The sequence below is a fragment of the Macrotis lagotis genome, chromosome X, assembly GCF_037893015.1.
Source record: "Macrotis lagotis isolate mMagLag1 chromosome X, bilby.v1.9.chrom.fasta, whole genome shotgun sequence".
Classification (NCBI taxonomy): domain Eukaryota; kingdom Metazoa; phylum Chordata; class Mammalia; order Peramelemorphia; family Peramelidae; genus Macrotis; species Macrotis lagotis.
Genome location: NC_133666.1, coordinates 488,471,354 through 488,543,442, shown reverse-complemented (window position 1 = coordinate 488,543,442; position 72,089 = coordinate 488,471,354). Strand labels below are relative to the sequence as shown.

The window sequence follows — 72,089 nt, the reverse complement described above, 5'->3', positions numbered from 1 at the left end:
ATGGGTTTGTGTTATATCCTGCTACTTTAGTGAATTCGTTAATTGTTTCATGTGGGTTTTGGGATGATTTTATAGGATTCTCTAGGTATAGCATCCTACCATCTGCAAACAGTGAATATTTTGCTTCTGGGTTGAAAATTTTAATTCCTTCACTTTCTTTTTCATTTCTTTTTGCTAAAGCTAACATTTGTGAAATTAAATACAGTTTTAGTATAGTAATGATGATAATGGACATCCTTCATTCACCTCTGATCTTACTGGAAATGCTCTTAGTTTATCACCATTGCATATATTTGTTGATAGTTTCAAGTTTTTAATTGATAGCTGATAGTTTCAGTGTTATGGATGTTGCATTTTCTCAAAGATATTTTTGTCATCAATCATGATAATCATATAATTTCTGTATATTTCTTAATGATATTTTCAATTATGTTGAATGTCTTCCTAGTACTGAACCATCCCTGCCTACCTGATATACATCCTATCTGACCATATATTTTAGGAATAACTTGCTGTCCTCTCTTAGCTAAACTTATATTTAAGATTTTTGCCTCAATATTCATTAGGGATACTGATCTATAAATTTTCGTTTTCTGTTTTAATTCTCCTGCATTTAGGTATCATCATTATAATGGTACCATAAATGGAATTTGGCACGACTCCTCCTATATTTTAAAATATTTTTTTCTAATTTTATTTAAAATTCCTTAAAAGTTTAGTAGAATTCTCTTGTAAATCTACCTGGAGCTGGAAACTTTTTTAGTTACTGTATTGAGGATTTCTTCAATTTATGGTTTTTTCTGAAAAGGGTTAACTATTTTATTTCTTCGTCTGTTAATCTGTGTAATTTGAATTTTTGTAAGTATTCATCCATTTCATTCAGCTTATGAAATAAATTGACAAACAATTTGGCAAAGTATCTCTTAAATATCTCTTTAATTTCCTCCTCATTAGTAGTTAGCTCACCCTTTTCATTTTTGATACTGGTAATTTGGTTATTTTCTTTCTTTTTTTAATCAGATTAACCACAGGTTAATCCATTTTATTGTTTTATTCCTAAAACCATCACCTAATTTTATTTATTAGATTATTATTTATGCCCTAGTTATATGGTCAATTTTTGGTAGTTGCCATGTACTACAGCGATAAAAAAAATCCTTTATATATTTTGGAGCAAGTGTGAGTTATCCCATTTTTAATGATTAATTATGGCTATATAAGCCTGTGATTGGAATTGTTGGGTAAAAGGGTATGAACAGTTTTACTGGGTTTTTTGGGTATAGTTCTATATTGATATCCAGAATGGCTGGATCAGTACAAAACACCACCAGCAATGCATTAAGGTATCAGACCTCCCAGAACCTCTCCAAAATTGATTATTGTCCTGTTTACTGATCTTGCCAACTTGACATGTGTGAGATGATACCTCAGAGATTTTTTATTTCCCATTTCTCTAATCAATAATGATTTGTAGTATAATAATACATGATTATATATATATATATATATATATATAGAGAGAGAGAGAGAGAGAGAGCTTTAATTTCATATTAAAAAGTATATATATATATATATATATATATATAATATAATATATATATTAATAACCTTTGACTATTTATCAGTTTATCAGTTGGGGAATAACATAAAATAATAAATAACTTATAAATTTGAAATAGTTCTCTATATATTTTAGAAAAGAGGCCTTTATTAGAATTCCCAGTTGTGGATTGATTCACAATTTTCTGTTTTCCTTCTAGCAGCAATGATTTTATGAGCACAAAAATGTTTTAAAAATTTAATATAGTCAGAATCATTTATTATGCAGTATATGAAGTACTTTAATTCTTGTTTGATAAAAATTTATCCCTTTTTCATAGATCTGATAGACAATTTCTTGGTCTATTATTTTTCTATGGTCTTTGGGTTTGTCAAATAGTAGATTTCTGTAGTTATTTGTGACTTTTTCTTTTGAACCTAACCTAATCAAATGATCCATTCTTCTATTTCTCAACCAGTATGAGACAGTATTGATGACTGCCTCTTTATAGTATAGCTTCAGATGTGATAGCCCATTTTTCTTTACATTTTTTTTGATTGGTAACATTGCTTTTCTTGACTTTTTGCTTTTCTAGATGAATTTTATTACTATTAGTAGTTTGACTAGTATGATGCTGAGTTAAGTAATTTTATTTGATAAAGTAGCCATTTTTAATATATTAGCTCAAAATAATCATGAAAAATTGACATTTTGAAATTATGTATATCTGATTTTATTTGGCTGAGAAGTGCTTTATAGTTATTTTCATAGCTTCTAGGTTAGTCTTGGAAGGTAGATTCCCAAGCATTCAATGTTGTTGACAATTACTTTAAGGAAATTTAAATTAATTTCTATCACTTGCTTTAGTTCTTCGTTTACATATATAAATGTATATATATATATATATATATATGTATATAAATGTTGTTCTTTTACTTCCTGCTACTCCACCTAATATCTTAATAACTTAATCACTTAAAATCACTTTAAGGTGATTTACTCGGTTTCTCTAATTATACCATCATATTATCTGCGAACAGTAAAAGCTTTGCTTCCTCACTGCCAATTCTGATTCCTTCAATTTTTTTTTCTTCTCTTATTGCTAGAGCTAACATTTCTAAAATTATATTGAATAATAATAATGATGATGGGTATCCTTTTTTCTCCCTTGATTTTGTTGGAAATGTTCTGAGTTTATACTCATTACATATAATATTTGTTGATGGTTTTATATAGATAATACTTATTATTTTAAGGAAAACTCTATTTATTTCTAAACATTCCTAGTGATTTAAGTAGGAATGATGTATTTACCAAAGGCTTTTTCAGTATCTATTGAGAAAATCAAATAATTTCAGTTGGTTTTGCTTAATATGTTCAATTTCAGTGAGTGTTTTCCTAATATTGGACCATCCCTGTCTACCTAGTATAAATCCTAATTGATAATTTTGTGTTATCCTAGTAATAACTTCTTGTAATCTAATTGCTATAATTTTATTTAAAATTTTTGCTTCAATGTTCATTAGGGAGATTGGTCCATAATTTTCTTTGTCCTGGTTCTTTCTGGTTTGGGTATCAGTACCATGTTGGTGTCATAAAAGGAATTTGGTAGAACCCCTTCATCCCCTTTTTCCCAAATAGTTTATGCAGAATAAATAAATTATTCCTTATATTTTTGGTAGAATTCACTTGTAAATCCATCTAGTCGTGAAGAATTCTTATGGGGTTTATTGATGATTTCTTCAGTTTCTATTTCTGAAATTGGCTTATTTAAGTATGTTACTTCCTCTTCTTTTATTCTGGACAGGGAGAATTTTTGTAAACATTGTTGCATTTCATTCTGATTATCAAAGTTACTAGCATACAGGTGGGCAAAGTAGCTCCAAATTATCTCTTTAATGGTAATTTGTGGTTAGTTCACCCAATTCATTTTTGTTAATTGTAATTTGTTTATATCCTTTCTATTTTTAATCAGATTAAGCAAATGTTTATTTATTTATTTTATAGGATTTTTCATAAAACCAAATCTTAGTTTTATTTTCTGGATCAACAATTTTCTTACTTTCACTTTTATTCATCTCTCCCTTGATTTTCAGAAATTCCAATATTATATTTAAATAGGGATCTTTAATTTCTTCTTTTCTAGCTTTTAAAGCTGCATACCCAATTAATTGATCTCTTCTTTCTCTATTTTATTCACATAAATATTTATAGAAATAAATCCTTTAAGTTGTGGTATGCCTCATCATTATCATTTTCTTATATATCATTATAGATTATTTTTATGATGTGTTGCTTGATCCACTCATTATTTAAAATTAAGTTATTTAGTTGCCAACTGGTTTTGAGTTTCTGTGCCCTTTATTACAAGTACTTATCATTTCATCATGGTCTGAGAAGTATGCTTTTATTATTTATGCCTCTCTACATTTGAATAAAATCCTTTATACCCCCAATTTTTGATATTGGTGCCCTGTATTATAAAGAAAAAGTATACATTTTTCCTACCCACATTAAGTTTTCTCCAAAGGTCTGTTATTTTTAAGTTTTCTAAGATTCCATTCATCTTGTTATCTTTCTTCTTATTTATTTTGTGGTTAGTGTTATCTAGTTCTGAGAGAGGGAGTTTGAGGTATCCTATTATCAAAGTTTTGCTCTCTATGTCTCCTTGTAATTTACTCAGCTTTTCCTCTGGGAATATGGGTGCTATACTACTAGGTGCATACATGTTCAATAATTATATAATTTTCTTAGCTATGGTGCTTTTTAGGAAGACATAGTTTTCTTTTATACCTTTTAAGGGGATCTTTTGTTTTTGCTTTTCTTTCAACTGAGATCAGGATACCTACCCCTTATTTTTGCTTCAGTTGAAGTATAGTATAGTTTGCATTATCCTTTTACTTCTATCCTATGTGTATCTCTCTGTACTAAATTTGATTCTTAGAAACAACATATTGGATTTACTCCATTCGGCTATATGCTTCCATTTCATTGAAAAGTTCATTGCATTCACATTTACAGTTAAGATTACTAATTCTGTATTTCACTTCACCCCATCTTTCCCCTCTAAATTTTTCTCTTTCCTTTCCTCTTATTCCTCTTAACCAAAATTTTGCTCCCTTTCCACTTTAACTTTTACTTTTAAAATTTAATTTTCAGTTTATTTTCACTCATACAATAACCTTCCCTTTTATCATTCTCTTCTTCCATTTTCGTTCCCCTTCTCTGCCCCCACATTTCCTGTAGAGAAGGATAGATTTTTAAACCCAAGTGGAAATGAAGCTTATTCCCTAAATCTATGGAATTCAATTTGCTCTGTGTTTACACCCTTCCTTTTTCCCCTCTAAAATTATAAATCTATGTGACTCTGTACTTGGTGGTCTTTATCACCCTGGTACTATTAATCAGATTTCATCATTAATAACTTCATTAATTGATTACTTGATAAGCTCAACTTGATAAGCTCAACTTGATAGCAAAGTACCATCACAGATTAAATGATTGAATGATTGATTGTTTGATAAGCAACATTTCCCCAAATTCACTAAGTACTCCCCCCTTCTATGTCATTAGAAGTACACTTTTCATGAGTCTTGTATTACATCACATTATAATCATATTTTCCTGAATTCTTTTTCAAGTACACTCCAAATTGACACAATACTCATGATTCAAAATATCTTCCAAATTCAGGTCATTCCTATGAGCTACTTCTACTTTTCTCCCCCCAAACCTATTTTCTCCCCACCTTCCCCACACAGGGTACTTAACCCCTTATTAAGTGATATAAGTATTAAATCAAACCTTGATTAAATTAACCATAAGAATATTAAAGGACTCTAAGTACTGAAAGGGTCTGAAGTATATTGACACACTTGAGTTTAGATTTATCACCATTTTTTTTTCATCAGGACATTTTGTCTCAAATGTAAGGATGTCAGCTTTTACTTCTACAATGGAAAGATAAGACCCAACTATATACAAAACCTCTCAGTCCAATCTCTTCAATTACATTTGACACTCAAATTATCCTAAAAGATTTGAAATTCTCAAGAGTTAGAAGTGTTATATGTTTGGTTTTTAGGGTTCTATACAATTTGATGATATTGCCTAACATTTGTTTTGTTTTGTTTTTTCAAGACCTTTTCTTTTATCTTTTTATGCACCTCTTAAGTGGTAGTTGGAAATTGAATTGTCTGTTCAGTTCTGTACTTCATGTCAGGAAATTGTGGAAACCCTCTATTTTGTTGAACATCCATCTTTTCCCTTTACCTAATATGCTGAATTTTTCAGGGTTGGAAATTTGTGGCTATAATCCCAGCTCCTTTGGCCTCCAATATTTGTCATTCCCGGTCCTCTGCCTTCAATGTAATTGTGTTGCCTTTATATTTAAGTTCTTTCCTTTTTCCTGCATGCTGTATTTTCTCCTTTATTTGAGAGAATTGGAATTTGGCTATAACAGCCCTTGATGTTTTGATGCTGGGTCTCTTTCTGGAGAGGTGTGTGTATTATTTCAATGATTATGTCTTCTTGTTCAAGCAGATTTGGATGATTTTCCATGATAATTTCCTTCATATTATTTTCCATGTTATTTTTTTTTGATCCAGACTTTCTGATATTCTAATGATTGATACATCTTCTCTCCAGGATCTCTTTTACAGGTTGTTCATTTGTTACAAAAGGTACTTTACATTTTTTCAATTTTTTTTCAATCCTTTTGGGTTTTTTTGATGTAATTTTGTAATCTTGTAGATTCATTTGCTTCTTTTGTTCAATTCTTATGTTTAGCTTTTTTATTTTCTTCAATTACTTTTTGTGTTTTCTTTTTAAAGATGTCGTATTCTTTGGTCAATTTTTCAAATATTTCCTCCAAAACTATCATTACTTTTCTTTTCCATTTTTCTTTGTTTTATAAATTCTCTTTAAAGCTTGTCTATCACCTTCTGAATTTAACTCTTAATTCAAAGATGTTTTTGAGAATTTCCCTATGAGTGATTTTCCCTGATTTCTTTCTTCCAACATGGCAAGTAATCATCTTAATCTGCAAAGTAGTTTCCTACAGATAACACTTTTAGCTTTTTAACTCAGATTTGTTGCTTTAGCTCAATTCCCAGGGTATTAGGAATAAAGATATAAGCCTGTTCTTGTTGTTTGGACGGGGCTCTGATCCCTAGCTTGTCAATCTGCAAGATGTTGACTAGGCAATCCAGGCCTTGACTCCTCACAGGTTTATTTTCTCCTTTGTGTCCTGGTATTGACTCAGCAGTGGTTTATTGCCAAGATAATCCTGTCTTTTGCCCCATATTCCCTGGATTCCAACTTTGTTTAGGGTTGGGACCCTCCCTACTGCTTGGTATGTAGCTGCTGTGACCTCTGCTGCTGTCAAGCAGTTAAGACTCTGATTGCACTATGGCTAAAGTCTCCCTCTGGATCAGACATCAGAATGAGAAAAGAAAAGCTTTCATCCATACACCCTGTACCACAGGAGTAGAACTAAAACAGCAAAGATGAACAAAATACCTAAAACAATGCTTACTATAGTAAACTACTTTACAGACAAAGTTGACGGCAATGCCATGTCTGAAGAAGAAAGTAGTGTAAAATAACTCAAAAGGGAAGTATCAAACAGTCAATAAGAACTTAGAAAAAAGTTAAAAAAGAAAAGAGTGAAAAAAGACAAATATAGAAAAGAAATGAAAATAATGTGGGAAAATTACAAAAATTTGACCAAAAAATCAACTTAATTTAAAGTAAAAATAACCAAAAGGAAACACAGAAGCTAATTGAAGAAAATAAAAACCTATAAATTAGAATTGACCAAATATAATACAATGAATCTAAAAGACTACAAGATTCCATCAAACAAAATAAAAAGGCTGAAAAAATTAAAGACAATATGAAGTACTTTTAGGGAAAATGAAGGACCTAGAAAATAATTCCAGGAGAGATAAACTATGAACCATTAGACTACTAGAAAGCCTGGAATAAGAAAGAACATGGAAAACATCATGTAGGAAATTATAAGGGAAAATTGTCTGAATCTACTAAAACAAGATAGTGATATAACTGTTGAAAGAATCCACAGAACTCTTCCAGAAAGAGACCCCCAGGATAAAATCTCCAAGGACTGTAATAGCCAAATTCAAAAACTCTCCAAGAAAGAAGAGAATATCACAAGCAACAAAAAAACCAAATTCAAATACAAAGGTAACAGAATCAGACTCATAGAGGACCTATCAGCCTCAACAGTGAAGGAACTGGAATACCAGAAATAGCAATCCTAATTTCAGACAAAGTAAAAGTAAAAATCAATCTCATTAAAAGTGATAAGGAAAGAAACTTCATCTCTGTAAAGGGACTAAACATGTATGTACCTTGTGGTACAGCATCCAGATTCGTAGAGGAAAAACTGAGTGAATTACAAGGATAAATAAATAGCAAAATTTTAATAGGGGGCCTCAATTTCCCTCTCGCCGAACTACATAAATCTAACAACAAAATAACAAGAAGGAAGGCAAGGAGGTGAATAAATCTCAGAAAACTTAGATCTCTAGAGAAACCTTAATGTGGATAGAAAAAATATTGCTTTTTCTTGGCAGAACATGGCACATTCACCAAAATTGACCATGTACTAGAGCATAGAAACCTTACAATCAAATACAGAAAGGCAGAAATAATAAATGTATACTTCTTAGGCCATGATACAATAAAAATTACATGTAATAAAGGCTCAGGGAAAAAACAGACTGAGAATTTATAGGAAATTAAAGTACATTATATTAAATGAATGGATTAAAAAGGAAATAATAGAACTAATCAATAATTATATCTAAGAAAATGATAATAATGAGACACTGTACCAAAATTTATGGAATGCAGCCAAGGCAGTCTTGAAGGGTGAAGGGAAATTTTATATCTCTAAATTCTCTAAATGCCTAAATACACACATACACACACACACACACACACACACACACACACATACACAAAGACACACAACACACACACACACACACACACACACACACACACACATATATATATATATATTATATATATATATATATATATATATATATATACATATGAGAAAGAGGAGAAAAATAAGTAGAGTATGCAACTAAAAAAAGCTAGAAAAAGAAAAAATAAAGATTCTCATTTAACTATCCAATTAAAAATTATGAGAATCAAGTGAGGGATTAATGTAACTGAAAGAAAGAAAAGCATTGATCTCATAAATAAAACAGGGTTGGTTTCATGAAAAAGTCAATAAAATAGACAACCTTTGGCTAATCTGATTTAAAAAAATAAAGAAGATAAACAATTACCAGAATCAAAAATGAAAAGGATGAACAAATTGCCAGAGGAGGAAATTAAAGAGGTAATTTGGAGCAACTTTGCTGAACTGTACTCCAATAAATTGGTTAATTTGAGTGAAATGGATGAATATTTACAAAAATACATACTGCCCAGATTAACAGAAGAGCAAATAAATTACTTAAATCACCCCATTTCAGAAAAACAGTTTGAAGAAAACATCAATAAATACCATGAGAAAAAGTCTCCTGATCCAGATGAATTTACAAGTAAATTCTTTCAAACATATAAGGAACAATTAATTCCTTTTATTCATAAACTATTGATAAAATGGGAGAGGATGGAATTCTGCCAAACCCCTTTTCTGACACCAAAATGGTGCTGATACCTAAACCAGGAAGAACCAAAACAGACACAAAAAAATTAAAGATGAATCTCTAATGAACACTGAAGCAAAAATCTTAAATCAAATTTTAGTAATGAGACTACAGCAAGTTATCACCAGCATGTTACAACATGATCAGGTTAGATTTATACCAAACAGGCAGGGATGATTCAACAGTAGGAAAACACTCAACATAATTAAACATATCAATGGCAAAAAGAACAGAAATCATTTGATTACCTAAATGGATACTGAAAAAGCTTAGGATAGGGAATTCTGGCCAAGATGGTGGAGAGAAGACAGGCACAGTTCTAAAGTCTCCTGATCTCTTCCCCATCTATCACATGAAACAAACCTCTTAAAAGAAATCCAACCCACAAAACCCAGAAAGAAAAGCCAGGAGAAAGAACCTCTACCTTGTGATTTGTCTCTGGCAGCAGCTTTGGCAGAATTCAGTTTGGTGAGTCTAGGCTCAGAGGGAGGATCAGTCCCGGATCAACCAGATTAACAGCTAAACTGGAACTGGGATTCTGAGGGCCCGAGAGCCGGACCTGCTGGATCAGAGGTGGGGCTGGACCCCGCGGGCATGAGGCTGAGGGGGAGCAGAGGCACTGGTGTTGGAACTGTCCCACAGGAGATCCCAGACAGGGCTGGGGGGGAGAGTTCTGGAGCAGGAAGGTTTGGACACCATCCCTGGGCTCCTCTGGTCTGAGTCCCATTACAACTGAGACTTCTTCCCTAACAAATAAATGCAAACTTCTTCTGCCTCAGGCCCAGGTGTGTGAGCAGAAGAACCAGCACAGCTGAGGAATGACCTCAAGCCAGGGTAAAACCCACCATTGATTGAAGCTAAAAGAATTCAATTGCTCCAACTCCTCCCTTCAAGCAAAGGGAGAAGGCCTCAACCAAAGTCACAGACACTCCAGAGAAAGCAACCAGCACCTCCATCTGGCCATCCAGAGAAACTGCACTCAGTGAGTAAAGCCTTTAGAGATCCCAAGCCCTTGTGAACCAGTCACTCCCCAACTCAGGTCTTAGCAAAATGAAGCAGGGTCAGCAGAAAAGTGAATCCATAGAAAAATTCTTGGAAGGTAAAGACCCTATCTCAGAGAGACCTGGAAGCTCTGAGGAGAATACAATCTGGTCTTCAGCACAGAAAGACTTCCTTGAAGAAATAAGGAAGGAGCTTAAAAATTTGTAAGAGAAAATTAATACCTTGCAACAAGAAAACAAAACCTTAGAAAGCACAAGTAGACAAATACAAAATGAGAATAAATCTCTCAGATCTTCAAATGGGCAAATGCCAAAAGAAATTAATTCTCTCAAAACCTCAATTGGTCAAATGGAAAGCTCTTTCAAAAGTAGAATGGACCAATTGGAAAAGGAGTTTCAAGAGGTTAATGAAGAAAACTCCTCCCCCCAAAAAAGAATGGAGTCTACAGAAACTAATGACTCCATGAGACAGCAAGAGTCAGTTAAACAAAATCAAAAAATAGAAAAAAAATAGAAGCAAATGTAAAATACCTCATCAACAAAACCACTGACCTCAAGAATAGATCAAGAAGGGGCAACCTGAAAATTATAGGACTTACTGAAAGCATTGAAGAGAAAAAAGCCTGGACTTAATATTCCAAGATATGGTGATGGAAAACTGCTCTGATATCATGGAATTGGAGGGCAAAGTAGTTATTGAAAGAGTACATCGATCCCCACCAGAAAAAGATCCTAAAATGAAAACACCAAGGAATGTTTTGGAAAAACTCCAGAACTGTCAGATAAAAGAGAAAGTCCTGCAAGCAGCCAAAAAGAAACAATTTAAATATCAAGGAGCCACAGTAAGGATCACGCAGGACCTATCTGCATCAACATTCAGGGATCGAATGGCTTGGAATGAGATATTTCAAAGAGCAAGGGACCTTGGAATGCAGCCAAGAATCTACTTTCCAGCAAAGCTGAGCCTTCTCTTCCAGGTAAAAAGATAGACATTTAACAAAATGGAAGTATTCCAAATATTTCTGATGAAAAGACCAGAGCTAAACAGAAAATTTGGACATCAAATAGGAGCATCAAGAGACAGATGAAAAGGTAAAAAAAAATGGTGGTGGTAAAAGGAAAAATAATGCAATCCCGTAAGTTGAAAGTGGCTATATCCCAGCATCAGGGGAAAAAAAGATTCTCATAAATCTTGAGAATTGTAACTCTAACAGAGATAATATAACTAGACAGACATAATGGACATTCATGACCTATCCATGAGACTGCCATCTAAAGAGATGTAACTGGCTTCAACCCCACTTGGGAGAAAGACCCTGATAACTCTCAGAAATTTTGACGCTATTCGATAGAATATACTGAATTAGAAGGGACAGACACTCAGAATTTTCTACGACTTAGGATGATCTAAAAAACACTACCTCCTTAAAAAGGGGGACAGGAAAGAGACTGGAGGAGGGAGGGGAGTGAATGGGGTAAACCCCATTAGACTAAGAGGTACAGAAAAACCTATGGTAATAGAGGTGAAGAAGGGAGCAGATGAGAAACACCTGAATCTTCTTTTCATCAGACTTGGCTTGAAGTAAAACCTACACATACTCAGTTAACTTATAAAACATCTAACCTTTCAACTAATAAATGGGGAAAGGGGGAGGGGGGAGGAGAAAGGGAACCTGAGTGGGGGGGGGAAGGGGAAATAAAAGAAAGGGAAGGGAAAAGAGAAAAAAGGAATGGGGAAAGAAAGGGGAGGTTGTGATATAGGAGGGCAAACACACTGAAGGGGGTGGTATTCAGAAACAAAATACTGGGGAATATGGAGAAAGGTGGGAGAAAGGGGGGAAAATACAAATTGAGGGAAGATAGCACGGAGGGCAATAAAGAATTAGCAATCATAACCTTGAATGTGAATGGGATGAACTCTCCCTTAAAACGTAAGCAAATAGCAGAGTGGATTAAAAACCAGAATCCTACAATATGCTGCTTACAAGAAACTAAATTTAAACAGAGAGAGATACATGTAAAGTAAAGTTAAAAGGTTGGAGCAAAATATATTTTGCTTCAGCTGAAGTAAAAAAAAGCAGGGGTAGCAATCCTTATCTCAGAGAAAGCAGCAGCAAAAATAGATAGTGTAAAAAGAGATAAGGAAGGAAACTTCATCCTCCTAAAAGTTACCATAGACAATAAATTCATTTCAATATTGAATAGATGTGCACCCAGTGGGATGGCAACCAAATTCTTAGAGGAGAAGCTGAAAGAACTACAGGAAGATATAGACCACAAAACTCTACTATTGGGAGACTTCAGCCTCCTGCTCTCAGATCTAGATAAATCAAATCATAAAACAAACAAGAAAGAAATTAGGGAGGTGAATAGATTTTTAGAAAAATTATATATGTTAGACTTATGGAGGAAGCTGAATGGGGATAGAAAGGAATATACCTTTTTCTCTGCAGTACATGGAAATAATACAAAAATTGACCATATACTAGGACATAAAAATCTAATGATCAACTGCAGAAAAGCAGAAATAGTGAATAGATCTTTCTCAGATCACAGTGCAATAAAAGTCATATGCAATACTGGGCAAAGGAGATATAGACCCAGAACAAATTGGAAATTGAATAATCTCATTTATAAAATGAGTGGACCAAAAAACAAATTATAGAAAGAATTAACCATTTTACCCTAGATAATGATAATAATGAAACAGCATACCAAAACCTATGGGATTCATTGAAAGCGACTCTCAGGGGATATACTATGGGTCTAAATGCTTACATGAATAAATTGGAGAAAGAGGAAATTAATGAAATAAACATGCAACTAAAAAATTAGAGAAAGATCAAATCAAAAATCCCCAATTAAATACCAAATTAGAAATTGTAAAAGTGAATGGAGAAATTAATGAAATTGAAAGCAAAAAATATTGAATGAATAAATAAAACCAAAAGTTGGTATTATGAAAAAACCTATAAAATTGAGAAACCTCTGGTCAATTTAAAGAAAAAGCAAGAAGAAAACCAAATTGCTCATATCATAAATGAAAAAGGTGAACTCACCATCAATGCTGAGGAAATTAAAGTAAGAATTTGAAATTATTTTGCCCAACTCTATGCCAATAAATTTGATAATCTAAGTGAAATGGATGAATATTTACAAAAATGTAAGTTGACCAGGTTAAATGAAGAAGAGATTAAATACCCAAACAACCCTATCTCAGAAAAAGAAATTCAACAAGCCATTATTGAACTCCCTAAAAAAAAATCCCCAGGGCCTGATGGATTCACAAGTGAATTCTACCAAGCATTTAAGGAACAATTGGTTCCAATCCTATATAAACTCTTTGGAAAAATAGGGAAAGATGGAAATCAGCCTAACTCTTCCTATGAAACCAATATGGTACTGTTACCTAAACCAGGAAGAGTTAAAACATAGAAAGATAATTATAGACCTATTTCTCAGATGAATACAGATGCGAAAATCCTAAATAAAATCTTAGTAAAACGATTACAACAAGTCACCACTAGGATAATAAATTATGATCAAGTAGGATTTATTCCAGTAATGCAGCGTTGGTTCAATATTAGGAACACTGTTAGTATGCTCAATTATATCAACAACAAACCTATCAGAAACCATATGATCATATCAATAGATGCTCAAAAATCTTTTGACGAAATACAGCATCTATTCCTATTAAAAACACTAGAGAGTGTAGGAATAAATGGACTGTTCCTTAAAATAATTAGCAGTATCTATTTGAAACCATCAACAAACATTACATTCAATGGGGAGAGGCTAGAGGCATTCCCAATAAGATCAGGGGTGAAAAAAGCGTGCCCATTATCACCCCTACTATTTAATATTGTACTAGAAATGTTAGCATCAGCAATTAGAGAAGAAAAAGAAATTGAAGGAATTAGAATTGGGAAGGAAGAGACAAAACTCTCACTCTTTGCAGATGACATGATGGTCTACCTACAGAAACCCAAGAAATCATCCAAAAAATTACTGGAAACAATTAGCAATTTTAACAAAGTTGAAGGATATAAAATAAACCCTCATAAACCCTCAACTTTTCTATATATGTCTAGCAAGAAAAAGAAGGAAGAGCTAGAAAGAGAAATCCCATTCAAAGTAACCTTAGACAATATAAAATATTTGGGAGTCTATTTGCCAAGACAGACTCAGAATCTTTTTTAAAAACAATTATAAATCACTTCTCACAGAAATTAAATCAGATTTAAATAACTGGGCAAATATCAACTGCTCCTGGATAGGTAGAGCTAATATAATAAAATGACAATTCTACCAAAACTAAACTATCTGTTCAGTGCCCTACCAATCAAAATTCCAAAAAAATTGCTTAAATGAGTTAGACAAAAATTGTAAGTAAATTCATATGGAGAAATAAAAAGTCAAGAAATGCCAGGAGCTTAATGAAAAAAAGTTGAAAAGAAGGTGGCTTAGCCCTACCTGATCTAAAATTATATTATAAAGCATCAGTAATCAAAACTGTTTGGTATTGGCAAAGAAATAGAGTGGTGGACCAGTGGAATAGACTAGATGTAAAAGCAGGAGATGATTATAGTAATCTGCTGTTTGATAAACCCAAAGAGTCCAGCCATTGGGATAAAAACTCCCTCTTCGATAACAATCACTGGGATAATTGGAAGTTAGTATGGCAGAAACTTAGATTAGACCAACACCTCACACCCTTTTCCAAGATAAGATCCAAATGGTTACAGGACATAGACATAAAAAACAATAATATAAGCACATTAGAAGATCAAGGGCTAGTCTACCTGTCAGGTCTATGGAAAGGGGAGCAGTTTTTGATTAAGGAAGAGTTGGAGAACATCACCAAAAACCAATTAGATGATTTTGATTACATCAAATTAAAAAACTTTTGCACAGATAAAACCAATGTAACCAAGACCAAAAGAAATGTAGTAAATTGGGAAACAATCTTTACAACTAATGATTCTGACAAAGGACACATTTCTAAAATATACAGAGAACTGAGTCATATTTTTAAAACAAAAAAGCCATTTCCCCAATTGACAAATGGTCAAAGGATACGCATAGGCAATTTACAGATGAGGAGATCAAAGTAATCCATAGCCATATGAAAAAATGCTGTAAATCATTAATTATTAGAAAAATGCAAATTAAAGCTTCTCTGAGGTACCACCTCACACCTCTCAGATTGGCCAATATGACCAGGAAGGATAATGATCATTGTTGGAAGGGATGTGGGAAATCTGGGACACTATTACATGGTTGGTGGAGCTGTGAACTCATCCAACCCTTCTGGAGAGCTATTTGGAACGATGCCCAAAGGGCAACAAAAATGTGCATAATGACCCAGCAATACCACTACTGGTTCTATAACCTGAAAAGATGACAAAAAAGGGTAAACACATCACTTGTCGAAAAATATTTATAACAGCCCTGTTTGTGGTGGCAAGGAATTGGAAATCAGGTAAATGTCCTTCAATTGGGGAATGGCTTAGAAAACTGTGGTATATGTATGTCATGGAACACTATTATTCTATTAGAAACCAGGAGGGATGGGATTTCATGGAAGCCTGGAGGGATTTGCATGAACTCATGCTGAGTGAGATGAGCAGAACCAGAAAAATACTGTACACCCTAACAGCAACATGGGAGTGATGTTTAACCTTGAAGGACTTGCTCATTCCATCAGTTCAACAATCAGGAACAATTTTGGGCTGTCTGCAAAGGAGAGTGTAATCTGTATCTAGATAAGGAGCTGTGGAGTTTGAACAATGTGTAAGGACTATTACCTTTAATTTAGAAAAAAACAGATATCTTCTTGTCTGATCTTTTTACCTCTTATTCTTCTCTTCTCTTCTTTAAGGATATAATTTCTCTCTCATCACACCCAATTTGGATCAAGGTAAAACATGGAAACAAAGTAAAGACTGACAGAGTGTTTCCATGGGGGGTGGGGTGGGGGGGAGGGAAGCAAGATTGGGGGGAAAATTGTAAAACTCAAATAATATCTTTAATAAAAATAAATTAAAAAAGAAAAAGCTTATGATAAAATACAACATCAATTCCTATTTAAAAACCACTAGAAAGTTTAGGAATGCATGTAGTTTTCCTAAAAATAATAAATAATATCCATCTAAATCATCACCAAATATTATATGTAGTGGCAATAAAATTGGAGCATTTCCAATAAAATCAGGGGTGCAACACTGATGTCCATTATCACCATTACTATTCAATATATTCAATATAATATTAGATATCTTAGCAGTAGCAATAAGAGAAGAAACAGAAATTGAAGGAATTAGAATTGGGAGGGATGAAACAAAACTCTCACTCTTTGCAGATGACATGATGGTAAAGCTACCGAGTCCTAAAAAAAATCACCTAAAAACTGCTAAGAACAATTAGTAGCTTTAACAAAGTAGCAAGATAAAATATAAACCATCATAAATTCTCAGCGTGTCTATATATTACTAACAAGATACAAAAGCTAGAGCTAGAAAAAGAAATAGCATTCAAAATAACTTCAGACAACATAGAGTGCTTGATTCTACCTGCCAGGGTAGACTCAGAAACTCTATGAAAACAAGTAAAAAATAAAATCAGACTTAAATAAGTAGGCAAATATCAACTGTTGATGGATAGTTTGAAATAATAAAAATGACAATTCTACCTAAACTATTTAGTGCTCTATCAGTCAAAATTCCAAAAAAGATTACTTTAATGTGTTAGATATATATTTAAGTAAATTCATAAGGAGAAAAATAAGTCAAGATCATACAAGTGCAAAAAAAAGGTGGCTTAGCCCTAAAAGATATAAAGCATCATCAAAATTGTCTTATATTGGCTATGCAGTAGAGTGTTGGATCAGTGGGATAGACTAAGTGCAAAAGGCATAGCATGAAACAAAGATAGTATTCTGCTGTTAGATAAACTCAAAGAGTCCAGTTTCTGGGATTAAAACTTTCTCTTCAATGAAAACTTTTGGGAAAATTGGAAGTTAGTATGGCAGAAACTTGGATTAGACCAATATCTCACACCCTATACCAAGATAAGATAAAAATGGATCTAGATATAAAATAAAATACTATAAGCAAACTAGTAGATCAACAAATAACTTACCAGTCAAATCTATGGAAAAGGAAGCCATTTATGACCATGGTAGAGATGGAGAATATCATTAAAATCAAAGTAGATAATTTTGATTACATTAACTTAAAAAGCTTTTCCACAAACAAAAGCAATGTAACCAAGCTTAAAAGAAATGTAGTAAACTGGGAAACAATTTTTACAACTAGTATTTTTGACAAAGGAATCATTTCTAAAATATATAAAGAACTGAATCAAATTTGTGGGAAAAAAGCAATTATCCAAATGACAAACAGTCAAAGGATATGTGGAGGCAATTTGCAGATCAGGAAATCAAAGCAGTCCACAGTCATATGAAAAATTGCTCTAAATTATTATAGATAGAGAAATTAAAATTAAAACACTTCTGTGGTACCACCTGAATAAGAAATTAAGATTTTTGTATGAGTAAGTTCACTCGAGCCTTTTTGAGAATGTGTCTTTCCCCCCCTGGAAAATATCCTATGTGATTTGACCATGTTCTTAGAGTCCCAGGAACTAACCATTCCTTGGAACTGAAAAGAACTGGCTATTCTCACAATACTGACCTTAGTTATGTTGTGTCTTGCAGCCCCATATGACATCTTCCTCACTTCATAACACTTACTGACTTCTTACTTTCATGATACGAATTCTGGGATCCTTTCTAACTGAATTTGGCAACAAACCTTTGTTCTCCCCTAATAAATATCCTGAGACTCCAATCATTCATTATGAAGAAGGAGAGGAAGCAGAAAAGGTAATCTTACCCATGGAGAAGAAGATTTTCTGCTTGGGGCCCTTTCCCATTCAAATCTCAAAGCCTGCTTTTGAACCAGAATTCTCCAGCGAAGGTGATTTACATTTGGTGCTCCCCCAAATTGGTGATGTTTTCTCTATCTTTCTCTTCTACTTTTGTTATAGTATTAACAATCCTTTCTCATATATATATATATATATATATATATATATATATGTTATTTGCTGTATAGAATATTATTGCAAGCAATCCATTCCTTGTATTATTAACATACTTTCATTTTCAACTGTGTGAGAGCATCATTTAGAGGAAAGAATCAGAACCTCATTAAAATCACAATACATTAATTGGTGTCACAAACAGGATTTGTTGTGTAAATGCCTCTATTTAAGAAAACAGCAGAAATCCCCATCCCTGTTGAAGTACTGGGATGGGAAGACCTTCCCTTTTCTACTTTAGCAAAGGTCTGGGCTCAAAATACCATACTGGTTAGTGTGAAGATTGGGGAAGCCGAGTCAGGGATGGAAAGCCTCCCCAACTTCCTGAGTACTTAAGTAAAATTACCATAGAAAAGGGAAAGGAGATGAATGTTATTTGCAGAAGGGGATAATCTCTTTTAACCATGTATCAGAAGGTATGTCAAGCTTTGGATAAGAAAGAGGAAGAGAAAGTTCAAATGGAAAAAAGAATTGATTTACCTACAGGGGCGAAGGTCTATGTTGAAGTGTCAAAATTTTATTTTAGGAGAATGTCTGGGACAAGTGATAGATAAATTATCTCAGCTGGGAGAATTAGAAGAATTTAAAGATGTAGGAGAACCTGCTCCCAGAGAATGGAATAAACCTAGGAATCGCAAATCAAATGCTTGTGTGTCCTATAATGAAATATTCTCTGCCTTACTCAAATCAAGAGTATGAAGGGAGGAGATAGATGGCATTGGTACTTTTGAAATATATCAATTATACTGTAAAAAGGTGGGAGATAAAGGAAAGGTTTCTACATTGAATGTGGAGCCTACTGTTCCGCCCCCCCATCCTTGTATCCCTCATTAGAATATTTTAAAGGAGAGTAGGATAATGGTCAAGCCTTACATGCCCGCATCCTACACAATGATTATAGACCCCATGTGCCTTTGATTATAAATTAGAAAAATGGATATACAACTGTTACTAAAGTTTCTTTGTTTTGTTTTGTTTTGTTTTGAATTTGGGGCAAGACCTCTTTGATGGATGGCAATCCTAGTATATTTAGAAATGGAATGTCTGTTAAAATTACAGGCTTGGGGGGAAAAGAAATTTAGGTAAAACAATTTAAAATAATGATCAAGGTAGGTCAATTACCCAAAAAAGGAGTACTCAGTGATGATTGTTCCCTTTATCCCAGAGTACATATTAGTACATTTTTAAGAGGGATGACTCTCAATTTACCTGATGAGAAATTATTCTTGCAAAAGTACAAAGACCATTACAATCTGTAAAGTTTTAAGTATACAACGGAATTAGGGACATTGAAAAATCTTGCCCAAGAATTTGGAAATAGAACTATGCCTGTTTAGCTGCAAAAGTAAGGTTTTAAATAAATCATTGGATCTGGTCATGAACATTATGTGTTAAAATAAAAGAAGAAGAAAGGAGGGGTGAATAAAGTCTGAAATATGCTTAAGTAGTTTGTTAAGAGGAAATGCAAGTTGTGCAGTCTGAATACTGGATTTAAGGACCTGTGAAGAGAATAATGAGAGCGGGTGCAAAGAAAATGAAGAGGCATAGATAAGGTTAGGTTCTTTTTAATTTATGGTAGCTAAAGCATGTAGAATGAAGGTATGAGCAAGTTTGACTTTGTATGAATAAGGTATTGGTTTTGGAAGTTTTGAAATTTGATTTTAAATCAATATAAAGTAGGAAAGAACATAGAGAGCTATGAATCAACTAATAAATTATGGAATTTCTTCTGGGATTGGCAACCCAGATTTGTACTAAATTGACATATGTTCTTAAAAGTGATTGGGGCAATTTTAAAATAATAATATTAGACTGCTACCTGTGGGAGAGAACTATACTCCTTTTGAACAATTGCTAGCTGCATATTGGGCATTAGTAGAAACTGAACAGTTCCCTTTAAATCATGAACTTCTGTTAAGTCCCCAAATAACTATTATGAGCTGGATAAATGGAGACTCTGATCTCTCATAAGATAGGATATGCACAGAAGTCCAGTATAATTAAATTGAAATGGTACGTACAGAACAGAACTAAACAAGGAGAATCTGGTGTCTCTCCCCTGCCTGAAAGAGTATCTGAATTAACCTCAGTGCAGTCTCCACTGACCACTCCCCCTCAGAAGGCAGTTTCACCAGTCAAATGGAATCAAGGATAGGATGCCTTGAGTCCTGAATAAAAGAAAAACACTTGGTTTAATTGATGGCTCTGCTAGATATTTAGGACAAATTAGGTAATGGAACGCTGTAACAAATAATATTTTAGAAAGAACAGGAAAGCAGTCAGTGGACAAAACCGATGTCTGTATGTCAAATATTGAAATAGGAGAAGGGGAGACAATGCCATATTTATTTTTTTACAGAAACCTGGGTAGTGGCTAATGACCTAACCACTTAGATGACCATATGACATGCAAAATATTGGGATTTTTATGGAAAACAATTTTGGGCTTATGAAATTTGGAAAGATAAATGTACTTGAGTCCAGTATACTAATGTGTCTGTGTTTCATGTAGATGCCCATGTGAAAGATAATTCGGTGGAACATGAGTATAATGCCCAAGCTGATGAACTCTCAAAAGTAGAAGGAAAATCCCTGCAAATGATGCCCCTGGAGAACAGGGATGATTTGATGCTAGGAAAATGGATTCACATCACTGCAGGCCATCTTGGTGCTCTTGTATCTTACAGGTGGGCATTGGCTAGAAGAATTAATATACCCTTAGATATTTTTAAACAGGAGTTCCCCCAAAGCCAGCTCTTGTCAGCACTCCATACCTTGAACTGTAACTGGAGAATTGGCTAGAGGCACTTTGCCTGCCCAGATTTGGCAGATTGATTATATAGGCCCATTACCTCTAAATCAAGTGTGCCAATATGCTTATACTTGTGTAACACTTATTCAGGAATACTAATTGCTTGCCCATGTAGACGAGCAACTCAAAAAAATACTTGTATGACTTTAGATATCATCTCCTTATATTATGACACTCCTATGCAAATCCAGAGTGACAATGGAACTGACTTCAAGGGAAAGGAAATTGATGCTTATTGTGAATATAATAATATTGAATGATGTATCATATCCCATACTATCCACAAGCAGCAGGCCTCATTGAAAGGATGAATGGCCTGTTAAAAGAAAGTTTAAAGAAATTGGGGGATAATAACTTAAAGAAATGGAAGGAAAATTTATTTGAAGCTTTGAGATAGTTAAATAATAGACCATTGGCTGATGAAGAAGATACTCCATTGTCCAGAATGGTGACTCCTAACTTACAAATAAGGAAAGCATCTAACACTCCTACCATACAATGGCGGAAATTTCATGATAATGCCAGGGAGCCTTGGAGGGCCTCACTTGGTCTGCAGGCTATGATTTATATGTAGTAAATGATGTGGAAATAAAACCTCAAGGCCAATTATCATGTAATACAGGTATTGGGGTCAAACTACCTACTGGATATTATGGTCAGCTATTCTCTATATCCAGCTTGGGCAATAAGGCACAGACAGGTACATGTACTGGGAGGAGTAATACATAATGATTATAGAGGAGAAATTAAAGTTTGTTTGCATAATTCCCATGTGTCTGAAACCTACTCCAGTAAGACTGGGGAAAGGATATGTCAGATGGTTATATAACCATACCTCATTGGACAATGGACAGGAAAAACCCAATCCCCTGATAAGACTACTAGAGGGGATCAAGTATTTGGTAGCTCAGATGAAATGCAATGGGTACCCGAGAACATAATCCCAGGAATCAAAGTAAGGATAAAAAGACACCCTAGAGACGCTCCTAGGCCAGCTGAATTAATAGCCCAAGGGAATAATAATACAGCTATTATTTGTTATTCAGGAGATGACACTTGGCATCATGTTCCACTAACCCAAATGTTCGTTTGGAATTAAGTGTTTAATAGGCTTCTGGTTTTATGCTGCAGTACAGACTTGGACTCCGGGAGCCCGGTTGAGATTCTCTGGGGACAAGATCCAATTGAATTGGTGGTTGGCTATTGACCCTTCACAACAGGGAAACTGCCCTGCACTCAACTTTTGTAACATTGCTAATTGGACTATCACTAATGTTACATTTTATCAGACTCCTTCATTCTATATCCTGAAAGCGCCTTCTAACATTTCATGTTGTATTACTCCTCTTCCCTTTGCATCCCTGGCCTCACAGTGTAACAGATTAATTGAAAGTTGTCCATCAACAATGGAACAAGAACTAATTAATAATTGTACACAGTGGAATATAGATAACTCTACTTATAATATTAATGTTACTACTGAAAATAGATACCAGTATTTAGTCTGCTCTAATGCTTCCACTGTAGTTAACCAAACTATGTGGATACTATATATATATATATATATATATATATATATATATATATATATATATATATATATATCATTGTTACTGGAGACTCCACCTAATCAGCATCCTCCTTCAGTAGTACTAGTTCCTAAATCTTTTGTAAATATATCTATTGCTCAACATAAAACTGTACTTTATTATAATGTGTCCTTCCCACCTTTATTGCCCTGTAATAGATTTAAAAGAGCTTGATATACCCTACTTGGTGGAGCTGGAACAGGTTTGGGTATAGTAAATTCTATAGATCTTGAGACCTTGGCCAACAGACTGCACAGTGCTGGATGATATGTATCTCAAGCTTTAACAATTAATGCTAACTGATTGCCCACAACGATCCTGCCACACCAACGTACCCTAAAATACCAAGGCCAATTCTTACAAGTTTTTAATGATAGCATTCTAGCTAATATACAGGTAGATACCCAGATAAGTGCTCTGCTTAATTTGACCAAATGTTCTTTATAAAACATGTACACTTTAATACAAAAAAGAGAATGCTCAAAGATTGTTACAAGAAGGAGATACCGATATCTGGGATGTATTGTTTCCAAATATAATGAAATATTGGAAGCAAAACAAACCTGAACGAGCTTGATGTACTCCCCTTTGGTGTAGTGGGATTGTAGTATATTATCACATTCATATGTGGAAAATTATGTGTCAATTCCATGTGATTCCTTTTGTGTTACATGATTATTTTTCTTTGCCACATGTATATAGCAACTATGTAGATCAAGACAATGTAATTCATACTTTACAGGACTGTACTTTTACTGACCAGGGTATTGTATGTGGGAGGATGACCCGGGCAGATGGAGCCCTGCCTTCTCTCACACTCCTCTAACTTATGTGGCTTAATTGCATATCCTCTCTATAACTTTTCAATGTTATATGAAGTATCTTGCCAATACATTTGTTTAACCTCTAATAATTAAGAATTTGACTTGGGTCCCCAAATTGTTACCTTTTGCCTACCCTTCTTTATACTAAATATTTTAACAGTTTAGCTATCCCTATATTATTGTTAATGATTTCCATCCTATTATGCATTTGTAATTGTTATATGTATACTAAAATGAAACAAATTTATAATCAGTTTACCCCCATAGTCCCATCCTCATAAATTTCTCATGAATTTAAGGCCAAATGAATAAGAAATTAAAATTCTTATATGAGTAAGTTCACTCGAGCCTGTATGAGAACGTTTCCTTCCCCCCTGGAACATGTCCTATGTAATTTGACCACGTTTTTAGAGTCCCAGGAACTAGCCATTCCTTGGAACATAAACAGTACTGAAAGGAACTGGCTATTCTCACAGTACTGACCTTAATTATGTTGTGTCTTGCGGCCCCATATGACATCTTCCTAACGTCATAACACTTACTGACTTCCTACGTTCATGATAAGAATTCTGGGATCCTTTCTAATTGAATTTGGCAATAAACCTTTGTTCTCCCCTAATAAATATCCTGAGAGTCCAATCATTCATTATAAAGAAGGAGAAGAAGCAGAAAAAAGAGAATATCACCCATGGAGAAGATTTTCTACCTCGGTCCCTTTCCTATTGGGGACTCAAAGACTGCTGTTCAATCAGAATTCTCCAGCCAAGGCAAATAAGAGTTGGTGCTCCCCCGAATTGGTGATGTTTTCTTTATCTTTCTCTTCTACTTTTGTTATAGTATTAATAATCCTTTCTCATATATATATATATATATATATATATATATATATAGACATATATATATTATTTGCTGTATAGAATATTATTGTAAGCAATCTATTCCTTGCATTATTAAAATGCTTTCATTTTCAACTGCGTGAGAGTGCCATTTACAGGAATGATTCCAAACCTCATTAAAATCAACAATACATCGCCTCATACCTCTCAGACTGGCCAATATGACCTGTTATGACAATGTTCAATGTTGGAAGGGATGTGGAAAATCTGGACACTAATGCACTGTTCATGGATCTGTGAACTCATCCAAAATTTCTGGAGAGCAATTTGGAATCTTCCCAAAGGTCAATAAAAATGTGCATACCCTTTGATTCAGTAATACAACTACTGGGTGTATACCCTGAACACATCATGAAAAAAAGGCTAACAACATAACTTGTACAAAAATATTCATAGCAACCCTGTCTGTGCTGGCAAAGAATTGGAAATTAAGTGACTGTCTATCAATTGGGGAATGACTGAACAAATTGTGGAATATGTGTGCTATGAAATACTATTGTTTTATTAGAAATGAGGAGGGATGGGAGTTCAGAGAAGCCTGGAATGATTTGCATGTACTGATGCTGAGCAAGATGAACAGAACCAGAAGAATATTGCACACCCTAACAGCAACATGGGGGTGATGATAAAACTCAATGGATTTGCTCATTTCATCAGGGTCAATCAGGGACAATTTTAGGGTATCTATAATAGAAGATACCCTCTGCATTCAAAGAAAGAAATGTGAAGTTTAAGCAAACACCAAAGACCTTTGCCTTTTAAAAGTTTCTTTATTATGTAACTTTGTTATCTCTTATATTTTATTTTTTCCTTAAGGATATGATCTCTCTAGTTCAGTACATTCAATTTTAATCAGTATATTGCATGGAAACAATGTGAAGACTATTAGACTACTTTTGTGGCGGTAAGGGGGAGGGAAGCAAGATTGGGGGTTAAATTGTAAAATTCAACAAACAACAAAAAATCTACCTTGTCAGAATGAACAAATTCAGCAAAGTAGCAGGATATAAAATAAACTCACATAAATTTAACATAATATGTATGTAAAATCCTAACCTGATTATACCCTGCTGATGGGAGAGGGATGGGAAGGGAGGGAAGAGGGAAATTTTGTAGCTTGAAGTGTATGGAAATATAGAAGCATATGAAAACAAACAAACAAACAAACAAATAAATAAATAAATTTAAAATAAAAAAAAAGTTTGCCTCGGGTTACCAAATCATTTATTTAGATTAGTTTAGGAATAATAAAGGAAACTCCTAAACTTAACTCAGCAATAAAAAATCATGTTTAGTGAAAATAATATTCCATGAACAACCTTGATGGAAGTAGCTCCTTGCAGCAATCCAGAGAGCTAAGAAAATTGTATTTCACTATATATTATCCTCATTCAGAGGAAGAAAACCTAAACAAAATAAAACACACAGGAAAAACCCCTTCTGAATCTGATAAAAACTTTATGAAAATTATATCAAGTATCTCTTTCTCTTAATCCTAATTCCTCATTCCAAAATTCCAAATTTGTAAACACAATTATCAAAATATCTATGTAAAATACTAACTTGACTGTTCCCTGATTGGGGGGGGGGGGTAAGGTGAGAAGGAAACGTGGAGGGAAATTTTGTCACTTGATTCTTCCCCTTTTTCTGCAAATAGACAAATCTTCATTTTTTTATCCTCCATGATGTCTACTGTTGAAAACTTCTTTGGATCTTCTCTTTTCCTTATTGCTATCTGTAACTTGAATGTCAGTTAAGGAACTTCATCTATCTTCTGTAGGAAAAAGTTCTCGCAACATTTTAGGTTCAAGCTGACAACCTGGCTCCACCCCAGAAGTCAACTTTAAATTTTTTTCTAGAGGCTTCATTTAACATTGTTTAGGGAAGAGCTCCAGGTGCCTGCTTACTCACACCACCATCTTGACCAAGTTCAGAATATTCAATTCAAAATTTTTAAAAGAAATTTAGACATCAATCACTTTTTACAACAGTGAAATAAAATATCCATTGGATTCAAGAATGGTTTACAATGAAATAAAAAAATTATAATTAATAAACTAATTTGCTACATAATAATTCAGAATTTACATTGCTTACCACTTATGGACACCACTGTTAAATATTCATGAAAATAAACTGTCTTTGTTAGGGAGTATAGACAAACAATTATCATTTCATTCCTTCATGCATTTCGTCACCTTCATGATACAAAAAAAAAATCTTTAGATACTAGGTCTCTGACAGAAAATTATTTCTATCTGATTTCCTTTTTGCAGCATTTATTAGTATTCAGATTTTGAATATAGTCAAAAGAGTTTTATTGTCATCCTAATTCAACATTTACTTTACATCTACTTTCAGTTCAAATTGCAACTTTGATTTAATTAGATATACAAATTTTTGCCTCCCCTTCTGGTTTTCTGTTTCTTATACTTTCTCAATACAAATAACAGGCAGGGGAGATAAACAGAAAAATGGGATGGTGTAGCCTTTAAACCAACATAATCTTCTTACATCAGGAAGAATATATTTGAATAAAGGAATGTTCTTGGACTCAACAGCCAGTGAACATGTTTACCTCAATCACAGAAAAGGGAAAGGGGCACAAAATGCAAACAAAACTACAATAATTTCTTAGTACTACATCCAATAGCATCAATGTTATCACTTTTTTAGGTTTTTGCAAGGCAATGGGGATAAGTGGTTTGTCCAAGGCCACACAGTTAGGTAATTATTAAATGTCTGAGGTCAGATTTGAACTGAGTTACTCCCAACTCCAGGGCCGGTGCTCTATCCACTTTGTCACCTAACTGCCCCAATGTTATCACTTTTTTGCAGCTAGAGAAATTAATTTTTCTTTGGAAATGCAATGCCAATAGCTGCCTATATTTTCTATCAAGGTGGATTGGAGTTACTTGGAGATCAGAGTTTAAACTCTTCATTACATCAAATACACATAGCAGCAGCACATTTCAGAAATGTTTCACCATCTTTTTAAGACGGACAGGAAAATAAAGCTGATGGAATACCTAACAGGGAATCCCACACTTGCCCTTTTTTACACAAAATTTGAATTACAGTTTTTATGTAGGTATCCTACAGAGTTTGAAAAGTTAGATTCTCATAACTTTAATGTGACTACATCATATGGAACAATAACAACTAATGTTTTGTCAGTCTAGTGGAATTACAGAATAAAGTAATGAAATTCAATCAAGACTTATCAGGATTACTTATATTAATTTTAGTATTATTTCTGAAACTTTCAGTAAATCTTTAAACCCAGATATCCACCTTACTTTATTTACACTGATATGTCAGATTGACTTTAAAAAATAATTTTAGCTCTATTTCATTTTCCTGTCTTAGATAGAACATGTGAATAGCAAATGACAAACAGCACAACTAAGAAAATGATAAGTATTGAGATCAATTTAGGGAATAAATTCAATACCTTATTGATCAAACTAGAGCAGCCTTAGCCATGATAGATGAACATGAACCCAAAAAACCCAAAACACACAAACACAATGACAGACATATGTACACACACATATATATATTCACATATATGTATAAATAATTTATACATAAATTTATACATAAATACATATGAGTATATATTTCCATACAAAAATTTCTTAGTATTTCGGTAGTTTCCATAGAATTATATAGTCTAATATTCAAACTGACAATATTATACTGACAAGAGACTTTATTTTTATGTTACAATAGCAGGAAAATTAAATTTTGTCAATTGAATAAGATATAAGACTTTTTTAAGATGAACAGTTACTTCACTTAAATTAAGAATTTTGGGCATAATAAAAACTTCTTTAATCTCCAAAATAAGCAATGTGTAAGTCTGAATTTTAAAAAAGCAAGTTTAAATGTAAAATACCAAACTGATAGGGCTCCTTTATCCAATTGCTAAGAATTCCATCATATTTTTAACAGAATAAAATATCTCTACAATGAATAAGAAAATATGTGTTGTAAATGTAAATGAGAAATGATTTCCTTAACTTATGTTTTGAAGTCTTGCAAAATGCATTTCAATAAAAACAATACTGGGGGAAAACACAAGAATAATAAAGTGGGGAAAAAAGATACTCTAAATTGAATTCAGAAAAAAATCATTTCTCTTTTTCATGAGATTAACAAAAATATACATGGTAAATCCTTTGAAATTGTATTGAGTTGGGAGCGGCTAGTTGGCACAGTGGATAAAGTACCAGCCCTGGAGTCAGGAGTACCTGGGTTCAAATCCAGTCTCAGACATTTAATAATTACCTAGCTGCGTGGCCTTGGGCAAGCCACTTATCCCCATTTTTTGCAAAAAAAAAAGAAATTTTATTGAGTCTTCTACAACAACATTATACACACAAATAAAATTTTATATTTTATATACATATATATATACAAATAAATATACACATGCATATGCAATTATACTTGTTTTATTGCATATCAGTAAATACACATGCTTATACATCTATGTAGTGTATGAGTATATAAGCATAGATGTATATATGTACATTGATTATATACATTTCTGTGTGTATATGCGTTTATGTCTGTGAATCTAGTCACTCCTCATTAGGCAATATATGAAATAATGTCACAAAATTAACCAGCCTCGTTGCTGGGTTCTATGCTCAAAGAATAACTGAAGTAGTTTAAAAGAAATGCATGATACCTATATTTAGAAAAATCACACATGTATATTAAGTTTTGTGCCTCTCCTATGGTAGTACATTCTAAGCTCAAAATTTTCAGTCAATCACAATCCAACACACTAGAGCTTCAGTCTGATATAATGATGTCATTTTGTTCCACTTGAAAAATGAAACAATCACTTGTGAATCTCATTTATTCTGTTTATATGCAGTATTTCTTAACCAATAGAAGATTATTTGTTGATCAATACCTTTTAAAATTATACAGTACTGGTATTTTATTAATTTTAAGGATGAGTGTTTAAGTTAATACATTCTGAATACCTTTAATATCTAGATCTATAATCTATAGTTTATAAGAAGCAAGTTGATTTTAGATTATTGCATGTGATGCCATAAGCTGTTTCCACTATGACATTGCTGTTATATTACTATACTAAAGATGCTATCTTTCTGAACCAAAATGATTGGATTATTATATTTTATATGGAAAAAAAATGCAGATTATCTCCTATAATTCTCTCAATTTAAAGATGAGAAAAAATTAACTGCAAAATGATTTATTGATATACCTACATTTTGAAGAGTAGTATACAGTCAATGTTGGAGTCAAGACTATAATTTGGGTTCTATGACTACAAGATAGTAGTTGGTTCTTGAGTTTAAATAGAAATTGAACAACATCCAGAAAAGCAGTAAAAATATATAACATTCAATATTTGCACTGAATAGGAGGGGGGGAACCTTCAGAATATCATTCATATAAGTACTTATTTACATTGATTGCTAAAGGATGAGATGACAAGCAAGTGAATAAATGGCAAGATAACTGAAAATCATTTAAATAAAGACAATATGAACAATTAAAATGTACAACCATTTTTATATTCAACCATATTTTTTTCTGAAATTCTGAAATCATCATTATGATCTATATGTATAATATTGCAAATTGTCATCTTTCTCTGTTATAGCAAGCCCTATGGTTTTGTCTAATGTAAAGATCTTTAGAATCCTCATGGTCAACACCTGGGAAGAAGATGTAGGTTTGGGATCTTAGGTTGGTAAGTAATGAACAAGACATTTAATATCTCTCTGCTTCATTTATATTATGCATGAATCAAAATAATAACTGCTTCTCTATATACATTAGAAGGGCAGAAAGATTAATGAGAAACTTATCTAAGATAAGTTTGAACACCCCTGAAGAGAGTAATGATATGAATGTACAGTAATATAACAATTCAATAATGGGGACCACAGAGATGAGCATAGTAGGAAAAGCCTCAATATTCTAACCTGATTAATAGAACCTTTTCTCCTTTCCATACTAACCAGTTATTTATTTACTTATTCAGCCTTTGAAATATTTGGCATTGAGAAAAATAAAATTTCTCCAATTAAATTTCAATAAAAACTACAACTCTTGTGTTATATTATTTGGCATGATGGAGATGTTGGTGTTTATTTCAGCATACAGTCTTCAATAACCATAAGAAACATTGTTTAATCCTATTATAATTTACTTAAATTAGCACCTTTCTTTAAGAGTGATAAAAGGGGCATCATTCAAGAATTATATAAAAGATAAACTTCAAAACGAAGTAGTGATATGACCCATAGTAAAAAGTAAACTGAACTCCTACAAAAAAATGTAAATTCAATTAAAAAAAAAACTTAGAATGTGAGACTTGGATTGTTCAAAAAGACAACTCAATATGTTCTTGAGAAAAGACATAGTGACACAATGTAAATATCTTTTGGACTTGATTATTGAGCATATTCATATTTTGTCTGAGTTTCAGACAACCTATAAGACTGGTGTCAACATGGCCTAAGATCTAAACAGGCCTTAGACACCTACAAGCTGGCCAATTATAATACCTCTGCCTCAGTTTCCCCAATTATAAACTAGAAATATAAATGAAACCTTAAGAGATTGTTGTGAGGATCAAATATGTATTTGTTAAGTGCTTAGAGCATGGTAGACACTTAATTACTCATCTTTCCTTTCTTCCTAACTCCATCCTTTTTCTTCCTTCTTCCCTCTATGGCTCCTTTCCTCCCTTTCTTCCTTTATTTTTTATTCCTTTCTTTTTCTATTTTTCATTCCCTTTTTTCTTCTTTCATTCCTTCCTTTCCTTGAAAGGTTTTAATAAATAGAAGCCAACTGACCAATCCACCATCTCAGGATTTAACAGGAATAGAAACATCCAACAATGGTCTTGCAATAACTAACTTGCAAAATGAAGCTAATAACAATGTCACCATTTGCAGACTTGCTTCATTCATATCAGTAGTTCAAATATATGAAGGAAAGTAGAAGAGTTTTAATTCAAGAGAGTGGAGAAGACTGTGGATGACTTTCAATTATATGATAGATTCCATGAATCTATCCCAAATGTTGGGAAAGGAGAAAAGAGAAATGGTATAGATGTACACTGGGGCAGCTAGGTGGTACAGTATCTAGAATGCTTTACCTAGAGTTCACAAACTTTGCTTAAGCACCTACTATTCACCAAATCACAGTGCTAATACCTTGCTTCTCTTTTTAAACAAACAGTAAGATGCAAAAGATCCTGCCCTAAAAAAAGGCTTGCAATTTACTGGAGGAGACAATATGCAAACAACTGTATACAAAGTAAGTGATATGTCATATAAATAAGAAAAATAAATAACAGAAAAAATGCATTAGAATTAAGAGGGGTTTAGAAAATTTCTTTAGAAAGTGGACCAGTATGGGGTGCCTAGGTGGTGCAGTGGATAAAGCACTGGCCCTGGAGTCAGGAGAACCTGCGTTCAAATCCGGTCTCAAACACTAATTTCCTAGCTGTGTGGCCTTGGGCAAAGCCACTTAACCCCATTTGCCTTACAAAAATCTAAAAAAAAAAGTGGACCAGTAGACTGATTTTAATGATATTAACTACAAAATGTCAGAATTGGCTTTTTTATTTTACAGTTTTTAAATTCATATTTATTTATTTAATGAATTTATTTTCAAATTAACTGAAAAAATAACTTTCAACATTTATCTTTTTTACAAGCTATGCAGTTTCACATTTTTGTCACAATTTCTCCCCATCCCCATGATGGCAAATAATCTGAAATAGGTTGCACATGTAGAATTGTATTTAATACGCTTGCATATTAGTCAAGCTGTGAAACAGAATTTTAAAACTCCCATGGAAGGAAAACATGTGAAAGAAATAATAAAGAAAGAAAGAAAGAAAGAAAGAAAGAAAGAAAGAAAGAAAGAATAATAAATAAATAAATAAAAGAAATAATAAATAAAGAAATAATAAAGAAATAATAAATGAAGTTTTTAAAAGTGAAAAAACTATGGTCTACTCTACATTCAGACTGCAGTTTGTTGTTTTTCTCTGCATATGAATGGCATTTTCATTAGAGGTGTCTTGATCACGGAACAGCTGAGAGGAAGGACATACATAATAATTGATCATCCAGCAGTGTTGTTGGTAATATGTGCAGTGTTCTCCTGGTTCTGCTCATTTCACTCAGTATCAAGTCATAAATGTCTTTCCAGGCTTTTCTGAAGTCTGTGCATTCATCATTTCTTATGGAACAATAGCACTCCATCACATTCATATATCATACTTTATTCAGTCATTCTCCAATTGATGGACATTTCCTTAAATTCCAATTCTTTGACACTAAAAAAGAAGTGCTATAAATATTTTGTGCATGTGGAACTTTTTTCCTATTTTTTTTAGGATCTCCTTTGAATATAGTTCTATGATACTGCTGGATCAAAGGGTATACACAGCTTTATTGCCTTTAGGTATAATTCCTAATAGTTCTCCATAATTATTGGATAGCTCACAACTCCAACAACAATGTGTTAGTCCCTTTTTATCCAAAAATTCTCCTCAGATTATTTTCATTTTTTGGACATTTTAATCAAGCTGATACATGTGAACTAAAATTTGCTAAAATTTTGTACTAATCAATAATGAATTGGAATGTTTATATGACTACATGTATCTTTAAAAATACATATCTAAAAATTGTCAATAGTGGTGTCATGGCAAGATGATACAGTGAAGGCATGAAATCCCAGAGGCTTCCCTCAGACCATTCCAAATGTTTCCAAATTCCTTTGAACAGTTATTCTAACAAATTCTAGAGGTTCAGAACCCAGAGAAGACACTGAAAAAATTATCTGGCCCAAGACAACTCGGAAGAATTGATATAAAGGTCTATTATATCAGGGTTGAAAATGGTTGCAATACAGCTCTGACCAAGCCAGAGTAAACCATCTTCAGTCATCCAGGAACAGTCCATTGGTCCCCTGGGTCCCTGAAAGCAACTGTGTGGTAGTGGTTTCCACACCTTTTGGTCCAAGGATCGACAAGAAAAACTTGGAAAACTCTGCCACACCAGAGTGAGTTTGGAATTCAGGTCAGCACAGTCTAATGCACAGCCCTGATCCTGTGAACAGCAAACAGGGCAGTGGAGCCAACCAGCAACAGATTACAGAGTGCTTAGCCCACTGTGTTAAGGGCATCAGGGCAGATTGAAAAAGTCTCTCTACTATCTATGAGGCAGAACTATGTTGCTTTGCACATACTGAAATTTTGGTCTCATAAAGGGAAACTTTACTGCCATAGTGTAGAAGGAATGTACCTCCCAGTTTCAAGGTAGAGGGGAGTGCATCCACAGGGCAGAGTACAGTCCAAGAGAGTAGTCAGAGCCATTAGAAAGGTCCTGTGTTGGGGAGTATCTCAGAAAACAATTGCCAAACCCGTTAAAAGCTTGGTACAGTGTGCCCTCCACTGTGGAAGCAAAGCCCCAACTTAACAAGGAGTTAAAATCAAGCCATAGTCTGGGGAAATTATAAAACAAAAGAAGCAAAAGAATCTGACCATCATCAATTACTTTGGTTCCATGGAGGATCAAAATACATATGTAGAAGAAGAAAAGTCAAAGCTTGTGTATCCAAAACTTACAAGAAAAATATGAATCGATCTCAAGCTATGGAAGAGCTCAAAAAATATTTTGGAAATCAGGTAAGGGAAAGTTCAATTTGGAGTTTCTAAAATATACAGAGACGTGCATCAAACTTATTAGGTTACAAGTCATTCCCCAAATTCAAAGGATATGAACAGACAGTTTTCTAAAGAAGAAATTGAAATTATATATAATGATATGAAAAAATGCTACAAATCATAATTGTTTAGAGAAATGTAAATTAAAACAAATCTGAGATATCACCTCATATCTATCAGATTGGTTAAGATGACAAAATGGGGGAAATGATCAAAGTTAGAAAGGTTGGGGGAGGATTGGGTCATTACTGTATTGCTGGTGGAGTTATGAATGAATCCAAACCCTCTGGAGACCAATATAGAATTATGTCCAAAGAACAATAAAATTATTCAGACCCTTTTACCCAGTAATTCCAATTCTAGGACCATACCCATAAGAAATCTTGGGAAAAATACCACATGTTCCAAAATATTCATAGGAGCTCTTTTTGTAGATCCAAAGAATTGGAAATTGAAGGGAAGCCCATCAATTGGGGAATGGTTAAACAAGTCATGGTACATGATTATTATGGAATATTATTGATCTATAAGAAGACTTAAATGGTCAATCTCTAGAGCAGCAGGGTTGAATTACAGGATGTGATGCTAAGTTCATGGAGCAGATTCAAGAGAACATTGTGAACATTAACAACATTATGAGATAATCAACCCTTATTGAAACAGCTACTCTCAGCAGTTCAAAGAGCTAGGACAACCCTATTAGACTGATTATGGACAATGCTTTTCCCATCCAAAGAAAGAAGTACAAAACAACACAAGACAAAAATCTTTCAAAATCTGAGGAACTCTATATTTACTTTTTAAAAAAAAATCTCTTATGCATTTCTTTCCCTTGATCCTAATACCTCATACCAAAAAATGATTAACCTGTTAAACATGCTTAACACAAATATGTAAGTAAAATTTTAACATTACTGTTTGACACTGAGGGGAGGGGTGGTGGAAAGGGAGGATGGGAGGAAATTTTTTAACTTAGATATATGTGTAGGTATATGGATGATTGTTTAAAAAAAACTTTTGTAACCTGTATTTGAAAAAGTAAAATATCCATAAAAATGAACTTACTAAAAAAGAAAATCAAATAAGGTAGGCAGAGGAAATGTTGGGAAGAGAAATGAGATGAAATAAGGAAAATCATGAAAACCAAGCCAACAATTTGATGAAGGAGTTACCAAAAAAAAATAATGAAGAATAAACACCTCAAAGACCAGTTTAAGTCAAATGGAAGGAGCAAACCAAAAGGTCAATAGGAGAAGAATACTTTAAAAAATCAGAACTGATCAAATGGAAAAGGAGACAAAAAAGATCTCTGAAGAAAATAGTTCTTTCAAATGTAGGATAGTGCTAACAGAAACTGATGATTTTGTGAGAAATTAAGAAAGAATAAATAAAAACCAAAAGAATGAAAAATTAAAGGAAATAGAAATATCTCTCTGGAAAAACAACTGACCTGGAAAGTAGATTTAGAAAAGATTATTTAAACATTATTGAGCTACCCGAAAGTCATGACAAGGAAGCACCTACACTTTGTTTTTCAAAAAAATTCTATGATATATTCAAAAAATGTCCTGATATTCTGGCAGTAGAGGGTAAAAAAAAATTGAAGGAATTTTTCTAATCATCTCCTTAAAGAGATGACAAAATAAAATTTTCCAGGAGTATTATAGCCAAATTTCAGAACTCCAAGCCAATAAGAATATGTTACAAGTATCTAGAAAGGAACGATTCAAATATAGGGAAACAAATATCAGGATTATGCAGGATTTGGCAACATCTACATTAAGGGCTTGTGGTACCTTGAATATGATACCCTAGAAAACAAAAAAATTTAGATTATAACCAAGAATCAACTATTTAGCAAAACTGAAAATCCTCTTTCAGGGGAAAAGATGGCCATTCAATGAAATTGAGAACTTTCTTTTTTTTTTATTCTTTCTTTTCTTTTATTTTTTTGAAGTTGAGGCCTTTCAAACATTCCTGTTGAAACAACCAGAGTTGAACAGAAAGTTTGATCTTGAAGAAGAGGACTCAGGGAAGCATAGAGAGAATGGATGAGAAAGGCAAATTAAGAAAGATTTAATGATGTTCAACTGCTTGTATTCCTTCATGTGATGAAAACACTGATAATTTATGTAAACCTTATTTATTAGAATAGATAGAGGAAGCATACATAGACAAGCATAGGAGGAAGCTGGAATCTATTATAAAGAAGGATTTAATGGATAAGAAAGGAATGTAATGTAAGGAAAAGAATGGAAAGGGGGAATGGACTAATTATTTCACATAAAAGATGTAAGAAAAAGCTTTTGCAATGGAGTGAAAGGGTGGAATGAGTGAGCCTTAATTCTCATTGGGAGTGGCTTAAAAAAGAAATCACACACACACACACACACACACACACACACACACACACACACACATACACACAGACACTCATTTTAATACTGAAATCTATCTTACCCTAAAGGAAGAAAAGGAGAGAAGAGGAATGAGAAAAAGGAGACAGGGAAGAGGAGGAAGGTATAGGTGATAAAAGAGAGGGAAGATCATGGGAGAGGATAGACAAATATAACATCCATTTGAGGGAGACATTGTGAAAGGAGAGAGAGAATGGAACTAATGGGGAAGTATAGGATGGAGGGAGATACAACTAGCAATGGCAAATGTGGGAAAATTATTTAAAATATTTCTCTGATAGACATATGATAAATAATGTGAAAGGGCATGAGCTGGATGGTGACAATGTGACAAGAATTCCCAGAAACTCTTCCCCAAAATATCCTCAAATGCAGTAACCAAATTCAAGGGGAGCAGAAGTCACAGAAAGATTGAGAGAATTAATTCTCTAGAAAAACAGAATATACTAGATCCACCAGAAATGTCTTATTCACCCAGAAACCGAGGTGGAAAAAGCCACAGTTCAGCATAGGCTGCAGCCACACCACATCCAAGCCAACTGCCCACAGGGTGACTTGGGGTTCCAGAGTTTGTGGTAGTGGGAGCAGTTTCCAGATCTCCCAACCAAGGGATTGCCAAAGACACCTAGGAAGTTAAGGGGGGAAACTGCTGGAATCAGTGCAGAGTCACCCTGGGAAACGGAAGCAGACCTATGAAGCCACCTAGCCACAAATTACCCAGCATCTGCTTCCAAAGTGTTCAGTCCATGGACACTAAGAGGGTAGGGTCAACCTACTGAAAACTCTCCTCTATCTTTGGGACAGAACTCTGTTGCTTCACCCATATTTAAGCCCTGGTCACACTCTGGGGCCCCCTATTTCCATAGCACAGCATGGATCTTGCTCTCAGTTCCAGGACAGAGGAGAGTGCCAGTGGTCATCCACAGACCAGAGCACAGGCAAGGAGAGCAGGCAGCCTCTCTTAAGATATTTGACAGAATTGAAATCCTTAAGGTTGTATCCCCAAAACTCTCAAAAGCTTGGGAAGCACAATAAATCCAGGATGTGGCCTGGGGAAATGAGTTAATAAATAATAAAAGAATGTGCCCATAGACAATTACTTTGGTCACATGGAGGAACACTCACACTCAGTACATGACAAAGTAAAAGCTTCTTATGCAAATTCATATTCAAAGCCTCCAAGAAAAAATGGAATTGACCTGAGAGTTTAGAAAATATTTTGAAAATCAAATAAGTGAGGAAGAATTGGAAAGAGAAATGAGAGTAATGCCAGAAAATCATGAAAACCATGTAAGCAGCTTGGTGAAGAAGATACAAAAAATAACTGAAGAAAACATGTTAAAAACAAGTTTAAATCAAATGGAAAAAACAGTTTATTAGGACAATGCCTTAAAAGATGAATGCCTTAAAAAGCAAAATAGGTCAGTTGGAAAAGCAGATAGAAAATTCTGTGAATAAAATAATTCCTTCAAATATAGAATGGAATTAAAGAAAGCTGATGATTTTGGGAGGAATCCAGAAACATTAAAACTAAGCCAAAATAATGAAAAACTAGGAGAAAATGTGAAATATCTCATTGGAAAAACAACTCACCTGGAAAAAACATAGAGGAGACATAATCTAAAAATTGTTGGATTGGGGTGGCTATGTGGCACAGTGGATAAAGCACTGGCCCTGAGTCAGGAGTACCTGGGTTCAAATCCGGTCTCAGACACTTAATAATTACCTACCTTCGTGGCCTTGGGCAAGCTACTTAAACTCATTTGCCTTACAAAAACATAAAAAAAATTGTTGGGTTACATGAACATCATGACTAGGAAAAGAACCTTGACTACATTTTTAAAGCATTTCTCCAGGAAAATTGTCTTGCTATCCTAGAAGTAGAGGGTAAAAGAAAAATTTAGGTGCCCCACCAATCACAATCTGAAAGCAATCTCTCTAAACCCCCCCCCCCCCAAAAAAAAAAATCCTTCCCGGAATATTGTAGCCAATTGTAGCCAAATTCTAGAACTCCCATGACAAAGAGATAATATTACAAGCAGCAAAGAAGAATCAATTCAAATATCATGGCACTAAAGTCAGGATTACACAGGATTTAGCATCATCTGTATTAAGGGCTCTTAGAGCTTGGAATGTAATATTCTAGAAGGTAAAGAAGCTTGGATTATTACTGAGAATCAACTATATTGCAGAACTAAACATCTCTCAGTGAAATAGATGGAAATTCAAATGAAAAAGGAGAATTTCAAACTTGCCTGTTGACATGACCAGAGTTGAAAAGAAAGCTTAATCTCCAAGTGCAGGATTCAATTGAATCATAGAGACGGTGGACAGGAAGCACAAATTATGAGAGATTTAATGTTTTGAACTGCATGCATTTCTGAATGGGAAGATGATACTGAAGACAATCATAAGAATATTCTCATATATTAGATGAGTCAAAAGAAGTATATGAAGATAAGGCACAGGAAAGAGCTTAATATGAAGTTATAATATAAAGATGGAGTCAAAGGAGGAAAAAGAATGTAGTGGGAGAAAGGGTTAGGATAAGAAGAATTAGTTATGATAATTCACATAAAAGCATCAAGAAAAAGCTTTTGCCAAGGAGTGAAAGGAGGATAGGGAGGGGAAAATGAGGAAATGGCTCAGAGATGAAAGAACACATATAGTCAATAAGGTATAGAAATATATCTTACGTACAGGAAAAAGGAGAAGGGGATGGAAGAAAGGGGACAGTGGTAGGGGAGGGGGATGTAGGTGATAGAGGTGAGGGAAGATTGTGGGAGAGGATTATCAGATAAAACATAAATTTTTTTTTCAAGAGGTTTTGAAGGGTGTCCAGTGTACCTCATTATTGTTTTAATTTGCATTTCTCTAATCAGTAGTGATTCGTAGCATTTTTACATGTTTATATATAGCTTTAACTTCTTTATTTGAAAACTGTTCATATCCTTTGACCATTTATCAATTAGAGAATGACTTTTGACCTTATAAATTTGATGCAATTCCCTGTATATTTTAGAAATGGGACCTTTATCAGAACTCCAGGTTGTGAAGATTGTTTTCCAGCTTTTTGTTTTTTTCTTCTAATTTTGGCAGCATTGATTTTATTAGTGCAAAACTTTTTAAATTTAATATAGTCAATATCATTCATTTTTCAGTTTATAATGTATTCTAATTCTTGTTTGGTCAAAAATGTTTCCCTTTTCCATAGATCAGATAGATAGAATATTTTTGGTCTATTAATTTATGTATGGTATCCCTTTTTCTGTCTAAATCCTGTATCTATTTTGACCTTACTTTGATATATTGTGTGAGATGTCAACCTATGCCCAACTTTTGCTAGACTATTTTTCAGTCTTCATAATAATTTTTGTCACATATTGAGCTCTTATTCCAGAGGCTGATATCTTTGGATTTCTCAAATAGTAGATTGCTGTATTCATTTACTATGTTTTCTTTTTTCTTTCCCCCCCTTTTAAATGGTAATTTAAGGCAAATGATACAAATATACTTGATTTTCAAAGAACTTCAACCTAGACTTAATATAATTAGAATCCATATGGGAAGCAGGAAGTAGAAGACTTCCAGTATATTTATTCTTTTTAGAAAGATTTTATTTATTTTGAATTTTACAGTTTTTCTCCTAATGTTACTTCCTTCCCCCTACCCCCACAGAAGGCCATCTGTAAGTCTTTCCATTGTTTTCATGGCATAGATTGATCTAAGTAGAATGTGATGAGAAAGAAATCATATCCTTAAGGAAGAAAAATAAAGTATGAGAGACAGAAAAATTACAAAATAAGATAACTTTTTTGTTCTAAATCAAAGATAATAGTCTTTGGTCTTTGTTCAAACTCAACAATTATTTCTCTGGATACAAATCCTATTCTCCATCACAGATAGTCCAAAGTTATTTCTGATTGTTGCACTGATGGAATGAGCAAGTCCATCAAGTTTTATCATCACCCTCATGTTGCTACTAGGATGTACAATATTTTTCTGGTTCTTCTCATCTCACTCTACATGAGTTCATACAAATCCTTCCAGGCTTCATTGAATTCCTATCCCTCCTGGTTTCTAATAGAATAATAGTTTTCCATTACATATGTACCACAGTTTGTTAAGTCATTCCGCATTAGAAGGACATTCACTTAATTTTGAATCATTTGCCAACACCAATAGGGCTGCTGTGAATATTTTTGTACAACTGATGTTTTTACCCTTTTTCATAATCTCTTCAGGGTATACACCTATTAGTGGTATTGCTGGATCAAAAGGTGTGGACATTTTGTTGACCTTTGGGCATAATTTCAAATTGTTCAGAAAATTTGGAGGGGCTCACAGCTCCACCAAAAATGCATTAGTCTCCCTGATTTCTCAGATCCCTTCCAATATTGATCATTGTCCTTTCTGGTCATATTGGCCAGTCTGAAAGATGGGGGTGGTGGTATCTCAGAGTTGCTTTAATTTGCATTTTTCCTATAAGTTATGTTTTAGAGCAATTTTTCATATGACTATGGATCACTTTTATTTCCTCATTTTTAAATTACCTTTGCATATCCTTTGATCATTTGTCAATTGAGGAATGACACATTTTTTGAAAATTTGACTCAGTTTTCTGTATATTTTAGAAATGAGTCCTTTATCAGAAATACTAGTTGCAATATTTTTTCCCAATTTACTACATTTCTTTTTATCTTGGTTACAGGGGTTTTTGTTTATGCAAAAGCTTTTTAATTTAATGTAATCAAAATTACCTAGTTCGTTTTTAAGGATGTTTTCCATCTTTTCCTTGGTCATAAACTGCTTCCCTTTCCATAGATCTGACAGGTAAAGTACTACCTGATCTTCGAGATTGCTTATAATATTGTTTTTTATGTCTAAATCCTGTATCCATTTGGATCTTATCTTGCTATAGGGTGTGAGGTGTTGGTCTAAACTAAGTTTATGCCATACTAACTTCCAATTTTCCCAATGGTTTTTATTGAAGAGACAGTTTTTATAGAAATAGCTGGAATCTTTGGGTTTGTCAAATAGGAGATTACTATAATCATTTCTTTTCTATTGTACCTGGTCTATTCCACTGATCCACCACTCTATTTTTAGAAAATACCAGGCAGCTTTGATGACTGATGATTTATAAAATAATTTTAGATCTGGTAAGGCTAACCCACCTTCTTTTACATTTTTTTCATTAAATCCTTGGAAATTCTTGACATTTTATTCCTCCATAAGACTTTACTTACAAATTTTTCTAACTCATTAAAGTATTTTTTTTGGAATTTTGATTTGTAGGGCACTAAAAGAGCAGTTTAATTTGAGCAGAATTGTCAGTTTTATTATACTAAATTGACCTGTCCATGAGCAGTTCATGTTTGTTCAGTTATTGAAATTTGATTTTATTTGCATGAGAAGTATTTTGTAATTGTGTGCAAAAAGTTTTTGACATACAAAAAATTGAGAAAAAAATTTAGCTACAGAGTATAGTAAAATGAATTATTTGTTATAAAGAAGAGCTACCAACAAGGTATTTTGAAAATTTCTTCTGCTGCTGAGTTAATGGAAATTGCAAAAGAAATAATTCAAATCTTCCCCCAGCCATTTTACTGCAGCACTTTCTGAACTTACTTTGTAAATATGACTACACCATTTTTGTAGGCCTGTATTGCATCATATCATATATAAGGTGTAGGCTTTAAAATCCTGTGGGACAAGTTTACTGTACCTTACCATTTTTGATGAGACTTGGAAAAGCACGAGAGAGATTCTGCATTTGTGGGCAGTCCACTGCAAATCTTTCCCATTGAAAACATGTCTAACCGCTAGCAATCAAGCCACAGGCCTTATTTCATATATTTCCTCAACTTTACAATGAACTATTCTCATGAGAAAAAAATGACTAAAGAAGTTATATTTTGCTCTATTGCTAGGGTAAAAATGAAATACATTTGTGTTGAACTGAAATATAATTGTCATTAAAAATAATTTTAGGGTGGCTAGGTGGCACAGTGGATAGAGAGCACCAGCCCTGGAGTCAGAATTACCTGGGTTGATATTCGGTCTCAGACATTTAATAATTACCTAGCCGTGTGGCCTTAGCCAAGCTACTTAACCCCATTTGCCTTGCAAAAACCTACAAATAATAATAATAATAATAATAATAATAATAATAATAATAATTTTAAGGAGTTTGGAGAAAATATTGTGAAAAGCTCTTGGTTTCACATATGTCATAAAATGTTTTTCTTACACTTTGTCATAGTAGTATGTTTAAAAGGAATTCTACCCATTGTTACTTATTTTTGACTGTAAACAGTGCCTGCTTTGACAAGTTAGTCTTTATTCTTTCATTTAAAATTCTTATTTCCTAAAGAACATATTTTATGGGGAGAAATCTCTTTGAAGCCAAGTATGCCATGGCTTGCACAAATTTGGTGAAATCTACGGGAAAAAAGATCATATGTCATTTCTCTATTCACTCTTGCATAGGGGGCAGAGAGGGCACTGAACACTTCTCACAAACTTTCTACTGAACAAAAGGTGCCTGTCTTCTTTTAAAAAAAACATTAAATAAAACATGAATAATACTCTTCCATATTACTTCTTAATATATTTAGTAATTAATTTGTTTTATGATAAATTTCTAATGAAATATAAATTGTTTCAGCATAATTCTGTTTTTTCTTTTCATCCCTTTGTGTATACCTGTAAATAATGAGCCCATCACAAATATCCAATGGAAAGGTTAACATCTGTTTGACAGTAAATAAAAGTGAATTTTTCAAGTGGGAAAAAAAAATTTTTGAGTCTGCCTTGGCAGATAGATTCCCAGGTTTTTCATATTGTCTAGGGTTACCTTAAATGGGATTTTTCTTTCTAACTCTTTCTGCTATATCTTGCTAGTCATATATGGAAATATTGAGAATTTATAAGAATTTAATTTTAAATCCTGCAACTTTACTAAATTTGCTAATTATTTCTAGTAGTTTTAAGATGATTCTTGGGTTTCTTTAGGTATGCTATCAGGTCATCTGCGAAGAGTGAGAGTTTTGTCTCTTCCTTCCCAATTCAAACTCCTTCAATTTATTTTTCTGCTCTCATTTCTGAAGGTAACATTTCTAATACACTCTTCAATAGTAGTGCTGATAATGAGTATAGTTGTTTCACCCCTGATCTTACTGGGAATGCCCATAGCAATCCACATTGCATATAAAGCTTGTTGATGGTTTCAGACAGATACTGCTTATTACTCTGAGAAACAATCCATTTATTTCTACACTCTCTAGTGTTTTTACTAGAAATGGGTGCTGTATTTTGTCAAAAGATTTTTCAGCATTTAATAATATAATCATATGATTTCTGATAGATTTGTTATGGATATAATTAATTATACTAGCAGTTTTCCTAGTATTGAATCAATTCTGCCTACTTGGTCATAATGTATTATCCTAGTGATAACTTGTTGTAATCATTTTGCTAAGATTTTTGCATCTATATTCATCAGGGAGATAGAGCTATAATTTTCTTTTTCTGTTTTCTCTTCCTTGTTTAGGTATCAGCATCTTATTGGTGTCATAGAAAAAGTTAGGCAAAGGTCCATCTTTACCTATTTTTCCAAAGAGATTATATAGAATTGGAACCAGTTGTCCCTTAAATGTTGGAGAGAATTTACTTGTAAATTCATGTGGCCCTGGAGATTTTTTCTTATAGAGTTCAACAATGGTTTGTTGAATTTCTTTTTCTGAGATAGGGTGGTTTAGGTATTTAATTTCCTCTTCATTTAACCTTGGCAACTTATATTTTTGTAAATATAAATCCATTTCATTTAGATTGTCAAATTTATCGGCAAAATGAATCCTAATTACTGCTTTAATTTCCTCTTCATTGGTGGTGAGTTAACCGTTTTCAATTATGATACTAGCAATTTTGTTTTTTCTTTCTTTTCTTTTATCAAATTGATCAGAGGTTAATCAATTTTATTATTTTTGTTTTCAAAAAACAGTTCTTGGTTTCATTTTTTAGCTCAACAGTTCTCTTGCTTTTGATATTATTAATTTCTCCTTTAAGTTTTAGAATTTTTAATTTGGTATTTAGTTGTGTATTTTTAATTTATTCTGGTCTATAATTTTATTTGACTGTTTATATTCTTCCTGGTTTAGGTATCAGTACCATGTTGATGGCATAAAAGGAAATTGTTAGAACTCCTTCCTCTCCTATTTTTTTAAATAGGATATGTAGAATAGGTTTTACTTGTTCCTTAAATGTTTGATAAAATTTACTTCTTAATCCATCTGGACCTGGAGACTTTGTCTTATGGAGTTTATTGATGGTTTCTTCAATTTCTTTTTTTTTTTGAAATGAGGTTATTTAAGTAATTTATTTCTTCTTCTGTTAATCTGGCAACATATTTTTTCAAATATTCATCCATTTCACTCAAGTTGTCCTATTTATTGGCATAGAGGTTGGCAAAGTTGCTCCTAAATATCTCATTAATTTCCTCCACTTTGGAGGTTAGTTCACCCTTTTCATTTTTCATGCCAGTTATTTGGTTATCTTCTCTTTCTTTTTCAATCAGGTTCACCAGACTTTGTTCTATTTTATTGAGATCAATATTTTTTTTCTTTCTATTTTATTAATCTCTCCTTGATTTTCAGTATTTCTTGTTTTGTATTTAATTGTGGATGCTTAATTTGTTCTTTTTTCTAGCTTTTGTAGTAGCATACTCAATTCATTGGTCTCTTCTTTCTCTATTTTATTCGTATGGGCAGTTGGAGATATAGTTTCCCCTAAAAACTGCCTTAGTTGCATCCCATAAATTTTGACATGATGTCTCATTATTATTATCATTTTTCTTGGATAAAATTATTGATTGTTTCTATTATTTCCTGCTTGATTCACCCATTATTTAAGATAAAATTATTTAATTTCCAATGATTTCTTGGTTTATCTTTCCCTGATACTTTATTACAAGTAATTTTTATTGCATCATGATCTGAGAAGAGTGTATTTATTATTTCTACCATTTTGCATTTGATTTTAAGTTTTTTGTGAATTTGAATTTGAGTGAAGGTGCCATGTACTGCCATAAAAAGGTATATTCTTTTCTGTCACCATTACATTTTCCCCTGAGGTGTATCATATGTAAGTTTTCTAATATTTCATTTACCTTCTTAACTTCCTTCTTGTGTATTTTGTTGTGAGATTTTCCTTGTTCTGAGAGAGGGAGTTTGAGATCTTCCATTATTACAATTTTGCTGTCTATTTCTCCTTGTATTTCACTCAACATTTCCTCTATAAATATGGAAGTTATCCCACCGGGTACATACTTGTTTAGTAATGATATAGCTTTGTTTCCAATGGTGCCATTTAAGAAGATGCATTTTCCTTCCTTATCCCTTTTAATGAGATTGATTTTTGCTGTTACTTTGTCTGAGATAAGAATCCCTACCCCATATTTTTTTTTGAAATTCAGGTGAGGCATAATATATTTTGCTCCAACATTTTACCCTGTGTGTATCTTTCTGTTTCAAATGTGTTTCTTGTAAACACTATATTGTAGGGTTTTGCTTTTTAATCCATTCTGCTATCCACTTTCATTTTATGGGACAATTCATCCCATTTACATTTATAGTTAAGATTAATAATTCTGTATTTCCCTTTATCCCATCTTTCTGCATTTATATTTATTCTCTCCTTTTCTCTTATTCCTCATCACTAACCTGTTACCTTTCCCCTTTGATTTATTTCTTTAATTTAATTTCAGTTAATTTTCACTTATACATCCCCTTCTCTTTTATTAGTGCCTTATTCCCTTCTCTTCCCCTTTCCCTGTCCCTCCCTTCCCTGTAGCTTAAGTTAGAATTTTAAACCCAATTGGGAATGCATCTTATTTCTTCAATGGGCTAAATCTATTGAATAGATTTTACAGAGCATTCAGATTCTCCCTTCTTTCCCTCTAAAATTATAAATCTTTTTACCTCTACCCTTAGTGTTCTAATATGCTTGATAAGTTCCTATTGTTATCAAGATATATCACAGATTGCTTACTTGATTTTTTATAAGCAGCATTGACTCAAAATGCATCAAATTATAATTATAATCTTTTACCTTACCTCCTTTTCAAGTTTCTTTCAAGTACACAGAATACTCTTCACAAGGCCAGAAATCCTCTAAAGCCATATCATTTCTTGAACCTATTTGTGCCCCTCCCCTTGGCCTATTTTTCCCCCACTTTACTCCCTCCCAGACTCACTCAGAGTATTTAATTCCTTGTTAGGTAAAGCATCCTGATCTAATTAACTGAAAGTATGTTGAAGATCTCTAAGTACTGGGAGGTTCTAGAGGTCTCACTGAGATCTTTATAAATGATTATAGAGTAATAGAGACACTGTCTCAGGTCCTTGTGACTTCTGATATGCTCATTAGACAAGGTGTTTAATCCCTTGTGATTAAAGCCAGTGAGAGTGCAATGAGATACTTAAGTTAAAGTTGATACTCCTGCTTTTTTCAGGGGGTTTTATTTTAAACATACTGATGTGAACTTGAACCTCTTCTATTGAGGGACAAAAATGCAATTAAATCTATGTCCCATAGGTTCATTCTCTTCAATTTTATTCTACCCTTTATTCTTAGGGAAGTAAAGTTCTAATCAGTTAAAATTGTTAAGTTTTTATCAGTACCCTTTTTCTTTTGCCTTTTTTACATTACTCTTCAGTTGTATATTTGGCAATTGAATTCTCTCTTCATTTCTGATCTTTGTGTCAGGAAATTCTGGAAGTCCTGTGTTTCACTGAACATTCATCTTTTTCCCTGACAATATATGCTGAATTTTGCAAGGTTGTACATTCCGGGTTGTAATCTCATGTCTTTAGTTTGCTGAAATATATTATTCCAGTTCTTTTGATCCTTCATTGTTGAAGTTGATAGGTACTGTGTTAATATAATTGATTTTCCATTGTATTTGAATTATTTTTTTTTTTTGCTTTTTGAAATATTCTTTCTTTTATTTGAGGGTTCAGGAATTTAGATATTACAGCTCTTGGAGTTTTTAACGTTGGAGTCTCTTTCTGAAGGGGTTCTGTGGATTCTTTCCATTGTTATAGTGTTATCTTGTTCTAGTAGATTGAGACAGTTTTCCCTGTATGATATTTTCCACATTCTTCTGTTGGTCCAGGCTTTCTAGTAGTTCAATGGGTCATAGATTGTCTTTCCTGGATGTGTTTTCCAAGTCATTCGTTTTCCCTGGAAGGTACTTTACATTTTCATCAATGTTTTCAGCCTTTTTATTTGTTATAAGGAATCTTATAGTCTTGTTGATTCAGTGGTTTCTAATTGTTCAATTCTAGTATTTTAAGGCTTTTAGTTTCTTCAATTCCTTTTGTGTTTCATTTTTAAAGTTGTTGAATTCTCCGGTCAATTTTTCACAGTTTTTCTGTTTGATTTTCATTTTTTTTCATTTTTTATTTTCCCTCTTCTTTGCTTTTTAAATTCTTTTTTAAGCTATTTGATGGCCTTTTGTATTGAGTTCAATTTATAGACTGTTTTGAGTTTCCTGTGAGTGATGTTTCACAGTTTTCTTCTTCAGGCATGGTATTGCTGTCATCTTTATCTGTGGATTATTTTTCTATAGAGGGCACTCTCTTAGCATTTTTGCTCATCTTTGTTGTTGTGGTTCTACTCCTGGGGTAGATGGAGTATAGATCCAAGCTTTTATTTTGCTGGGGTTGGGGGTCTGATTCCTAGTTTGTTGTTGACCAAGATGTTGCCTATGCTGAGATTTTTTTCACCCCCACCTTTATGTCCAGGTTCTTACATAACAGGATTGTTCCTGACTCAGTCCTGTCTTTTACCCCAGTGTTTCTGGGTTCAGTCTTTGTTTGGGGTTGGAATCTTCCCTGCTTGCTATCCAGATGTGAGGACCTCTGTTATTGTTAAACTGCTGTGACCTGGATTGCACTGTGGCTAAAATCCTCTTGCTGGCTTTCCCAGCTCTCCTGCATCCTGGACTTTTCTCTCCCTTTCCCCTGCAAAAGACAAACCTTTACTGAAGACCCTCTATGATGTTTGCAGCTGAAAACTTCTTTGAATCTTCACATTTTCTTGGTGGGATCTATAATGTGAATGTCAGAATAGAAGCTTCATGGATCTTTGGCAGAGAAAGGCTCCTGGAGCTTGTCAGTTTTACACCATCATCTTGATCCCACCCAGGAATTCTCCACAATATACTTTTGAGGAGGGACAAAGTGAAATGGAGAGAGTAGAATAAATGATAAAGGGTAGAAATAGATGGATGGAAATTCAGTTAGCAAAAGTAAGTGTGGTAAAAAATATTGTAGGAACTTCTGTGATGGACTTATGATAAAGAATATGATCCATCCCATGGCAGAAGCAATGTTATCTGAACACAGACTGAAATATATATATATATATATATATATATATATATATATATATATATATACATATATGTATATATATATATTCTCACACTATTTGTTCAGTGTTTCCCTGTCTTTGTTGGAGGAGGGGGATTATGTTTACTTTTGGAACAGTATTTAACAATGTGCAATTAAATAATTTTTTACAAAAAAGATATATCATGATATTATGCAAATATATAAAAAATAAAAAGAATATGATTTTATCCCAAAGTAAGAACAATCATATCTGAATACTTACTGAAGCACATTTTTTTTCTGTTAACTTTATTTTTCTTGTAGATTCTCTATCTTTTTTTGGTGAAAGGGAGATTATGCTTACTTTTACAACAAAACTATTGTAACAGTTTGAAAGTTTAATATAAATCCTTGCAGATCTAAAAAAGGAATAAAAAGAATATTGACCACTTGAATGCCATTATTATAAATTTGATTCAGTTTTCTATTTATTTTTTAAAAATGTCCTTTCTAAGAAATATTAACTGTTAAAATTGCTTCCCAGCTTTCAACATTCCATCTTAACTTGTTTGCATTGGTTTTGTTTTTGCATTAAACTTTTTCTTTTAATTTAATGTATTTGAAATTCATTTTGTACTTTTTACGTTCTCTATCTCTTTTTTGGTGATAAATTCTTCCAATTCCATAGATCCATCAGATAGTCAATTCCTCAATCTCCTTAACAGGCTTAAGATATTGCACTATATGTTGATATCCTGTACCCATTTTGACCTTAAATAGTGTGAGGTGTTGGCTTATACCTAGTTTTCAATACTATTTTTCAGTTTTCCCAGCAATTTTTGTCAAACAATACGTTCTTATCCCAGAAACTAGAATCTTTTGAGTTATCAAATAGTTATACTCTTTGTTATACTAAATTACTATTTTTTCTTTTGGTCCTAATATATTCCACCGATGTACCCCTTGATTTCTTAGACAATGCAAGAGAGTTTTGATAACTTCCACATTATAATATAGTTCTTTTGCATTTTTTTCATTAATTTCCTTGATATTCTTGACCTTTTGTTATTCAATGCGCATTTTTTTGCTAATTTTTTAGCTTTGTAAAATCATTTTATTATAGTTTTTTTTTTGTTTGGTTGGTTTTTTGTTATGGCACTGAATAATGTTGGGTTGTACTGTCATTTTTTATTATTTTAACTTCACCTATCCATAAGCAATTGAAAATGGTCCAGTTGTTTAAAAATGGCATGAAAAGCATTTCGCAATTCTGTTCCAATCATTACTGGGTTTGTTTTGGGAGGCAAATTCTCAAGCATTTTACTTTGTCTATAGCTGTTTTCAATGGAATTTCTCTTTCTCTTGATCAGGTTTTATTAGCAATATATACAAATAATTAAGATTTATTTGGTTTTATTTTATACCCTTGTACCTTGTTAAAATTGTTAATTCAAGTAATTTTAGTTGTTTTTCTAGTGTACTCTAAACATGTTATAATACTAGCACTTCCTACCAAGATGATGCAGAGAAAGCAGGAATGTTCTTAAAGTTTCTTGTGTTTCCTTCAAAAACAACATAATCATATCCCTTAACAGATTTTGGAGTGACAAAACCCATAAAATAACAGAGTGGAACATTTTTCAAAAAGGTCTATCATGGGGGAACATGGGCAGAAACCCAACTCACAGGTAGCACAACAAGGAGAGATCTAACTTGAGATCCTCAGCAATGAAAACACAATCTTTTGCAATATAGGCTTTGGATGGATGGGTTGGAAGAGGTTCAGCATAGATGCCTAAGACTCCCATTCATCTTGCATGGCTGGTCAGGATGGCCCAACACAGAGTGCAAACTCTGGCTTTCACAACTCAGAGCCCATGGACATTCCTAGAGGTACGACCTAGTGTTCCCCAGAACAGAGAGCCCAGAGACAGCCCCAAGTGATACCATCCCTCCAAGTAATTGAGGGAATGGGTGGCAGAATTCCCCAGCACTGAAGATACAGAGAGATAGTCTGGCATTTCTAGCCCAGACTGCCTAGCCCAGTGATTGGGATGTCAGTGATTACAGCCCAGAGATATCTCCAGGCAATTCCACCTATTTCAAAGACTCAGGGAGTAAGCTGTTGATATTCCCAGCACAGACAATTCAGAAAAGGAGTATCAAGCATTCCTTACTGGTCAGTCCAATGAGCAGCTCCCTAATATTGAGGGTTCCAGTCCAGGAAGCAAGTGTCTAGGTTTCTCAACATTGTAGGTCTATGAACAAAACCCTCCCCCAGTAAGTCTCAAAATGAATAAGAAAGATAGGAGAAAAGCAGGTTTCATTATCTTGGAGACAAGGATCTGCAAAAGCCAAGCTCAGAAAAGAAGCATTGAGTGGGGCAAAAAAAGTGAGATTTTGGTCAGGGAAAAGGGGGATTGGAGAATGTGATTTGTTCCCCAGTCTAGAAAGATTTTTTAAATTAGCTCAGAAATTATTTTAAAAATCAAATGGAGGGGCAGCTAGGTGGTGCAGTGGATAGAGCACTGGTCCTGGAGTCAGGAGTACTTGAGTTCAAATCCGGCCTCAGACTCTTAATAATTACTTATCTGTGTGGCCTTGGGAAAGCCACTTAACCCCATTTGCCTTGCAAAAAAAATCTAATAAAAATCAAATGGAAAGTTTAAGAAAAGAAACACAAAAGGAAATAACATCATGAAACAAAATGGAACAGTACAAAATATATCCTTTAAGAATACACTTGAGCAAATGCTAAAAGAAAATAATTATTTTAAAAATGCAAATGGGCAAATGGCAAAAGATGACCACTCTTTTAAATAGAGAATGGATCAAATGGAATAAGAGATGTAAAAGTTAACCGAAGAAATTTTCTCATTAAAAAAAGTGTCATGACTAATGGATATTGTTGATTCTATGAAATGCCAAGAATCTATTGAACAAAAATAAAAAAAAATATAGAAGAAAATGAAAACTACCACATTAATAAGGCAACTGATCTTGGAAAATAGATCCAGGAGAGAATTCAAGAATCATTCGATTATCTGAAAACCATGATCAAAAAAAGAGCATGAATGGAATTTGTTCAGGTTTTGATGAGAACAACCTGATAACCTGAAAATAAAGAGTAAAAGAATAACTAAGTAATGCAACAATCACCTCCTGAAAAAGATTCAAAAATGAAAATTGATAAAGAATATTGTAGCCAAACTTGAGAATTATCTGATCAGTGAGAAAATTATAAAATCAAACAAAAAGTAGGAATTCAAATATCTTGGCAATACACTCAGGGTTACACAGGGCCAAATTAAAGGTTCAAAGGACCTAGAATATGAAATTTTGGAAGGCAAGTGAGTTTTGATCAAAACCAAGAATCATCTATCCAGCAAAGCTGAGCATGATCTTTTAGGGGAAACGATAGACATCCAATGAAATGTATGACTTCCAAATTTCCAAAAAGACCAGAGATGAATATAAAATTTGATCTTCAAAAAGAAAACTCAAGATATGCATGAATAGGTAAACAAAGGAAAAGAAAAAGATGGTGATCCAATAAGACTAAAAGTTAGATCTCTAGCTAGGAGGCAGATTCTCCTGACTTTTGAGAACTGAAATGCTTTTTGAGAATGTATACTTAGAGGGTATGGACCTAAGTTGAACTTGATGGAAAGTTTTTTGAAAAAATTAAACTTTATAAAGGATCATTAATTGGGGCAGTTATGTGGCATAGTGGATAAAACAACAGCCCTTGAGTCAGAAGAACCTGAGTTCAAATCCAGTCTCAGACACTAATTAATTATGTAGCTGTGTGACCTTGGGCAAGTGACTTAACTCTCCATCCCGCAATAGCCTTGCCATAAAAAGGAGGTTAATAAGACAGGAGCAATTCTGAGGCAGAAGGGGGCAAATGACATTATATGAAGAGGAACAAGGGATATATTGCAGCAGAGGGGAAGTAGAGAAGTGTTGAGAACTGCTTGAATCTTACTCTCAATGAATTTGGCTTAAAGAGGGAAAAACACATTCCCTTAGTTAGGTTTAGATATTTATCTTACCCTTGTAGTATTAGAAGAAGAAAGTAGGGGAAGGAGGGAATTATACAAGTGAGTGAAGGAAGAGAGGAAAAAGGAAAAGGGGAAGAAAAGGGAAGGTGGTTGATTGAAGGGGAAGAAAACACTGATGGGAAGAGTTAGGATGAAAGGAGGAAAATATCAATGCAAGGGACATATTATGGAGGGTAATAAACAGTGGTTATAACAGCTAATGAATTTAAATGTGATGAACTCTCCCATAAAATGAAAGTACATAGCAGAGTGTATTAATATCCAAAATCCTACAGTGTACTGCTTGCAAGAAACACATTTGAATTAGAGATACAAAAAACAGAGTAAAAGTACAAAACTGGAGCAGCAGATATTTTGCTATTGCTGCCATGAGAAAAGCAGAGGTAGTTATTCTTATCTCAGACAAAACAATTTCAAAAATATATCTCATTAAAAGCAATAAGGGAAAAAAGCAACATCTTCCTAAAAGGTACCATAGACACTGAAGTAATTTCAGTAATAAAAATATATGGACCAAGTAGTATAACAACCATATTCTTAGAGAAAAAGTCAAATGAGTTAAGTGAAGTAGAAAGTGAAATTAAACTGGTGGATGGATCTAAACTTCTTTCTCAGGATTAGATATAATCTCACCTGAAAATTAAATACACATGAAGCACACTAAGGAAGTGAACAGAATGCAAGAAACATAAGATATGATAGACCTCTGAAGAAAATTGAATGGTGATAGAAAGGAATGTACTTTTTTTTCCCTTTATGACCTAGCACATACACAAAAACTGATCAAGTATCAGGGCATTAAAAACCCAACAATCAAATGCAGAAGGTCAGAAATATTAAATGCATCCTTTTCACATCATGATGCCATTAAAATGTGTGTATAATATAAGACCATGGAGAGATAGACCTAAAATGTTTTGGAAACTAAATAACTGAATTTTAAAGAATAACTTGGTCAAAGAGTTCCTAGAAATAACTAATGATTTCATCTAAGAGGCAGGGCCAAGCTGGTGGCATGAAGGCAGGAATTTCCACAAGTTATTCTCAAAAAAAACTCCAAAAGACTTAAAATTATGATTCTTACCAAAATCTAGAGGGGAAGAACCCTAAAAGAGACTGAGTGAAACAATTTTCCGGCCCAAACAACTTGCTAAATCCTCAGGAAATGTAGATGCCACCAGGAGCTGGGTTGGAAATAATCAAAGGACAGTCTGGATCACAGCCATCCCAACTTGGAGCAAACCAGCTCCCACCTTACAGGAATAGCCCACAGGGTGTCTAGGTCCCTGGGGGCACCTGGGTCTATTGGGAGTGGTTTCCAGATCTCTTGGCCCAGGGTTCTCTGGGGACAACTTGGAGGGTTAATGGAAGAATTCTGCCTCATGAGAGTAAATACAAAAACCCAGGCCATGACAGGCCTGAGGCCTCAGGACAGCCTTACAAAAGAACTTACAAAGTCCATCAACAGCTGCTTCTGGAGTTCTCAGCCCACAGATAGCAAGGTGTTAAGAAGAGAATGCATATGTCTCTGCTATCCTTGCAGCAGGACTCAGCCGCTTTGCTTGTGCTCAGATCCAAGGCTTAGTCTGGGCCCCCCATACCACCATAGAGGAGCAAGGACCCTCCTAAAAGTTCCAGGAGAGAGGAGAATGCCTATGGTCATGCACAAACCAGAGTACAGACCAAGAGAACAATCAGAGACTCTCAGAAGACACTGAAGTCATTAAGGTACCTGGTGGGGAGAGGGTGTATCAAAAATCCCCAAAAGCTTTGGAAGTACGATAACCTCAAGTGAAGCATAGAGAGGGTAGATAGGAAGGGCCAATTATAAGGGATTTAATAATGTTGAACTGTGTGTATTACTGCAGTTCATATTAACTTTCTCATTTATAAGAGCAGTTAAAAGGAGCCTATATATATGTATATATACATATATATGTATATATACATATATATGGTACAGGAGGGAACTGAATATAATGGTGTAATATACAATAAAGAAGGAGTTAATTAGTGGAAGAGGAATTACTAGGAGAAAGGGAAAGGAGACGTAGAATGGCCTAAGATATTTCATGTAAAACAGTCAAGATAAAGGTTATGCAATAGAGTAGAATAGGGGAAGATGAAGGGCAATTGGTTAAACTTCATTCTCATAAATTATGACTCAAAGAGGAAGCAACACATACACTCAATAGGGCATAGAAATCTTTCTTTCCTTAGAGGAAAAAAGAGAGAAAAGAGATGGGAGAAGGTGGGTAAGGAGAGGGGAAGGGCTAGTAGGTATCAAAGAGAAGGAAGATAGTTGGAGAGCAGAGGCAGACTCACTTCTGAGGAGGGACCTGGTGAAAGGAGAGAGAGAATAAAATAGATGCTATTGAGGAGTAACAGAATGGATGCAATGATATTTATTTAGAAGTATATAATCAATGCTAACTATTCTTAAAAATTACTCTATAAAATAGAAAGAAAGAGATATTTAGTGATGAAAACAAAGAAAGGTTCTGGAAATAACAGTGGGGAGCAACAAGTATGCTGACTTCCCATTTTGGTCTCATGGGAGTGATTTTAGAAATGTCATGTTCCCAAAGAAAATCCAAGTTAATAAATTTAAAGCAATAGAATTATTATAAATGGAAGAAAACCAGGATAAAGGGAGTTTCCTGACATTGTGATAGATATTCCAAAAGATAAAATGGAAATGACACTCAGTATATTATATAAACATATATAAATATACACAACCATACACAAAGATGTGTATATGTATATATATATATATATGCATAAGTATATATATATATATATATATATATATATACTTATGCACATATTCTCTCTCTCTTTCTCTCTCTCTCTCTCTCTCTGTCTCTGTCTCTGTCTCTCTCTCCCCCCCTCCCTTCAATCCCTCCACCTAAAGCTTTTTTTTCAATCCAGGAAAGATTTCTAAGAACCCAAAACTACTGAAAAAACAGTAGTATCCATAACTAGAATTTTGTATAACTTATTTGATATATTATTGAACAGAACATATTCAGTGATTTTAAGTTTCTCAGAAGTCTCTGCAACTCTGTTCATGTTATTAAAATGTTCATAATAGAACAAACTTTTACTAAAAAGCATCAATGATGCATTTTATCCATGCATCTGTTTTTGAACCACAAAAAGACTTATGTCTCTCAGCAACTTGTCATGCATATAATTTATAAGAAAATATGCATATTTATGTCATTTCTAATAATTTTGTTTTAATATATTTCTATAAAGCACAAAATTCAGTTATCAATGAAATTAAGATTTTCATTGAAGAAATTACCTTAAAATAATTGAGTCAGAGTAATAGAAGAACAAAACCACTCTTGAGAATTCAATTTTGTATTCTTGTGGTGTTGAGTTCCAGTTTCCATAGGAGTGAGGACACAGATGTCTCTGGAACTAAAGTAACCAAGGATAAGTATGTATTCTTGCTTACTAATGTCTTGGTTGGCTCAGCAATGAACCCTGACATAAATGTCTGTAGAGCTAGAGGTGTGTGAGAACTTTCTGATAAGGAAGTCGACAGACTTTGAAGGATAAATGTCGTAAATTTAACCAGGGAATTATGCAGCTGGATTTTGTCTGACTTGTCATGTCTGTGATAAGTTTTGTTATAGAAGTCTGGTATTCAACAATAAAGTTAAGAGAGATTGTTTCATGACCTTGACATCTAAGTGTTCATTGGACTTCTCCTTCAACCTGGCTCTCAAGTAAATGCCCAGACACATACCTGAGTTATCACTGTGGATCACTTAAAGAAATTTTTTTTAAAGAGATGAGTGACATGGATTTGCATTTATCTTCCTTTCTAGCAAAGAGAATCATCATTAATCATTTTTTTTGTTTAGCACATTGATTGATCAATTAATAATTATTTTGAGGACAGCTAGATGGTGCAGTGGATAGAGCACCGGCCCTGTAACAGGAGTACCTGAGTTCAAATCCAGCCTCAAACACTTAATAATTTCCTAGTTGTGTGGCTTTGGGCAAGCCACTTAACTACATTGCCTAGCAAAAGCCTAAAAAATAATTATTTTTATATTGAGATTTTTAGTCCCAGTTTTAATTTATTGGAAAACTTGATTAGCTGGCATATGTATGTTTCTATATATTGATTTTTAGTTGTCTTTAGCCATTTTATTTGCATTATACTTGAAATTTCAAACGTAATGCTCTTATTTCTACATGCTTCTCTCAAGCATTGTCAGAGACAAAAAGACTATTTGCTTTATTTCTTTGATGTGTTCTCCCCCATAACAGAAGGTTTCTAGTTTCAATTTCCCCAAAATGACTGAGAGGATCACTAGATTTAATGGTTATTGATCACATTAGAAGAAGTGTCAGATAGAGTACAAGAAGATTAATGAATAAATATTTTAAAAATAAATTTCTGTGAGGTACTTTACACAGCAAAGTGTAGTATTATCATGCCCCTGCTGGACACTCAGGCTTGTGTATTGTCCCATGTCCTTTCATTTTTTATCCTTTGTATGAGGGCAAATTATAGTATCTGTAGTAAATGAAGATAGCCAGGACCAAAAGTAAAGATCTAATAAAATGTCTTTGCCAGCTTGTGCCTATCATTTCTATTCACTCACTGATATATTTGTCATGCTGTTTGGCAAGAACTCCTTTCCATTTAAAATATTACAATATTTATTTTGCAAAACATTTGTTGCAAGAGGAAGAAAGATAAATCCAGATACTAATATCAATATTATTATCAAGATACATCCCACCAGGGGACTTCAAAATCTACTCCTAAGTTTATCTTAACCTCACAAAGTTTCCTATAAGAAACACTTCAACTGACTCGCTATATTTCATAATGATTCAAGGCAAGGCTTCTGTGAATAAAACATCAGAGTGGAGAGAGAAGCCGTCGAAGCTCTCCCAACAAACACTACCAAATAATTAAAATAATTCCTCAAATCAAATTCTGGATTGGCAATCAACAAAAATGCAAGAGTGAGGCATTCTTTTAGCTTAAGAAACCAGAATGATTTTTTTGAGACATAGAGCAGGGAAAGCTTGGTCCAGAACCCATGTGAATAAAATATAGTATTAAAAATAAATGGGTGCAGCTAGGTGGCTCAGTGGATAGAGCACTGGCCCTGGAGTCAGGAGTATCTGAGTTCAAGTGTGACCTCAGACACTTAATAATTACCTATCTGTGTGGCCTTTTTTAAGATTCTTTTTTTTTTTTTGCAAGGCAATGGGGCATATGACAAAGATAACAACCCCTTTAAAAATAGAATTAAACAAATGGAAAAGGAAATGCAAAAACTAAATGGAGAAAACAGCTCTGAAAAATAGATTGGGTTGAGTGGAAGATGATAACTATATAAGACATCAAGAATTTATTTAAAAAATAGAAGAAAATATAAAATATCTCAGTGTTAAAACAACTAATCTGTAAAATATATTTAAGAATCATAGATCTACATGAAGACCTTTATCAAGAAGAAAAAAGAATCTGGACTCCATTCTTCATGCTATGCCATATTTATCCATGTATGAGATGCACCCATTTTTGAAAAATTTGGGGTCTAAAAACTGCGAGCATCATATACAGTGGTTGTAATTTTTTTATTTGTATTTCTCACTTTTGCACATTTGTTGTTTATGAGTACATTGTTTCACATTTATTACTGGTATATTAGTTTATATTTTTCCATATTCTGCCCAGAAATGCCTCAGAAAAAATTTTTGTACAGTGCTGAATTCAAGTTAAAAGAGATCCAGTTTGCAAAACTGAATGGAAATCATGCTGTTGAATATGTTTGTTCCTCCTCCAACTAAGAAAATAAGCCTAGATTAGATACAGGAAGAAGAAACCATACTGAAAGCACCATGAAAGAAGGCCATGAAAGGCAAGGCAGTTAAATGGCCTGATGTAGAGAGGGAATTGAAGATATGGATTGTAGAGCAAAGGACAATTAGAATTCCTGGGTCCACAATGATTGTTCAGCATAAGGCAAGAAGAATTACTGATGAAAAAGAAATTACTGATTTCACAGGAGGACTCAATTGGTGCTTCAGGTTCATGAAAAACAATGGACAAAAGCATGCATACATATATCAGACTTGCCCAAGGAGTGCTTGTGGTCAACCACAGACCATAGCACAGGCAGGATAGCAGTCAGAGCCTCTCCTAAGAATGATTCATCTTCAAACACATGTGAGAACAAGCTAATGGATGGGAGCTTTGACAATGATGAGGAGTTGTATGACTTGTATGATGAATAAATTTAGAGTTCAATAATTTTTATATATTTTTTTTAAATTTGGGGCCCCAAAATTAAAATATATCTTATACATGGTATCATTTTATACTTAGGAAAATAGGGTACTTAAGAAGAATTGTCTTTATATTCTAGAAACAAAGGGTAAAAGACTCATTAAAAGAATCCATGGATTAACTTCTTAAAGGATTCTAAAATGAAAATACCAAAGAATATTGTGACCAAATGCAATAATGATCAGATTGAGAAGAAAATTCTTGAAGCAGAAAGAAAGAAAAAAAAATCAAATACCAAGGAGGCACAGTTAGATTACTCAGGATCAGGCTGCATTAACATTAAAGGACTGAAGGTGCAAGAATATGATATTAGGGAGAGCTATACTGCAAAAGTAAATCTTCTTTCTGAGGGGGGAAAAATGAATCTTTAAATAAATAGGTGACTTTAAAACTTTCCTGATAAAAAACCAGAACTAAACAGAAAATTTGATCTTCAAAGAGGAAATTCATGATATATATGAAAAAGTAAGCAGGGGAAATGAAAAAGACAGCTATTCAATAAGATTAAGCAGGTTACATTTCTGGAGAGGAGTAAGATTCTCATAACTCTTGAGTTCTGTAATTATAAAAGAAAAATATACTTAGACTGAATATACGGTATGACTTGAATAGTAATCCATTATTTTGATGGAATGATATTTAAACAACTTTCATTGTAAAGGGGAGGGTAGTAAAGAGATGGGAGGAAGAGGCAGGAGGAACAGCAAAATTTTAAAACATGAAGTGGTACAAAGGAATGATTGTAACAGAGAGTAAAAAAGGAGGAGGTGAGAATCACCTGAATCTTCCTGTTATCAGATTTGACTCAAAGAGTCATAAAGTCAAATGAGTTTGGAAATTTATCTTACCTATTAAATTTTATGAGGACAAAGGAGGAAGTGAAGGAAGAATGGACTAAAGGAGAGAAGGAAGAAGAAGAAAAGGGAAAAGAGAAAGCAAAGGAAGGGTGGAAGCACATTGAGGAAGGTGGCTTTTTAAGCAGTCTTTATAACAGGAATGCAGGGTTAGTTCAACTTTAGGAAAACTATAGGCATAATTGACCCTATCAATTACAATCCTAATGGAAACCACATGGTTATCTCAACAGATGCTTAGAACACATTGGACTAGCTGTGTGGCCTTGGGCAAGCCACTTAAACCAATTTGCCTTGCAAAAACCAAAAAAACACATTAAAATAAATGGAATGTTCCTTAAAATTATAAACAGTATCTATCTATAATTATGAATAATAATTAAATGTGATTGGGATAAATCTAACATTTTCAATTAGATCAAGGATAAAACAAGGATGCCTGTCATCATTACTTTAATTCAATTATGTATAAGTAATATTAGGTTTAGCAATAAGAGAGGAAAAAGAAATTGAAGGAATCATAATTGGCAATGAAAAAACAGAACCCTTACTCTTTGCAGAAGATTTGGTAATATACCAAGAAAAGATTAGAAAATTTTCTTTAAAAAGCTACTGAAACAATTAGCATTTTTAGCAAAGTTGCAGGATATGAAATAATTATATAAATCCTTGGTATTTCTATGTATTACCAACAAAGATACAACAACAGAGATACAGAAAATAACTTCAAACAGCATGAAATACTTTTTTGTCTACCTGACTCAGTAACCCTATGAAAACAACTATAAAACATTTCACTCATAAATAAAAACAAATCAAAATAACTGGGCAAATATCAATTACTCATGGGTAGGTCGAACTAATATAGCAAAAATTACAATAATGCCTAAATTAAATTAATTATTTGGTGTCATAACAATCAAAATTTCCAAAAAATTACTTCAGTGAATAAGAAAAAACTAACTAAATTCATATGAAGGAATAAAATGTCTAGAATTTCAAGGGATTTATTGAAAAAAATGCAAAGGTAGGCAGTCTAGCAAAACCAGATCTGAAAATTATATTATAAAACACCAGTCATCAAAACTGGTACTAGTTAAGAAATAGCCTGGTGGATCAAAGGGATAGATTAGGTAAAAAGACACTGCAGTAAATGGCTAGAGAAATCTACTGTTTGATATAGCCAAAGATATCCAGCTTCTGGGATAAAACCTCACTCTAATGAAAATTGCCAGGAAAAGTAGAAGATAGTATTACAGAAACCAGGAATAGAACAACATATCATACCCTATAACAAGATAAAGTAAAAATAGTTGCAGAATTTAGACATAAAAGATAATATTTATAAGCCAATTAAGAGAACAAGGGATAGTTTATCTGTGAGATCTTTGGAAAGAGGAGCAGTTTAAAACAAAAGAAGAGATAGAGATTATTACAAAAAACAGTCTGGATAATGTTTATTACATTTATTACATTGTATCAAAAAGTTTTAAAATTGTCTTATGTATAATTTTACTTTGTTTTCTCTAATATCTTCATTTTCTCTTTTATATCTGATTCTTCCCTCACAAAACATTTGATTTTGATCTGTTTATCATGGTTAAAATTATAGAGCGTATATCAGATTGTTTTCTGTCTGGGGAAGGAAGAAGGGTAGAGAGGGAGAGACAAAAATTGTAAAACTCAAGCATTGCAAAAAATGTTTGGTAAATTAAAAAGATTTTGAACACACAAAACCACTGCAAGCAAGCGGTAATTTGGGAAAGAATTTTTAGAACTTATGTTTCTGACAAAGAATTCATTGCTAAAATATTGCAAATAAGAAAATTGGGTCAAATTTATTTAAAAACACACAAGCAAACAAACAAACAAATGAATGAACAAAAAAGCCAAGTCATTCCTTGACAATTGAAAATTGACAAATGATATAGAAAGGTGACAAATGATATAGAAAGGTCAGTCTCAGATAATGAAATCAAAGCTACCAATAATCCTTTAAAAATTGCTCTAAATTATTATTGATTACAGAAATGCAAATTAAAATGTTTCTGAGGTACCACTTCATACCTCTCAAATTGGTCAATATGACTAGAAAAAGACATAATTCTAAATTTTATGGGATACAGTCAGGTCAAATTTGAAGGGAAAATTTATATATCTAAATGCCTAAATATATAACATAGAGAAATAAGAGATCAACAAATTGGGCATGCAACTAAAAAAAAATTGGGGAAAGAATTAATTAAAGATCCCTAATTAAATTCCAAATTAGAAATTCTGAAAATCAAGGGAGAGATCAACAAAATTGAAAACAAAAAAACCATTGATCTTATAAGTAAGTGTTCGTTTTATGAAAAATTCAATAAAATATACAAATCTTTGTAGATCTGATTTAAAAAGAAATAAAGTAACTAAATTACCATGATCAAATATGAAAAGGGTGAAATAACACCAATGAGAAGGAAATTAAAGAGATAATTATGAGCTACTTTGTTGAACTCTATGCCAACAAATTAGATAGGCTGAGTGAAAAGAAGGAATATTAAAGAAATTAAAACTGCACAGATTAACACAAGAGGAAATAACTTCATGCCATTTCAGAAAAGAAAATTGAGGAAAACATCAATAAAAGAAAATCTCCAAGTTCAGAAGTAAATTCTACCAAACATTTAAGGAAAAATTAATTTCTATTTTACATAAAATATTTAAAAACGTTAGAGAGGAAGCAGTTCTGCCAAACTCCTTTCGTGACACCAACATGGTATTGATACCTAAACCAGGAAGAACAAAACAAAGAAATTTATAGACCAATCTTCTTAATGAAAATTAATAAATAAAATTTTAAATAAAATTTTAGCAATGAGTCTAAAGCAAATTATTACTAGGGCAATATAGAATGATCAGGTGGAATTTATACCAGGTAGGAAGGAATGGTTCAACATTAGGAAAACACTCAATATTATTAAACACATCAATAGCAAAACCAGCAGAAATCATAGGATTATCTCAACTCACGCTGAAAAAGCATTTGATGAAATTCAACACCCATTTCTATTAAAAACACTAGAAAGTTGGGGGCAGGTAGGTGGCACAGAGGACAGAGTACTGACCATGGAGTCAAGAGAACCTGAGTTTAAATCTAGCCTCAGGCACTTAATAATTGCCTAGCTGTGTGACATTTGGCAAGTCATTCAAACTCCATTGCCTTAAAATAATAAATAAATAAATAAGCACTAGAAAGTTTAGAAATAAATGGAATTTCCTTAATATAATAAACAGTATTTATCTAAAACCATCAAAAATATTATATGTAGTGGGAACAAACTTGGACCATTTCCAATAAAATCTGGGGTAAAACAAGGATGCCCATTATCACTATTAATATTCAAGATACTATTAGAAATGCTAGCAGTAGCATTAAGAGAAGAAAAGTGGCAATGAGAAAGCAAATCTTTCATTCTTTGAAGATGTTATGATGATATATCTAGAGAGGCCAAGAAAATCATCTTAAAAAGTCATTGAAACAAAATAACAAATTCAGCAAAACAGCAGGATAAATATAAACCCATATTACATCATCAGCATTTCTATATACAAACAACAAAGTCCAAAACCAAGAGATAGAAAGAGAAATTATATTTAAAATAGCTATAGACAACAGTAAATTCTTTGGAATCTGCATCCCAAGACAAACTCAGAAACTGAATGAACACAATTTTAAAAGCACTTCTCGAGCTGGGGCTGGCGGCCCCCGCAGTCCTTGTCCCAGGGCGTGGAGGCGGCGGCCGCGGCGGCCCTGGGAGCCGGGGAGGGCTCCGCGGCCACCGAGGCCCTGTTCCTGTCCCTGGGCGCCGGCGTGACGGCTCTGAGCCGCCCGCTCTTCTACTTGAAGCTGCTCATCCAGCCAAACACATTGTACAAGTGGATGGGAAGAGGGGACTGTTCCGAGGCCTGAGTCCGAGGCTGATGTCTAGTGCTGTCTCCACTCTGTCCCGGGGCAGCGTGAAAAAGGTCTTCCCTTTGGAGGAGTTAGAACATGTATCCAGTAAGGATGATGTGAAGACATCACTGAGGAAGGTGGTAAAAGAAACTTCCCATGAGATGGTGATGCAGTGTGTGTCTAGGGTGCTCTCACACCCCCTGCATGCGGTGTACTGAGCTCCATTGGGAAGATTTTCAGAGAAGAAGGGCTACTAGGGTTCTTTGTGGGCTTGATCCCTCACCTCCTGGGAGATGTGGTCTTTTTGTGGAGCTGTAACCTCCTGGCTCACTTCATCAATGGCTACCTGGTGGATGACAGTTTCAGCCAGGCATTGGCAGTTCGGAGTTACACCAAGTTTGTAATGGGGATTGCAGTGAGCATGCTGACCTACCCTTTCCTCTTGGTTGGAGATCTCATGGCAGTCAACAACTGTGGGTTGTTGGCAGGTCTCCCTCCCTATTCCCCAGTGTTCAAGTCTTGGATTCATTGTTGGAGATATCTGAGCATGCAGGGTCAGCTTTTCCTGGGATCAAGTCTGCTTTTCCGCCGACTCTCAACAGCATCAAGCTTCTCCATTGATTAAATCAGAATAATTGGCTACATCATTGGGCTATCTTGTAAGATAACTGACTATGTAATACAGTGGAATTCGGATGTTCCCCTTTCTGGTGGTTATTAGTTGTCCTTCAGTTGAACTGACAGGGAGTAGTTGGGTATGAGAAAGGGGAGTGGGGTTTTGGTACAGCCTGACTGAAAAAGTCCTTGCTCTATACTGATACTGAATTAAAAAGTTCTAAAACTGCTGGAGGAATGGGACAAGGAATATTGGAGAAATTTCTGGGAAACATCCCAGAGGCATTGCAAATGATATGCAAAGTATTCATTTACAGAAGCTTACTCCATTACACCATACCCAGGGTGGCAGCAGATTCCCCTTTGTCCAAAACCCATGCAGAGAACTCTGCTCTGCTTGGTTTTATAAACATAATAAACAACAACAATAATAGAAATAGCATAGCTCAAATTTATATGGGTTTTAATAGTTTAAAAGTATACAGAACATTTTTCCCATAAAAGCTGAGGTGGAGGGGTGGCTTGTTTTAAAAAATACTCATATCATTTCATTCTATTGATTAATAAAACTTGAATTGTGCTTTAAAATAAAAGCACTTCTCACCCAAATAAAGTGAGATCTAACTAATTGGGAAAATGTCAAATGTATATGGTCATGTTGAGCTAATATAATAAAAATGGCAATTCTACTCAAATTAAGTTACTTACTTACCTTACCAATCAAAGTACCAAAGCTAGCTTTCCCAAGCTAGAAAAAGTAATAATAACATTCATCTGGAGCAAGAAAAGGGAAGGAATAGCAAGGGATCTGATGAAAAAAATGTAAAGGAAGGTGGCCCAGCTCTACCAGACATAAAACTATACTATAAAGCAACAGTCATCAAAACTGTCTGGCACTGGTTAAGAGATAGAGTAATGTATCAGTGGATTAGGATATGCTGAAAAGAAGTCACAATAAATGACTACAGCAATCACTAATTTGACAAATCCAAAGACATCAGCTTCTTGGATAAGAAATCACTATTTAACAAAAATTTTGGGGAAAATTTTGGGAAAATTTGAACATAGTATGGCAGAAACTATGCATAGATACACAGGTCAAATCCCATACCAACATAAGGTCAAAATGGGTACAGGATTTAGACATAAAGAGTGAAAGCACAGATAAATTAATTGAGCAAGAAATTATATATCATATTTATGGGAAGGGGATAAAATTATGACCAAACAAGAATTAGCACACATTATAAACTGCTAGATTAATGATTTTGACTATGTGAATTTAAAAAAAAAGTTTTGGCACTAATAAAACCAATGCTGGCAAAATTAGAAAGAAAATAGAAAGCTTGGCAACAATCTTCACAAGTAGGAGTTCAGATAAAGGTCTCATTTCTTCTTTTTTTTAAAGTTCTTTTGGCAAGGCAATGAGGTTAAGTGACTTGCCCAAGGCCACACAGCTAGGTAATTATTAAGTGTCTGAGGCCAGATTTGAAGTCAGGTACTCCTGACTCCAGGGCCGGTGGCCTATCCACTGTACCACCTAGCCACCCCTCATTTCTAAAATATATAGAACATTACATCAAATTTGTAAGGAATCAACTCATTCTTAAATTGATATCTGTGTGGTCAAATTATATGAACAGATAGCTCTCAAGTGAAGAAATTAAAGCTATATATAATCATATGAAAAATGCTCCAAATCATTATTGATAAGAAAAATGTAAGTTAAAACAACAATGAGATATCATTTCACACTTATAAGATTGGACAAGTTGAGAAATATGTAAAATGATCAATGTTGGGGAGATTGTGGGAGGATTGGGACATTGATGCATTGTTGGTGGATTTATGAATAGATCCAACCTTTCTGGAGAGCAATACGCAACTATGATCAAAGAGCAATAAAACTGCTCATACCCCTCAACCCAGCAATTCCAATTCTAGGTCTGAATCTAGAAGACATTAAAGAAAAGGGCAAAAGTCCTATATGTTCAAAAATATTCCTAGCAGCTCTTTTTGTAGTGTTAAAGAATTGGAAATTGAGGGGATGCCCATCAAATGGGGAATGACTAAACAAGGCATGGTACATGAATAGTTTGGAATATTATTGTTCTATGAGACCATAAATGGTCAGACTCTAGAGAAGCTAGGATAGACCTACAGGATCTGATCCTGATTGAAGGGAATAGAATCAAGAGAACAATGTCCAAATCAACAACTTCAGTGTGAGATGATGAAAAATCTTGATGGAAGCAGCTCCTCTCAACACTCCATTGTGCTAGAACAACTATAATAGACTGATTAAAGACTCTATTCTCCCTGTCCAGAGGATGAAAACCAAACCAAACAAAACACACACACACACACACACACACACACACACACACACACACACACACACACCAATTCTTCAGAATCTGATGAATACTTATGAAAAATCAACTCTTTTGTATCTCTTTCACTCAACCCTATTTGGTCATACCAAAAAATTACTAATCTGTAAATATGTTTATCAAAATATGTTTGTACAATGTTAACCTGATTGTTTGCTGCTGAGGTGAGGCAGGGTTAAGTTTGTAACTTAAAAAATATGCCTGTTCAGACCAATGAAAATAAATAAATAAATTCTAAATGCAAACAAAATAAATACTCAATTTGCTAGAAAAATAAGTCTTACCCTTCAAGAAAGTAGAAGAGATAGGGGATAAGAGAAAAGGGTAAGTGATAGAAGGGTAGAGAGATTGGAGAGAGGTTAGAAGAAAAACTCTTTTGCGGACAGAGGTTAAAGGAGAGAAAGAATAAAATAAAAAGGAATCAGGAATAGATTGGAGGGAAATAAAATTAACGGTATTTAATTCTAGACATAAATTTTGAAAGAAATTTCTCTGAGATAGCTAATTTCTCTAAAATATATAGACCTAAAGAAAATTTACCAAAAAAGTGCTTTCCCTCAAAAGATAAAAGATCATAGGATATCAATATTTTTCAGATTTAGTAATAAAAAGCAACCATATACTTAGGAAAATGCCCTAACTCATTTTTTATTTTGATTTAGCTTATTTATTTTCCACATAAATATTAGGAAAGGAACCAAATTGCAAAATTCTAATAAGATTTTACTTTACATCAGATGAAAAATTTCTATACCAACTAAGAGAGCCTGATATAAAATGAAATAAAGAAAAATCTCAATTCAAAAAATGCCAGAAAATATTAATATACTATAAGTAAATTTCTATTTCATTGTTGACATGTATGCATAACTACTGACACCTTGATTATAAGGGTAAATATTTGTCAAAAATGTGAATTATATTTAATTTAGCTAGTTGATGTCACAATCAGCTATCAATTGAATTTGGTAATTGATAAATGAACACATTTCTTTTTATGGTAATATAAATATTCAAATGTGGAATATATTATCTTCCTATAATATTTAGAAAATTTAATTGAAACCACAAGAAAATATTCACAGGTACCAAATTTTAGCTTTCTGTAAGCCAATAAACATTTTTGGTAGATATCTTTATAGCTGAAGTCCTTTAGCAGAGGAGTTATGTTGTTTTTGTTATGTCATTTTAATTTTCAATTACATGAAAATATAGTTTCAATAATCATCTTTTTCTCAACTTTTTAGTTCAAAATTTTTCTGTTTCCCTACCTTCCATTCCCTCTCTCCATGAAAGTGAATAATCTGATACATTTTATATATGTTCAATTATATTTATTATGTTTAAATATTAGTTATGGTGAGAAAGAAGAACCAAAACTAAATTAAAAAAACAAGAAAGAATATAAAAAAATTGTCAAAAATAAAAATAGTATGTACTTCTCTAGACTGAGGATAGAGGTTTTTTTTTTCCCTATAATTGTTGTTCCCCAAAAAGTTTTATGGCATTTTGCATCATAAATATTTTAGAACTGTCTGTGATCAGTGAAAAGCTCAGAGTAGCCAAGTCCATTGCCGGTGATGATCACAATATGTTCCTGTAAATGTGTAAAGTATATTTCTGGTTCTTTTCAATTGACTCAGCATCAGTCCATTCCAGTCTTTCCAGGCTTTTCTGATGGCCAGTCTCTCATGATTTCTTTCAGAAGAATAGTACTCCATCACATTCTATACCATAACTTGTTCAAATTTTCTCCAATTCATGGGTCTGCCCCTCAATTTACAATTACTTATCATTATAAAAATAGCAATTATAAATATTTTTGTACAGCTGGATCTTTTCACCCCTTTTATGATCATTTTGAGATACAGACATCTTAGTGGTAGAAGTAGATCATTGTTTTTACACTTAGGTCATGTTTTTTTTTTAAATTTATTTATTTTCCATCCATTTGTACATGCATATTACCAAGTTACAAACTTTCCCTCCATCTTTCCTTCCCAACAGCTTCCCCTCAGCTGGGAACAGGCAGATTAGTGCTTTACATATATATTTTGTTAAACATATGTAAAAATTAGTAAATTTTGTCATGAGAAATTGGGATTAAGGGAAAGAAATACATAAGAGATAATATTTATAAAATGTTCATCAGATTCGATAGGGTTTTCTTTTTCCTTTGTTTTGTTTTATTTTATTTTTCTTCTTCTGCTTGGGGATAATATAGTCAAAATGTAAAAAATGGTTGTCCTAGCTCTCTGGACTACTAAGAGGGGTTGCTTCCATCATGATTGTTCATCTAATAATGTTGATGCATAAATTATTCTCTTGGCTCTATTCCTTTGCTCAGTATCAGGTCTCATAAGTGATTCTACGGTTTTCTAGGCTGACCATTTATTGCTTCTTATAGAACAATAATGTTCTATAGAATCCATGTAGCATAAAATTTTTAGCCATTCCACAATTAATGGGTATCCCCTCAATTACCAATTTTTTAGCTATAAAATGAGATGCCATTTATACTTTGGAACATGTAAGACTTTTTGCCGGGTTTTTATTTACAACGCCGGCTTCTTAATGCTAGTCCGTCCTCTTACTCACCAGTCCAACGCGTGATGAGTCTTCGGGGTACCTCCGGCCCCCACTCTTTGATGGGGGAAGAACCAGACAGAGCGCCTGAGGTGGGTAATCAGTCTTTATTCTTCTGTGATCACATTCCCGCTCCCCCCCACCTCTCAGCCGACCCTTTTATCCCCTCTGTCTTCCCTCCCATGAGCTCTTACCCAATGAGGGGCCGAGTTCTGTAACATTCCCTTATAAGGTGATTGTTTCCCCCTCTAAGCGACCGCCAAGCCTCTTCCCCCCGCCCCCAACAACTTTTCACATTTTTAACATTTTTTTTTTCCTGGATATAGTGTTGGAATTGAAATTTCTGGGTGGAAATGTATGAACACTTTTATTGTTCTTTGGGCATAGTTCAATATTCTTCTCCAGAAAGTGGTAATAGTTTTAAACTGTTCTAGAGATTTGTTGGATCATTTCACAACTCCACCAACAATGGTTTAGTGTCTCAGCTTTCCCAGATCTCTTACATCAATGATCATTTTTTCATTTTTGTAGTTTAAACCAATAAGATATAGATGAAATAGTGACTTAGAGAGGTATTAATGTTCATTTTTTCTAATAATAATTTTGAGCAGTTTCAGATGACTAAGGATAGCTTTAATTTATTCATCTTCAAACTGCCTTTTTTGTTAAAATTTTGACTATCAATTAGAGACTTATTGTATCCTTATTAATTTGTATCAATTATCTATATATTTTAGATATAACTTCCTAACCCAAAACAATAGCTATGAATATTGCTTCCAAAGTTACTGAATTAATGTTTATTTTTGCTTGCATTGTTTTTAATGCAAAACAATTTTAATTTAACAATCAAAATTGTCCATTTTGCACTGCATAAGTTCTTTCTCTCTCTTGTCATGTACACCTCCAGTCCCCATTAAACAAAAAGATGAACTATCCTTACTCTCCTAATTTGCTTATTATATTCATTTTATTTCTAAATCTTATATCCAATTTGATCTTATCTTGATATGAAGTGTGATATATTGGTCTAATCTCAGTTTCTGCCATACTCTTTTCCAAATTACTGAGGAATTATTGTCAAATAGTTTGTTCTTATGCCAGAAGGAGGAGGCTTTGGGTTTATCAAACAGTAAATAACTATATCTAGTTACAACTATTCTTTTGTACCTAATCTATTCCACTCACTCACCACTCTATATCATCTCCTTTACCAGATAAGTATGATGATTGCCACTTTACATTATAATTTAGACCTAGTAGAATTAGGTCACCTACCTCTGCACTTTTTACATTAGTTACATTGATATTCTTAGCCACTAGTTCCTCCATGAGAATATTATTACTATTGATTATATCTATAAAATAATTTTTGGTAGTCTGATCAACATGGTACTGAATAAGTAATTTAATTTAGATAGAATTGCCATTTTTGTTATATTAGCTCAGACAACTAACTCAATATTGATTGGAGAAAATCCAATAAAAGTAATTCCGAGGGATTTCTAGCCAAGATAGCAGAGAGAAATCTGACAATGTTCTAAGCTCTCCTGGATTCCCCTCAGAACTAAAAGGAAGTAAGCCTCTTAACAGAATTTAGATCCACAAAACCCAGAAAGGAACCTAGGAGCATATCAACAAACAAGCTCTGTCTCTGGAGAGTGTGGGTGATCTGGAGGCAGAGAGGAAAGAGACAGTACAGGAGTGTCAGGGAGAGGATAGGGAACTAATCTTAGAATAGCTGTGGAAGCTTTGCTATGTGAGATATGGGTGGGAAAGCTTCAACAAGGCTAGAGGGAAAATTCCAGCATAGTGGAGGAGAGAGCTCCAGAGAGTGGCTAGACACTGATGCCTTCAGCTTGTTGGATCTGGAAGACCAGGGCCATAGATCTCATATTTTCAGTAGAGACCTGTGTTTCCAGTTTAATTCCTTACCCCTACATTCCTCAGGAATAAAGTGACTCTTTGGCGAATAAATATAGGAACTGATCACCTACCTGCTCAGGCTCAGGTGTGGGCAGTAGATCACCCCCCCAGTGCTGAGTGAGAATTAAGGAGATTAACTATATAGCCTGAGGATCCAGTCTACATTGTTTGAGGATCACCCAAATCCTGCCACCCCCTACTCCACCAGGCCTAGTTTATGGGCCCCTTATCAAGGTCACAGACATTCCTTAGAAAACAATAAGCATCTCTTACTGGCTGGCCCACTTGGAGTCACTAAGCCTAGTGAGCAAAGCCTCTAAGCATTTAAACAGCAAATGTCTGTAAACCAGCCCCT

The 72,089-nt window shown here is 33.7% G+C and overlaps 1 pseudogene; it reads left to right on the top strand.

The window, feature by feature from the left end:
- The first annotated feature begins 18,006 nt into the window (after positions 1–18,006).
- Positions 18,007–64,852, top strand: LOC141499297 (mitochondrial carrier homolog 1-like; annotated as a pseudogene).
- The last annotated feature ends 7,237 nt before the right edge of the window (positions 64,853–72,089 follow it).